This window comes from Carassius auratus, unplaced genomic scaffold (genome assembly GCF_003368295.1).
Source record: "Carassius auratus strain Wakin unplaced genomic scaffold, ASM336829v1 scaf_tig00215205, whole genome shotgun sequence".
Classification (NCBI taxonomy): domain Eukaryota; kingdom Metazoa; phylum Chordata; class Actinopteri; order Cypriniformes; family Cyprinidae; genus Carassius; species Carassius auratus.
In genome coordinates, this window is record NW_020527982.1 from 1 (window position 1) to 72,089 (window position 72,089).

Genomic DNA, 72,089 nt, shown 5'->3' on the forward strand with positions numbered 1-72,089 from the left:
ATGTGTGCAGAATTATTAGGCTGAGAATTATTAGATTTCTTTTACAGATGAAATGCGCTAAAATAGACTTTAACTCATTCTGTAAGTCGAAAATTATGAAAAATACCCATGAGAAATATCAAACACAAATTACAATACAGAAATGGATAAGTTAATACTTGACCATTATACAAAAATACTGACTGGGTCATGAGGTCAGAAAAGAAGAAGAAAAAACAGGTCAAGAAGAACTGACAAAAAGAATTGCAAAATAATTAGGAATTAATGTGAAGATTAATTTTTAGTCAATTCTGCAAGACAGACTTTCAGGAAAGGAGGTGGAATAAAAATGAGCTCCTAAATCTTAATCCCGATTCTGGAAGATATATTCCTCAAACCATCGAACAAGAGGAGGTGGTGCTGGTCCTTCACGAGTCACTCTAATCTGTTCATAAAGCCTATATATAAAGTCTTAATATATAGTATTTCACAATACTTCATGGTATTCTAATTAAATATTTTTGGAATCTTAAATCTCTCAGAGTCGACACCGAGTAATTCTGGAGACTCCAGGAAAGTGGCAGTTCTGTAAAATGTTGGCGCTGGAGACTAAATGCACCCTGATAGTTTCACACCTAATTCACTTAACACACACACACACACACACACATTACCCACAGTGACAGTGGGACTGAGTGACATCAGATGTATGATAGTTTTTTTAAATTTTCTATCATCCATACAGTGTTGTATAGTCATGAAACTATGGTCATGAGACCAGTCATTCTGAGGAAATATGCCTCAGAATGACTGGTCTTCTATGTGTACATTTTTTTTTTTAAGTGTTTAGAAGCTGCACTTTAAAAAAATAAAAAGACATTTACTGGTTCCTTTTTTACTATTATTTAAAAAAATCATCACGGCAAAACCATTCAAGCTATCCAAAATTCATTCACACCTATTCTGTAAGATTAATTCTTTAAACAGTGGTAAAAGAGGATGTGGTGCTGAACCTTCAAGAGTCACTCAAAACGTTATCTGTCCATAAAGCCTATAAAGAATTATTCTTAATATACAGTTCAAATACTTCAGCTTGTTATTCTAATTAAGTGAGGGTCATTTTATCAGTAAAATATATACAATTCATTTTTTTTTGAAAGATTTCTATAAATGATTTAAATCATACTCGTTTCTACAATAATTATTTAAAAGTAATCCTATAGCTCCCTCTGGTGGCCATTATAGGTACTAGAATTGCAAGCTTGATTTATAAGTTATGATAGTTTAAATTTTATGCTGGCTCTTGAAAGTGATAAAGCTATGAAACTTACTGTGCTTCCTTCAAATGAGGACTTCTACTTATATAAAAAATTATGAAGATTTTAGAATGAAAAATTGTAAAAGATATAGTAAAATAACTATTGTATTTTTTTATGTTACTTTAATAAATCTCTATGGCAACACCATTTAAGCTATCCTAAACCCATTCACAATTTAACATCTCAGTATATAGGCCATAATGTTGAAAAAGGAGTATGGAGTAGTATGAGTAGGAGTATGAATTCATTTGCATGCTTTATCATAAATCCACAATAAAAATTTCTGAGTTCTGTATCAATCTGTGTTGTTGTTTGTTTATTTTTATCTTTTATTTTTCATAGGAAGATAACTTACTCTAATTTTTAATAAATGTGCTTATAAACCAAGGACAAGCTATTTATATCTGTATTTATAAACTGCTTACTACTGACTATTGATATTGGGACAAGGCTTTATAAAGCATGAACTGACTATTTAATAATGAGTGCAGTTATTATAAAGTGTTATCAATGAATTTGCTAATGTTATCAAATTAGACATTATTTTACAGTGTTATCAAATCCTTAAATGACTCATAAGCATTTGTGAAAGTTCTGCTTGCATTACAGCTTAGTATTGATCTGTGAGCTGAACAGATTTACTGTTACATCCATGAGATTATGTAAATTAAAATAAATATAATGTCACAGGATGTCATAGGTCAGTATCAAATGAGTTTGAAATTATTATTTGCAGCACAAATAAGTTTTTTTTAGGATTTTTAAAAATCCCTAAAACTGTCAGAAAAAGGTTAAGGCCTAAGCTATTTCTATGTGAGTGGCTAATTTTATTTTTGTTTTTATAATTGTAATACACAAACTATGAAATTATACAAAATGTATAGAAAGATAAATAAATAAATACGCACACATTAAAAAAGCAGCCAAGTCGAATGAGTTTCCTTTTTTATATAGATTAAAATTGAAGACAGAAGCAAGTGGTAAATGTGGTCACTTTAATATTCAAATCCAGTAGATCCAGTTTATGTTCACGTGGCTGTTTTCGTTTATAGTCGCCAAGCTATTATGTGTTTTTGAAATAATCTTGTCCGTGATGTGTTCGTTCGTACGACGAAAGACAGAAACCTGCAGCTCGAGAGATATGTTATTCTGCCAGTCGCGCTTTCAAATAGTCTTGCACACTTAAACAGGTCACAAACACCTGCATTTAGCTCTTGTTGTGTTACAATGGGTTTATTGTGTGCATTTGTGGTAATATTTTATTTAAAAAGCTCTTAAACAAGAATAAATTCGTTTGTTTTGAGCTGGACACTGTACGCGCTGATCGGAGGCGGTGATTTCAGATAGGCAGCTGCAAATATTTCATTTTCACACAAACAGTTCAAAAACATCTTAATTTAGCTCTTGGTGTGTTCTAATTGGTTGATTGTGTGATATCGCTGTAATAATTTATTTTTAAAAGCTTTAAAACAGGAATAAATTCGTTTTCTCTGAGCTCTTTACTCCAGACGCTCGTGGTCACAGCGGTGATTCATCTCTCCTATTTCTCACGTATCTCTGGCCAGAAATAATTTATCCATGAGCCCTGAACCGGTAATAATCAGATATGTTGGTTTAGCTTGTCAGTGTGAATTAAATCTAAGTATTTGTTTGTATTTTTAACCGATTTAAAAGTGAAAGTAAAAGTCCGGGAATTGAACCTGTAGGGGCGCTATTTCTCTCAGACAATGGAAGTCTGAAGCACATATACTCAAACAGATGGACAGAGTGAGATGAGATGTCTGACAGTTTTTTTAATTTTCTGTTATCCATACAGTGTTGTAAAGTCGTGAAACTATGCATATTTCCTCAGAATGACTTTTTCATCTGTATGAAAAAATTCTTTGACGTGTTTGGAAGCTGCAATTTAAAAAATACAATAATGATTCCCTTTGTAAGGTCATTTAAAAAAATCACCACGGCAAAACCATTCAAGCTATCCAAAATCCATTCACAATTTAAGTTCCTATCAGAAATACTGATGTGTGTTCAGAGTTTTGTGAAATTCTAAGTATGTTATTTGCCTCAAAATCACCTGAGAAGTATTCCAGTTTGACATGTTGCCACGCCAACAATTTTTTAGATATCAATATCCCCCTTGCAGATTTATATCGGCTGTGTTTTAACATTATTCTGATGAAGTTTGAAGCAAATCGAGTAATAATAAGATGCTGAATTCAAATCATTTTGAAAATGACACACTTCCTTCTGCCAGTTGGTGGCGCTATAACTTTGACTCCTAATAGTCACGTATATGCGATCGACATCATACATCGAATAATCTGATGAAGTTTGATTAAAATCAGGAAATGTATGTGGACGGTATTAGACACTTCCTGTTTCTCATTTCTCGCCATAATTTCAACGCCTCGCCACGAGCAAACCATTCGAGATATCAAAAATCCCCTGGCAATTTTTCATCCCCAGTGTCTTGAGATCATGTTGACCAAGTTTGGCGGCAATCGAGAAAAAAACCTATGACAAGTATTTCAAATTCCAGAGCATGCGCTTTTTACATAACTCTAAATAGCTGACTTCCTGATGGGCGGAGCCTATGACATGCAATACGAAAGTTGTTCGGCACGATGAGATCTATATGTGTACTGAGTTTCATATGAAAATGTGCAAGTATGTGTGAGCTATACATCAACATTTCTGACTGTGTTCCAGGGGGCGCCGTAGAGCTCCTGTGCCACGCCCGGGTCCCAGCCTCTGCAGGCTCCTAAAGGCCACAGATTCCAAAGTGTGCGCAAATTTTCAAGAGTTTTTGAGTATGTTAAGGACCCCAAAAGCCCCCACAACTTTGACGAAAAATTTGAATACTAAACCCTAAATAGCCAACTTCCTGTTGGGCGGAGCCTATGATATGCAATACAAAAGTTGTTTGGATTGATGAGATTTATATGTGTACCGAGTTTCATACGTCTACGAGCAAGAATGTATGATATATGGCCCTCCATATTCCAGGGGGCGCTGTAGAGCCCCTGTGCCACGCCCGTGTATCAGTCTCTGCCCGGCCCTAATGGCCGCAGGTTCCAATCTGTGTGCCAATTTTCAAGACTTTTTAAGCACGTTAAGGGCCCCAAAAGCCCCCGAGACGTTGGAAAAAAATAATAATAAATATAGCTGCAAGCAGCGATGGCGGGCTCAAGCCACCAATGCCATCACCACCCCGGTGGCATCAGGTAAACTGTGCCCAGCGGGCACATGCATTCACAATATCCCTCTGGCAGTGAGGTTTTAAAGGATAGAGGGGAGCGTAGAGGGGAGCGTGCATTTGCAGTGGCTGGGCCACGACTCTGGAATACCCTGCCTTTAGAGATCAGACTGGCCCCTTCCTTGTCTATTTTTAAATCTTTGCTAAAAACTTTTTTATTTTCCTTAGTGTACTGACTACTGTGTTATGCTACATTTTGAAATGGGTGGTTTTAAATTTTTTGTCTGGTCTATTTTTATGTTTGTGTAATATTCTTTCTCTTATGTTAAAGCACTTTGGTCAGCCAGGAGGCTGTTGTAAATGCGCTATACAAATAAATTGAACTTGAACTTGAACTTGATATGGCAGTTAAAGGGTTAATCCGAATCATCTAGACTTTAAAATCACATTCACAGAACAATATATATATATATATATATATATATATATATATATATATATATATATATATATATATATATAACTTTAGTAACACTTTACAATAAGATTTCATTTATAAACATTATGTTAACATGAACAATATTTATATAGCATTCATTCATGTCAGTTAATATTCCAAACTTAAACATTAAAACATTGTTTTATTGTGATTTTTTTCCAAGCACATTTTACCAATTCCAAACCATATCAATCTTAATAACTACCATTATTTTTTATTTAATCATTTATGAGTGCTATACAATAGTCCAGGAAAGCTGGAAGAGAAAAACAGGTCAAGAAGAACTGACAAAAGAATTGCAAAAGAATTAGGAATTAATGTGAAGATTAATTTTTAGTCAATTCTGCAAGACAGACTTTCAGGAAAGGAGGTGGAATAAAAATGAGCTCCTAAATCTTAATCCCGGATTCTGGAAGATATATTCCTCAAACCATCAAACAAGAGGAGGTGGTGCTGTTCCTTCACGAGTCAGTCTAATCTGTTCATTAAGCCTATATATAAAGTCTTAATATATAGTATTTCACAATACTTCATGGTATTCTAATTAAATATTTTTTTGGAATCTTAGATCTCTCAGAACCTGACACATTGTAATTCTGAGACTCCAGGAAAGTGGCAGTTCTGTAAAATGTTGGCGCTGGAGACTAAATGCTCACTGATAGTTTCACACCTAATTCACTTAAAACACACACACACAGTGACAGAGGGACAGAGTGACATCAGATGTATGTTTTTTAATTTTCTGTCATCCATATGATGTTGTATAGTCATGAAACTATGCATATTTCCTCAGAATGACTTGTCTTCTATGTGTACATTTTTTTGAAGTGTTTAGAAGCTGCACTTTTTTTTACTGGTTCCTTTTTTACTGTTATTTCAAAAAATCACCACGACAAAACCATTCAAGCTATCCAAAATTCATTCACACCTGTTCTGTAAGATTAATTCTTTAAACAGTGGTAAAAGAGGATGTGGTGCTGAACCTTCAAGAGTCACTTAAAACGTATCTGTCCATAAAGCCTATTAAGAATTATTCTTAATATACAGTTCACAATACTTCAGCTTGTTATTCTAATTAAGTGAGGGTCATTTTATCAGTAAAATTCCTAAAATACATATTATTTTATTTGAAAGATTTCTATAAATTATTTAAATCATACTCGTTTCTCCAATAATTATTTAGAAGTAATCCTATAGCTCCCTCTGGTGGCCATTATAGGTACTAAGAATTGCAAGCTTGATTTATAAGTTATGATAGTTTTAATTTTATGCTGGCTCTTGAAAATGATAAAGCTATGAAACTTACTGTGCTTCCTTCAAATGAGGACTTCTACTTATATAAAAAATTATGAAGAGTTAGCATGAAAAAATTTAAAGATATAGTAAAATAACTATTGTATTTTTTTATGTTACTTTAATAAATCTCTATGGCAACACCATTTAAGCTATCCTAAACCCATTCACAATTTAACATCTCAGTATATTGGCATCATGTTGAAAAAGGAGTATGGAGTAGTATGAGGAGGAGTATGAATTCATTTACAGGCTGATTTTATCATAAATCCACAATAAAATTTCTGAGTTCTGTATCAATCTGTGTTGTTGTTTGTTTATTTTTATATTTTATTTTTCATAGGAAGATAACTTACTCTCCTTTTTAATAAATGTGTTTATAAACCAAGGACAAGCTATTTATAGCTGTATTTATAAACTGCTTACTACTGACTATTAATATTGGGACAAGGCTTTATAAAGCATGAACTGACTATTTACTAATGAGTGCAGTTATTATAAAGTGTTATCAATGCATTTTCTAATGTTAACAAATTAGACATTATTTTACAGTGTTATCAAATCCTTAAATGACTCATAAGCATTTGTGAAAGTTCTGCTTGCATTACAGCTTAGTATTGATCTGTGAGCTGAACAGATTTACTGTTACATCCATGAGATTTTGTTTTTATTGTAATACACAAACTATGAAATTATACAAAATGTATAAAAAGATAAATAAATAAATACGCACACATTAAAAAAGCAGCCAAGAATGAGTTTCCTTTTTTATATAGATTACAATTGAAGACAGAAGCAAGTGGTAAATGTGGTCACTTTAATATTCAAATTCAGTAAATCCACTTCAGATTTATTTCTCAACAGTTTATGTTCACGTGGCTGTTTTCGTTTATATTCGCCAAGCTATTTTGAAATAATCTTGTCCGTGATGTGTTCGTTCGTACGACGAACGGCAAAATCCTGCAGCTCGAGAGAGATATATGTTATTCTGCCAGTCGCTTTCAAATAGTCTTGCACACTTAAACGGGTCACAAGCACCTGCATTTAGCTCTTGTAGTGTTACAATGGGTTTATTGTGTGCATTTGTGGTAATATTTTATTTAAAAAAGCTCTTAAACAAGAATAAATTCGTTTGTTTTGAGCTCGACACTGTACGCGCTGATCGGAGGCGTGATTTCAGATAGGCAGCCGCAAATATTTCATTTTCACACAAACAGTTCAAAAACATCTGAATTTAGCTCTTGGTGTGTTCTAATTGGTGAATTGTGTGATATCGCTGCAATACTTTATTTTTAATAGCTATAAAACAAGAATAAACTCGTTTTTTCTGAGCTCATCATTCCAGATGCTCATGCTCAGAGCCGTGATTCATCTCTCGTGTTTCTCACGTATCACTGACCACACATCAATTATTAATGAGCCCTGACCTTATAATAATCATATATGTTGGTTTAGCTTGTCAGTGTGAATTAAATCCAAGTATTTATTTGTATTTTAACCGATTTAAAAGAGAAACTAAAACTCCGTTAATTGCACCTGTAGGGGCGCAATTTCTCTCAGACAATGGAAGTCTGAAGCACATATACTCAAACAGAGGGACAGAGTGATATGAGATGTCTGACAGTTTTTTAATTTTCTATTATCCATACAGTGTTGTAAAGTCGTGAAACTATCCATATTTACTCAGAATGACTTTTTGTCTGTATGAAAAAAGGTTTTGAAGTGTTTGGAATTTAAAAATGCAGGAAAATTAATAATTCCAGTTTTACTGTCATTAAAAAAAATCACCACGACAAAACCGTTCAAGCTATCCAAAATCCATTGGCAATTTAAGTTGTTTAAAATGTTTTGGCATCATGTAGACAAAGTTTGGTGTGTATAGTGTTACTCTCCTCTGAGCAGTATGCATTAATTCACAACTAAATGTAAAAAAAAATCCACATTCAAATCAAAATAGCTGACTTCCTGTTGATCGTAGCTGATGACTGTGAATTAGAAAGTTGTCCGTCTTGATGAGAACAATTTTTGTACCGAGTTTGGTGTCTGTAGCTAAAACTAACCCCCCCACTTTTGACAAAAGGTGGCGCTATAGAGTGCCTCTTCCACGCCCTCTTATGAACTTTTGCCAGTGTCTAGTTATCATAAATACTGATATGTGTTCTGAGTTTGATGAAATTCTAAGCATGTTATATGCCTCAAAATCACCTGAGAAGTATTCTAGTTTAACATGTTGCCACGGCAACAATATTTTTAGATATCAATATCCCCCCAGCAGATTTATATAGGCTGTGTTTTAACATTATTCTGATGAAGTTTGAAGCAAATTGAGTAATAATAAGATGCTGAATTCAAAGCATTTTGAAAATGACACACTTCCTGCTGCCAGTTGGTGGCGCTATAACTTTGACTCCTAATAGTCACATATATGCGATCGACATCATACAAAGAATAATCTGATGAAGTTTGATTAAAATCAGGAAATGTATGTGGATGGTATTAGACACTTCCTGTTTCTCATTTCTCGCCATAATTTCAACACCTCGCCACGAGCAAACCGTTAGAGATATCAAAAATTCCCTGGCAATTTTTCATCCCCAATGTCTTGAGATCATGTTGACCGAATTTGGTGGCAATCTGCAAAAAAACCTATGACAAGTATTTCAAATTCCAGAGCATGCGCTTTTTACATAACTCTAAATAGCTGACTTCCTGTTGGGCGGAGCCTATGACATGCAATACGAAAGTTGTTCGGCACGATGAGATCTATATGTGTACTGAGTTTCATATGCATATGTGTGAGTATGTGTGAGCTATACATCAACATTTCTGACTGTGATCCAGGGGGCGCCGTAGAGCCCTTGTGCCACGCCCGGGTCCCAGCCTCTGCAGGCTCCTAAAGGCCACAGATTCCAAAGTGTGCACAAATTTTCAAGAGTTTTTGAGTATGTTAAGGACCCCAAAAGCCCCCACAACTTTGACGAAAAATATGAATAATAAACCCTAAATAACCAACTTCCTGTTGGGCGGAGCCTATGACATGCAGTACGAAAGTTGTTTGGTTTGATGAGATCTACATGTGTACCGAGTTTCGTGTGTCTACGTGCAAGTATGTATGATATATGGCCCTCAGTATTCCAGGGGGCGCTGTAGAGCCCCTGTGCCACGCCCGTATATTTGTCTCTGCCCAGCCCTAATGGCCGCAGGTTCCAAGGTGTGTGCCAATTTTCAAGAGTTTTCGAGCATGTTAAGGACCCCAAAAGCCCCCGTAACGTTGGAAAAAAATAATAATAATAATAAAAAATAATCCTAAGGAAAACAATAGGGCTCTCGCCCTCCAGGCTTGAGCCCTAATAATAATAAAAAATAATCCTAAGGAAAACAATAGGCCTCTCGCCCTTTGGGCTTGAGCCCTAATAACAAATAATCCTAAGGAAAACAATAGGGCTCTCGCCCTCCAGGCTTGAGCCCTAATAATCCTTAGAAGAACAATAGGGCTCTTCGCCCCTTCGGGCTTGAGCCCTAACAAGATGGACAGAAAGAAGGCATGCAGATAAAGGAGCATAAACAGAGCTTGTTAATCACAATTGTGCTGCTCCCCCTGCCTTCCTGTTAATGTTGTGCTGAGTTAAATAATACTAACAAATGGCTGGTAAAAGGGATTCAGTTTTATGGTCCCTACCCAAGGATGAACACAATACCCTTGTGTTGCGTATAAATATGATTTGGCCTGAATCACTCATTTATGGTCATGTTTGCAGATGTACAGTGGATGTTTAAAATACATAATTACTCTCTGCTGACCCATCACTGATGAATCAGCTCTTGGGAAAACATCTCGCCGCAGGGGTTGCATATGAATGACATCTGTAGCTGCCTGCTGATTAGAGCCTGCTTTGAAATGTTTTTCCCCCATTTTAGTTTTTGTGTTTTACCCACTTGCATCCGAGGACAATTTCTTTGTCAATGTGGAAATGTTTTACAAATATTCATTGACCTCATACTCCATGTTATCTGACATTCTCGTCCACAGCTCATTTCTCATTTATACTGAGAGCACAATAGAGTTCATGCTGAAAATGGAATGCCATTGATATTCAGATATTAGATGTTATTATGATATTTTTAAGTGCTTCAGATGTTATCTGTACAAGTGTTCTTGCAGCAAAAAATAGTTTGTTCCCATATAATCCGTTCCATTGTGCAGGTGTTCAGATTAACCATTTGTTTTCTATGGGCTCTGTGTTTTCTGTTCATTTAAATGGATATAAACAATAGCGAACTAAACTCTTGTAAAACTTAAAAAAGAAGAGGTTTTTTTTTATGTTTTATGGCCATTTAAAAAGGCCTGTATTAGAATCTGTGACAGATTTTGGTATATTTTATTTTGATTTCAATTTATTTGTATAGCACTTTTCATTAATTTAATTTAATTGAATCATATGTTTTGTTACTAATAAGGTATTAAATTGCATTTTTTACTAGCACAGTAGCTTTTCGACCCCACTGTGTGTGTGTGTGTGTGTGTTTATATATATATATATATATATATATATATATATATATATATATATATATATATATATATATATATATATATATATATATATATATATTCAAAGGATTTTTATTTAAAAGACTGATGCTTTGATGCCCACTGGACTCTAGCTATCAGAACCAGTGGGTAATCACTGGCTCCATACTGTGTCCGGTGAATGTACTGTCCTCCAGCCAGTCTCTCTGCACGATAATAAGCATCAGTAATCCAGAACTAAGCTGGAGTTCTCACTGAATTCAGTATAAAAACAGAGTTGTGAGCAGATATGTGACGTTTGGTGGTTTTGTATGTGGAAGTCTTCCTCAACTGCTGTTCTGAGACCAGTTTCACAATTGCCTTAATTAAAAAAAAAATATGGAAAAAGAAGTGGGTTTACACAGATGTTGGATCTGCCAACCAAGCCGAGTTGATTGTGAGGAACGTCTGGCTGCTGAATAGGAGGTTGGCTATCTGCCTGTCAGACGAGAGACGACACAATGCAGGGCTGGAGATGGTAATTAAAACAACGGCTTGAACAGCAGGAGTGGAAACATTGGAGTGTTTTGAAGCTGGAAATGTGATCTGTGCCGGTTTGGGGTGAATCAGGATCCATCACCTTTGTTGAGCCTCACCGTCAGGTTCTCACATCTGTGATGTGTTTAAAATTTGGCTTAAATTGAAATGCTTTCATTTTTACTTTCCCTCTTTGTCTCTCTCTAGCACTCAGATCCATTTCACAGTGGCCATTGATTTCACTGCATCCAATGGTAAGTTTTTTTGTTTTAAAGTGTTGATTGTGTTTCCTGTTTTGGATTTGTTCTCCATGCTGTCGACCAACATGTCTGAATAAGATTTTAACCTTAATTTATGATCTCTCTCTCTCTCTTTGAACCCTAGGGAACCCTTCTCAGTCTACCTCCCTGCATTACATGAACCCCTATCAGATGAATGCATACGCCATGGCGTTGAAGGCCGTGGGCGAGATCATTCAGGACTATGACAGCGATAAGATGTTTCCTGCATTGGGCTTTGGAGCCAAGCTTCCTCCTGATGGCCGGGTTTCCCATGAATTCCCCCTGGTACCTGTTCCTAGATATGATAGATTATGTGGATTTCACAGCTAGCTGGTGCATATCCGGTGTCATATCTGTTTGAATCCTTAAAAAATACTTGCCGTGTTTTTCAGACACTCTGAATATCATTGCTTTTTCCTGTTTGTGAAATTTAATTTGTGAGGGTATGTATGGTTGTTTTGAAGTATTTATTTAGTTGTTTGCTCATATGTTGATTATATCGTAATTAGAAATGCTTGGTTGTATCTTTGTAATGTGTAAACAAGGCTCTCCTGACACTCCTGCTCATTAACTTTACCCAAGCATTTATGATGATTGTGTGCCAAACCGTCATCTCGTTGAGCATTTTGAGTCTCTTAATTCGTTTTTGCCCACCCTTTCTCTTTTTTTTCTTTATCAGCTACTCCTTCTTCCACATCTTTTTCCTTGTGCTAGAGGATCATGACTATTAATTCTTGCTGCTTCACTCTTCAAATATAACTGTCCTTAGAGCATGAATAATTATCTGATGATGAATCATAAAATACTGAACAGTTTCCTAAGATTCCTAAGGGTGACACACCAGAGAAAGTTTTGGCAGTACGTTTGATGAATATGAATGTGCAAAATGGGGTATGCAGAAAGAGCCATGAAAGAACCAGTTTTTTGTTGCATGACACTTTTCTTGGCTTCCCTTCATGGGGAAGGAAGTACAGCCTCTGCTGGGCCTTCTTGACAAAGGAGACTATGTGGAGTGCAGGGGGGTTCCTCCTGAAGTCCACTATCATCTCCACTGTTTTAAGTGTGTTCAGACTAGGTTGTTATAACTGCACCAAACAGCCAGCTCTTTAACCTCCTTTCTGTAAGCAGACTTATAACTCCATCCTGGATGAGGCTGATAAGTGTGGAGTCATCTGAGAACTTCCAGAGCTTGACAGAGGGGTCTTTAGCAGTGCAGTCGTTGGTGTACATGGAGAAGGGCAGTGGGGAGAGAACACATCCCTGAGGGGCACCAGAGCTAATGGTGAGGGAGCTGGATGAGAATTTTCCCAGCCTTACTAGCTGCTGCCTGTCTGTCAGGAAGATGGTAATGAACTCACACAATGGAGGTGGGCTAAAAGAGTTAATTTGGACAGGAGGAGGTTTGGGATGATAGTGTTGAAGGCTGAAATAAAACAGCCTACAGAGAGGAAGCCATAAATAAGTCTCTGGTCGGTCCAGATGTTGCACGGTGTAATGCAGTCACACGTTGACACATCATCTACAGACCTGTTTGCTCTGTAAGCAAACTGTTGGGGGTCCTGCAAGGGTCCGGTGATGTCCTTAAGGTTTGCCAGCACCAGTTTTTCAAATGACTTCATGACCACAGATGTTAAAGTCACAGGTCTGTAATCATTTAGTCCTGTAAATTGGAGTTCCTTTAGGATGGGGATGATGGTGGAGGTTTTGAAGCAGGAAGTGACTTTGCACAGCTCCAGTGATCTGTTGAAGATCTGTGTGAAGATGGGGGCCAGCTGGTCAGCACAGGTTTTTAGAAAGGCTGGTCTAACACCATCTGGGCCTGGTGCTTTCTTTCTCTTCTGTTTCCGGAAGACCTGACACATCATTTTCAGAGACCTGAAGTGCAGGATGGGAAGAGAGGGGATGCTGGAGGTGTTAATAGATTCATGGAGAGAATTTCAGAATGGGTGTGGGGTGTGAGACTGTGTTTTTCAAACCTGCAATAAAACTCTTTCAATTTATGTGATTTTGCTCTATTTATACAAGAGTGTGTACCCATTCCTGTAGGAATCTTCTTTGGCCTGATGGAGCTGTCTGAGTTTTGCAGTGAACCATGGTTTGTAGTTGTTGCAATTTAAAAGAGTCATGGTAGTGATGCATATATCCCTGATATATGCTGTTACAGAATACGTAAACTTGCCCAGATCTAGACAGTGTAGTCGAATTAACCTTGTAAATCCCGCTCTGCTTCATTAGTCCATCTTTTTACAATCCTTATTACAGGTTTAGCTGATTTCAGTTTCTGGCTATAGGTCGATATAAGATGAACCAAACAGTGATCAGATCTGCCTGTGGGACAGAGTGATATGGATCCTTTATTGTGGTGTAACAGTGGTCCAGTATATGACTGATTCTGGTAGGACATATAATGTGCTTCCTGTATTTTGTCAGTTCACGTGTGAGGTTTGCTTTATTAAAGTCCCAGAGAATGATAATTGATTATTTAAGAATGACTAACAGTGTCTGGGTATCTGGGTGTTGGCCCGCTTCCCAAGCTTGCATTTCTGCCATCTGCAACGTTCAGTAAAATGTCAGTGTAATCAAAAAACGGGAGAAGATTGTGTGGTGTGTACTGCTGAATGCTCCGCTGTTCATCTCTGGTAAAACTTATTGTGTTTGAAAAACAAACAAAACAAAACAAAAAAATGCAATATATGGCGCCATCTTGAAACAGACAATATAATCTAATCCAACGTGATCTCATGAGAATACGTGTGTATTTTTACGTTAAATGTGGTTCTACCACACGTACATTTACTTACGTTTTCAGGCACATAAAAACTTACAACTTAGGCTGTCTAATCTTATCTTCTGATTTGGCCTTGACAGTAGAGGCACAGTGTTGTTTAAAATCTGTTGTTGTTTTTGAAGAATGGTAATGTAGATAACCCATACTGCAATGGGATGGAGGGCATTCTAGAGGCCTACCACGAGAGTTTGAAGACTGTCCAGCTCTATGGACCCACCAATTTTGCTCCTGTCATCAACCATGTAGCAAGGTAAGACAAATGCAACAGCACTCGCTCAGAGGAGCGTACTGGCACAGTTGAACATTTATCCTGTGAAAAAGAGAAGAAAGACAGTGCTGAGATAGATTTTTGGATTCAAATTATTTGAAAATTGTCCTATAAAAATCAAAGCCTTGCTCAATCAAGCAAAATTTTTTATCTTGACTTTATTTTGAGTGGCGTGTTCACAATTCTGGGAAAACAAAGGATCACATTTTAAGCTGGCGTTGTAGGACTCATTGGCCAAAACTTCATAGCCAGAAACATAATTGATGCGCTTTTGGAGATTATTATTGTTTGGTAAATTTTCAAGGTCAAAATCTAGTCATTACAATAATAATCTGCATAATCTGGAACTTCACAGATACACAGATTTCAAAATATGTTTAAATTGGTCTCACCAATTTGTCACTGTAATCAAGAGTGTCACTCATGTGAACATACATTTAAGTTCACTTTTTAGGGTGCTGCTTCTGTTTGCATATTTTTTAAGCTGTCCCAGGTACTAATGTATGAAAGCAATTTATGACCTTAGAGTAAAAAATAAAACTCGCAACTGTGCAAAATAGTTACAAATGTGATACGTACATATGCAAATATGAGATATAATATTGCAATTGATAGACAAAGTCACAATTGATATACATATATCATATACAAGATATACATTTTGGGAAACAATTTGCAACGAAGTCGCATTTATGAGTAACAAAGCTGAAATTGTGAGAAATAAATTAAAAAAAAAATCACCACAACATGCATGACAGACCAAAAATAATCACAACATGCATGACAGACCAGTCAGCGCAGTCATTGCAGTTCTGAGAAACAAAGTCCAAATTGAGTTATAAAGTAGCAATTATTAGGAACAGTCACAATTGTGAGATATAAAGTCACAATTATGTGCAACAAAGTGACAATTGCAAGCTGTAAAGTTGGAATAATATGAAACAAATTCGTAATTGTGAGCTACAGTACAAGAAGTTGCAATTACAAGTAAAAAGCTGCACTAGACTTTTTCAATATTCTGAGTCAGACACAGGCTTCTCTATACATGAATACCGTAGCTAATGTGGTAGTGATTGTATGTATTGTCAATTAACATATAGATGATTTAACAAATGTTTCTTGTTGATGTAACTGTGTGTGGACGTCAGAGAGGTCAGATCTCCTTTCATAGCGTCTGTAAAGTGTTTTGCATCACAAAGAGCATTATGGGATTTTGATGAAGGCAGAAGAGCTGTGTCAATAGCACAGGGACATCCCAGAGCAAACATATATATAGATGAGGTTCAGCACTGAATACTAAGTGTGCATTGAGGGTGCTCATTTTTTTCATTATTCATCCTCCATGTTAAAACTATCAACAGTACCAGCACAAAGAGATTTTCAGATTTGGGTTATGGTTCATTTGGGTGATTTGGATCATAACGTTTTCTGCTAATATTTTTGTTAATATGAAAAGGTGAATTTGTGTGTGTGTCTGCACACACAGGTATGCTGCAGCAGTTCAAGACGGCTCGCAGTACTTTGTGCTTCTCATCATCACAGACGGTGTGATATCAGATATGGCTCAGACTAAAGAAGCCATCGTCAATGTGAGTTATCCTTGACCTCTCTGTCTCTCTCTCTAGCCTACTGTTTTCAAAAATAGTTTGTCTCATCATACTCTGGTGCAACATTGCATCACAAGAGCCCCCGAGGCAAAGCCTAAGAAGAGTTAAAGTGCTTTTTGGGTCTTCCGGAGGTCCTCTCTGCACCTAATGGGATTCATCTGTCACCGTTGCTATGGTTACCCAGCAGACTGGATTTAAAGGGAATTTGCGACTGTTTAGTCACATTATTAAAACAGCCACACCTTCCTTTTAAGATCTTGCCTGCTGCTCTTTCTCTTCTTCACCCTCTACCCATGATGCTTTGGATCTTGGTCCTCAGTCAAACGGTAAACATTTCTGCACTGACTGATATGGGTTCAAGCACTTTGAATAACTGAACACTTCATGTGCGTTATTCATTTCTATGCCCTGAGTGATTTTTATTGAAGTCCTCAATGGAAATTCCACTCATGTGCTGTTTTTTTGGTGGTCTTTTTAAAATAATTAGATAAAAATGAGCACTTTGAAGTGTTTCTCATATGCACTCTCTCACCCTGACTGCTGATTCTCTGCACTCACAGCATTTTGGCCTTTTATATACAGTATATTCTAGCTGAAGTAGCTGAAGCAAAATTTAGGATAACTCCAAGGACTGAATGGTCATTGGTTTTTGTCATCACAAATTTTGACCATTGGTATTTTTTTAACTAGAGTAATAACTCTGTAATAACCATTTCTTGACATTACTTTTTGTCTTGCCCCCCCCCCCCCCCCACGTCCATTAACTTTTTATTTTTTTAAGTCCCCTAGATCTGTATTCTTAGAGCAACTGAAGTTCATTTTTGAGGATTGTATGATCTAACATCAGTCTTTAAATGCAAGATATGTAAAGTGTATACTTACAGTAGTTCCACTTTAGCACAATCAAATATACTTAAGTATTTCTTTAGGTGGACTTAGACTACTTCTGCAAAATCAAAGTGTATTAAGTACTGAATATTTTTTTTTCCAGTTTAGCAGACTTTAAATATATCAGTTTATTATACCAAAAGTACAGTCGCTGGGTATTTTATATTATGCACATAAATACGTAAAGTATTTGCATACTTAACATGAAATAAATCTATTTTTAATACTTTTATTATATTTATTTTTTCACTAAGGTTGCCTTTTCTTTGTAATTAATTGTAAAATTTGCCATCAGTTTTTAAATGAAAATAGTTTATTCTATTTTTTTTCAGTCTATATTTAAACATCCTTAAAATAAATAATATTTAGATATAAAGAAATAATTTACTTGAAGAATGATTGTATAAAGAATTGAGACTTATTTTCAGATATTACTTTTATCTTTCTCACGCCCATTGGCATTGTTTTTTTAGTTTAAACTTTGTTACAGTTCTGCTTAAAACAAGAAAGCAATATTTCTCAATTGAAAAAAAAGAAGCACAAATAAATAAATAAACTTCAAGATATGTGATATGAAAATTCATAATATCTTATCCGTTTTGCTTCTCAAGTCAGTGTATCTAAGGATATTTCAGCATTTACAGAAAAACATGACAAGAAATAATGAAAACAAGAATGATGTTTCCAGTGTATGTGTAAAAGGATGTTTTTAATATTTAATAAATCTATTAAATGAGTTTTATCCTCACTGATACCAGCAGATGTGCATGCTCAAGCAGTCACTGAGAATCTAAGAATACACTGAAGCCAAGCAAGAGGGAATGTGGCTCAGCGGACAAGAGAACATTGTAATTCACAGAGTTTATTATGGGCTAGCTGCTAATATGTAACATCGCATGATTCACAGTAATCTGCACTTATTTCATGGCTGAGAGAAGCATTTGTAAAAAAAAAAAATTATGGGAAGTGAGAAAAAACAAGAGGGAGAGGGAAAGTACACAAACAAGTGAGCACGAGAGATTTCAAGAGAAGCACTTGAAGGAAAGACCTACAGGAAATAGAGCAGTGAATACATGAAGTGTGCGTGAAATGTGTTTGTTTAAATTCATCTTCCCAGCTCTATTTCTTTCAACACATGACTGCCTCTGTCCCCCGTGAGCATTTTCGGCAATGCTGACCTACTTCCAAACCCATAAATATGTTTTTATAATTCTTGCCCATTGGCACCAAGCACTCAATGTCCTGTCTGCACAATTCATACAGACAGAGATGGACTGGTCGACAAAATCAGCCTGGATCCAATACCATCCCCATCACAACACAAGTGGATAGAATAATTATTGCCTTTGTATTAGGGGTATAAAGATACATGTATTCATAACAAGAATTTCTAACTCGGCATACAGTTTAGAGCGGCTTTCCCTCCTGTAAGTTAGCTGTGCTGCTTAATGCATTTGAGACATGATTTCCAGAGCTCATAACTTTTATCTTGAGATTCTATCCTTATCTGTAAATGTTAGAAAGTCATACAAGTATTTCCATTTTGCAGAAAGGCTTGTCTTGACAGCAAGTGAGTATCTGTTAGACTTCACAGCCTTCACTTAAGGTGCACACATACACACAGACACACACATAGATATACAAATTAATATTAGATCATGCCAATCACTCAGAGGTATAGTCACCAATGATAAGCTACTACTACATATATTGTAGAAGCTTAATTTTCTGTAAAGCTACTTTGCAACAATTTGTTACATGAAAAGCGCTAAACAAATAAACTTGAATTGAATTGAATATTTTATTCAGTGCAAAATAATAATAATAATAATAGAGCTAGGAAAACCTGAGTCAGCTGACTGTGTATTTAAAGAATAAAGAAAAACCAAGTGAAAACCAATATAAATATATGTCATTTATTAATATTGATTGCCAGTATATGTCTGAAATTCTAAAAGAAGTAGTCAGCTGATCCTGCTTTAGTATTGTTGACATTTTTATGGAGTTCATCTTTTGGTTTCCCACATAAAGCTCAAGGCTTATTGAAGGAATCGATCTGTGAATCTTAGTAATTAATGATCTAATTCACTCATTTGGTTTGATTAGCTCTCCAGGCCCCACAGCAGGGTTTGTTTGTGCTGTGTGTGTGTGTGTGTGTGTGTGTGTTGCACTTTTTCATCTTGTGTGATGTGTTTTTGTGTGGCCCCCGGTGAAATTCCAATTCTAACTCCATTACAGCCCACAAACTTATCAGCGTGACTGAGGCTGTGTGTCCAGCCAGCTTTATTCGTCAAATTATTCATTCCTCTCAACAGGCTTTCACAGGCCCTCTGGGGGAGTGCTTTCAAATTTCAAACCCTCAAGAGCCTTTACAATTTCTCTCATTATATATTTGATGTATTAAAGGTATATTCCATTGTAAGCTTTTCAGATAAAATTTAATAGAAATAATGTTTTCCCCTTGTGTGTATTTCTTGTATTTTAGTCTTTTTCTTTTGTGATCATGTGTGTGATGCATTAAATGCAATTACTTTTCATTTCGAACCACTGGGAAGTCGCTTTGGGGAGAAAGTGAGTTTTGTTTCTCTGAGTATCCTGTGGTTTTCTGGTTATCCGTTGTCACTAGTAAGCAGCCTGTGAGCTAGCTCAGTACAGACTCACGCTTTACTTCTCTGATAAAGGGGATTTGACCTGTCAGTCAGGCATCGTGTCAGGAGCAGGGACAGTTAGCACAGGAGAGAGAATGTTGATCCAGGAGGGTCTGAATAATGCATGGCTTTCACCTCACTGTACATGAAGAAAATCACGCTGTCAAAATATTCTTTTAAAACCATCACAGTCAAAGTCCTAGTGTTGTTTCAAACCCGACTGGCTTAACATGGTCTGAAATAACTGGTTTTCTTTTGTTACCGCTGTCACAATCAGTGTATTAAATGTATAAAATGTTACAATTTTAATGCTATCTGGTAAAAAACCTGTAAGGGTGAACCGTAAAAAGTTTATTTGGTTGTTGTTGTTTTTTTGGTTCACATTAGACTCTCATGGCTGTAAAACAACAGAATGATACAGTAAAATTGCTATAATGTAATGATAAAAAGCCAAAGTAAATGAAAGATGTAATTTTCTTCTGATTATTATTATTTTTTTATTATTATTATTCTTTTTTTGGACTGAACTGTCCGATGTGTTTCTTTGACTCATCAAATTAAGCATAATCCTAAACTTAAAACATATAGGTTAGTCCAGGAAATTTGAATAATCTTATCAAACAGAGCATGTGAACTCGTATAATTAGTGTTCTCTGTTTTCTCAGGCGGCAAAACTACCTATGTCCATCATTATTGTTGGAGTTGGACAAGCTGAATTTGATGGTGAGACCCAAAACTAATCTTAAATTTCATCTTTATATATTTTTCTATCTCCTCATTCTCCTCTCTCTTTAATTAGTCTAATTATAATTAATGTACTGCAATTATAAAAAATAAATAAATAAAAAATTACTGCATAACCCCTTATTGCTTTTTTTGTATTGTACTCCGCATCTTCCTAACTGTTTCTTAACCATCAACTCAGCTAATAAGAGTATTCCCACATGGAGGGTTAAACTTCATTAATGCAACTTCACAGTTTGCACTCAAGTAAAGTAGAGATTCTGGATGAAAAGTCACCTAATTGGGGAAGTTTATGTTTTCGGACTAATAAGCAGATGTCAACACGCAGATCTCACAGATGTTCAATATAATTAGCATGTCTCACCATCTGCTATTAGTATTTGTGTTGAGCCTTTAATAATGTTCCAGCAAAGAGGTAAATGCTGGTGTCATGCCGGGGTGAAAGGCTCCAGATTGTTTTATTGGCTAGAAGACCGATTACATGATGATCTCTCTTTTTTTTAGCCATGGTAGAACTGGATGGCGACGATGTAAGAATATCCTCCAGAGGAAAGCTGGCAGAGAGGGATATTGTACAGGTACATATCTCTGTTTATGTTTGTATATATTATATACACACACACACACACACACACACACAAAACACTATTTGGTGGTGACAAGTGGTCAGTTATTCAGAAACAAAACAATGACAATAATTTACAAATCATTCACTCAACTCAACTGTGTGTATGTAAATGTGTGTGTGTGTGTGTGTGTGTGTGTGTGTATATATATATATATATATATATATATATATATATATATATATATATATATATATATATATACAATGAAACTTTCCTAAACAGTAATATTACTTTGACACTGCTTATGCTACATAAATATTTTACTGAGATGAGTGCATATGTGTGTATGTGTATTATATGCACTCATCTCAGTAAAATATTTATGTAGCTTAAGCAGTGTCAAAGCAATATTACTGTTTAGGAAATTTTCTTAAGGAATAACTCTTGGTGACCTACATTTACAGGCATCTCAGATTTAGAGAAAACGGAGACATCAAGCTCAAGCTAACAAATAACAACAAGGCTTGTGCAGCCTGTAAATAATGAAAGAATCTGGAGTTTACATGGGTAAAAAAAAAAGATTCAGGGAATAAATAAACACCTATAACTAACTGCTCTCTGATCTTATCTGTGCCTGCAGTTCGTTCCATTCAGAGACTACATGGACAGGACGGGAAACCATGTCCTGAGCATGGCACGGCTTGCCAAGGATGTCCTGGCTGAGATCCCGGATCAGTTAATCTTATATATGAAGTCAAGGAGCATCAAGCCCAACCAGACACCACCAGACTACAGCCCACCTGGGCTCAGCCCAACCCCCACCGTATGAGTTTATCCAGCCTGCTGAAAGAAAACAGGCGATGTTATGTCACCACCAATTTGGATCTCATTCAAAGCCAGTACAACTGATTCAGTGTGAGGCATCTAGGAAAGCGGATGGTTTCAATTCCCAGTTTTTGGATCTAATACACTGGAGAAATTGAAAACTGTATGTGTGTTCTGGAGATTGAACTGTAAAAGACGGCTCTTATTGGTTTGTGAGTTTGTTTCCCCAATCATAATTTTTTTACAAATTAGCCAACACTATGAAAATCTATAAGATCTGCGCATCTGCGTTTTCTGTTTAGAGGTTTACTTGTGAAAATGTAAGAGGCTGTTTGAATATTATACCCTGAATGGGTGATTTGTTTAGTGAAATTGTTTGATTTGTTTCTAGAATTTGTAGAAAAGTCTTTTTAGTACGAAGGAATATTTCCCATTGTGATTTCCCATTCATAGCTTTTTAGAGCTATGATAAACAAGATTTTCTATTCTTATGCATGAAATCCAGGTAAAATCACTTGTACATTGCATTAATACATTGTATTTAATGTATTTACATACTTTAGATGAAATTAGTTAAGAAAATCCAGTGTTAAAGTGAAAAGCACAAATATTTTCTTAAAGCTGTAAAATTTGTAAATGTTAACAAGAGGTCACAGATTCAGATTCAGATTCATTACACTGTAAACAGACTGAAATTTCATGCACAATCAGCTCTCAAGAACACCAAATTTACTTTCCAGCAGTTTAATTTGTCCCTCCAGTTCCTTGCTCTGGAGCCGCTATATCTTGATATTGTACAGCAACTCCTTAGACACGTGAGTTATCAGGGGAATCATGAGAGATTCCTCGCCACTCGCTGCTGAAGATGATTGGGGATGAGGCAGTGTCTGCTGTTTTTCTTATAGCACAGTCTGACTCACCTGCAGCTGCCCGTGTCCAGCTTTAACCTTTGCCCTCTCATTCCCGGGATTCTCCCTGGAGTTTAAATCACTTTTCTATTCGTCACCATGGCAGCAATTATTTTACTGGTTTCAAAAGATGAAAGACACATTGCATGCAGCTGAAATTGCATTACATACAGTAAAAATATAATGCCATTTTGTTAAAATGTTCTACCTTTGAATCTTTTATAGCATTGGCATACTGACAGAATAAGTACTGAACACAAGTAATTTAATAAACTTGCCTTACATACAGTAAGTTTACATTAAAGGTTGACAGCAAGCATAAATTAAAAACAGTATTTTACTGTATATGCAGTATTATTACGTACTAAGGAAGTGCATATTCATTTCTTTTCTAATTTTACAACCTTAAAAAGCTTAAAACATTCAGTTAAATCTCATAATCTTATAAACTATAAGATTTACTCATTTAGCATACACAGCCTTGTATACAGCTTCTTTTGTTTGAGGTCCATTTTGAAAATGAATAATAATCACTATTCTCAGACAAATCTGTACGTATCAGTAAATACTGACTGTCTTGCTTTTTTTGGACAACAGGGCCGTTTATACTTGTTCTTACCCACAGTTTTGATACATTTTCTCCTTGTCCAGTAAATGTTGACATCTCTGCTTGTTTGTCCCAAGTTGTACCAGTGTTTTGGTTTTACAACATCTATCTGTTAATATAATTCAGATTATGAACTGTGAAGATTATCTGCAGTTTTATTTTTAAATCTCCACTGGTCCTCAAACTACACATTTGTAAGTGAGCACAGATGTTTACAAGATGTGAATGCCTCCTTTTTAACCCACTTTTACAACATGAATGAGAATGTTCTTTCACAATGATTGTTCAAATTAGAAAATCTGCTCCCAGATTACAAGACAATGTGTTTAAACACCTTTCTTTTACTGTGAGTTATCAGCACACCTGGAGTTGCTGAGAATGAAGTGATCCTTCAGTCCATTAGGAGGTGAAGATCAAGCCTGTAAAGGGATCATTGGGTGAAAGGGTCTGTTTGAGAGTGTTAACAGGTGGATTGATTTTGAAGGCTTATTTACTCTTCACTGGATATTGTTAATGGAAAACTAGTAGATAATAGTCCTTTTACTGTTAAGAAGAACATTATTTTTCATGTGACTTTTTTTGTTTTGTTTTTCCCAAGGGGCTTTCTATTGTAGTCTGTTTCTCAAATGTAAACCTGGAATTTATACTTAAATGTAACCTTTTTTAATCCTATTTAATATTTATGAATGCATTGCTGCTAGGTGGCTTGTAAATCCGAAGAACAAATTACAAGCATCCTGAAACACATGTATATCATGCTTCAGAGAATGTTAATGGGTTCATTGTATGGCATGGTGTAAATTTAGCAAATAGAGTTTTTTCGCCCCACTATAATAAAGGCAGTAAGTTATATAGTAGTGCACAAAACCATTGCAAAGAGGTAATAGTAGAAAAAGTGTAAATTATGTGTTAAAGATATGGCCCTTGTCCAGTGCCAGCATTCCCTCTGTGAGATATGCATATTGTGCCAAAATGGCAGACTGGTTCAGTGACAAACTGGCTTATTGATCTGTGTTTAGCCTCTGCTGCTATACTCGCCTCATAACTGAAATACAGAGCATGCACATCCCATCCTTGCTGGATTCCTTTTCCTTCTCTCTTTTTCTCTTCTTCTTCGCCTCTTTTTATCACAGTCGATATGCATGGTGAGCTATTTCCAAAACCGAACATAGAACATTGCTGTTGTCATTCCTGTGGTCTGTGAAATTGGTAACGATTGCCTTAAAAATTGAAATTAATAAAACAATGACAACGTTTTTCGAGGAGATCTGAGAGAGATTTTTTTGTATGCATGAGTTTCTTTTTCATGAATAATCCATCAGATACACACTGTTGCAGTCTATTACAAACCGAAGCAGCCTTTAATGGGAGAGCAGAGAGATTTTCTCATTAATTCATGTTAGATGCCACCGCTGGGCCCTCCAGAGACAGGTGTGCATTTACATAAGTCTATTCGCTTTAGTTCCTTCGGGTTTGTCACATTCATTCTGAGCGATTAGTCACTAGTCTCTCTGGTCACAGTGTTTAGATGATGTACACGGGTGAGTTTCTCTCCTCAAAGGGTAAAAATACCATTACATGTCATTAGCTAGTTTTTTGTTTGTTTTTGTTTTCATGTGCTGACACTGCAAAAGTTCCAGTCTATGCTGTGTTCGTTATGCATACTTGCTAATTTCTGAATGCTAAACAATTGCTATTTAGTGTGTGGTCAGTCTTGTTTAAGCTAAAATAGACTGACTAAAATGGGTAATCATGATGCAAATAGAAGAGTAAAAGTTTATGTTGAGAGATTTTTAACTAAGTGACAAGTATTGGTCAGTGTTTGTTTGTTTGTTTCATTGCTGAACAGCGGCAATGAAGATTACTCGCCGTCCAATCAGTTGGCTCCCTTGGTGGATGAAGGATTCCTCAAAGTGATTGAAACCGGTAACTCCAGAGTTCATGTGTTTTTTGAACGATTCATTTAAAGAACCACCGCGTGAGAGTCAATTGTTCGTTAATCTATATTATAACCTAATTATGTTGTATGTTTATATGTGCAGCGCGTGATATTAGAGCGGTGCTGGAGACATTGCCATGGTCTCCAAGAAATTTGGAGATATGTAAGCCTAAGTAAAAGTTATGTTCACCAACAAACCTGTTCTCTTATTTTGAGAACATTGTATTTTGTGTATGAGTGACACAACAACCTGATTTGAAAACCGCCGAAAGTTTTAATTTAGTGGCGCGCGGTCAAGAAAGAAATGGTTTACCCCAATCGTGTGACTTTTGTTTTATTTAATTAATGCTAAATAGGCTAAATATTAGTTAAAGCTGTTAAAGGGCTTTGCAGAAACGAGTCATTGCTCCAATTATGTTCAAATGCCAGTAGTATAGGATACTGATAAAAGCAGCATCTCTAGATTCGTTTGTTAGTGTAGCTATCATGCTTTTGTCTGTATGTCCCCGTATCTGTAGATATGTATCAGGTCCCCTTATAAGACACATGGCTGAATGGGGACAGGTCTGAGGTCATCAACATGCTGAAAAGAAAACACTAATGTTCTTTGTCATCATGCCGTAAGCCAGACTGGCTTTTAAAACACAATACAAAACATTGTACCAGTGAAAAGCATGAGCCCGAAATAGAGAAACCAGGGAACATTTTCACAAATGTCATCTGAAATCTGGGTCATCAGAAGTCTAGAACAACTCTAGTTCTCAGACACATTTCATTGCAACTAACAGGCTGCACATTTTTAAATAAGTGTGCAGTGTACAGTTTTGATATTCATCTGCATTTCATCAAAACAGGAGTAACAACACCTTTGGCAGTGTATTCGAGCTGATCAAAATAATCTCCCCGAAAGGTGGAAATGGAATAAAATAGAATAAAATCAAAAATACATGAATGAGGGATTTTTGTAGATATCTAATTTGCATGTTCATTTCAGACATATTTTAGCCAAACAACAGAATGAATATGCAAGTGCAGCGAGCAGTTAAATTATATATTTTTTTCTGCTCAGAAAATTTGACAGACTTGCCACAACACATTCACTTTACCCTGAGAAAAAAACTGAATAGCCTCATGCATCATCATAAGACGACTCACTTAATCATTGGATTGGTGTTCTGTATTGTGAGAATAAATGAAATTACGCCAGGCTGACCTAAAATAAAATGAACTAAGCTGATAAAACTGTCAACAGCTGGCACTTTTCATGAATATACTTTTTTGGGTTTGACACCCAAGAAATAGCGTAATTTGAACTTTTTACATTATTTTTTACATTATTGTTATTTGATAAATCTCGTCAAATTGTAATTTTTTTTATGGATGTATTTATTTGGTAGATCTTATATTATTATTTTGTTAAATGCTAGAAAAGAACAAAATCACACAAATCAGGGTTTGACTAAAATTTTATTTGGCAAATGGCTATACAAATTACATAGCAAGAAGTTTGCAATAAAGATGAACCTTTTTATAACATATAGTGATTTTATTGTTTGTAATTGGAATTACAATACTGGAAAACTATGAGAAAGAGTTTCCAGAAAGAAAAAAAAAAACAGCAATATAGTGGCCTGGCCACCTGCTATCATTTCATTCTGGATGCAGTTGAAGTGAACAGTTTGGAATACCAGAATGTCAAAAGAAATTTGATGGACGTGACAAAAGTTTTTAATTCCTAAAGTGTGCTTGATCTCCAGTTTGACACTTGAAATTTACCAAATATAATAACACTGGTGCAATAATGATAATAATAAAAAAAGTTCAGCAAAACAATATCAACTGAAATGAACAGAACATATAATACATTTTTTGAGCAGTTTCGTGACTTTGTGCATGTCTTCAGCTTAATACTTGAATATATTCTCTGCTATGGTCTTTAATGCAATTTCCAATGAAGTTGTTCTACTCTCCTAATTGCGTATGCACCCGAACACACATAAATACTCTCCTTCTTTTTCTTTCTCATTAAACTGTCGTGGCTCTTGGTGTAAAGGGAGGGACACCCTGTCTGGGGCACATCAAAGGCTTTTGCAGTAGCGACAGGGGCTGATGAAATGCTCCATGCCTAATTTAAACCTCCAGCAGCACCACCAGAACTTGTCTCAAACGTCCCAGTAAAAGTCACTTTATGGATGGCCTACTTCAGGAAGCAGGCTCAAATCACTTGAGACTTTGATTCTGGCAATTCCAATACTCTGTCTCAGAGAGGAAGGAACTGCATTATGCTTAGGGTGATGACACTATCCAGCACTGCAGATGCTGACCAGAGACAAGTCATTTGCGAACTGTGATCAAACTGTGAAGGGACGTCTTCAGAAAAGTGTCAGAGTCAAACACATTTCTAGCAGCATTTAACCCTAGATTTACTACAGTATATCTCACAAACTTGAACACAGTTTCTGCAGGCTGAAGCTTTTCAAAGTATTACCGTGATAAAGTTCAAATAAGTTGCGTTTAATCAATATTACACAAATCAGAGTGCTGTTGTGAATATCAATGAATTGTTCAGGCAGCTGATTCATTCTAAAAGATTCAAGAATGAAACACCACTGTATTTTCTTGGTGATATGCAACCTTTCACAATTATTCAGCATGATTATGGGTGTGATACTGATTATGCAACAGTTAAATTTACTAAGTTAAAATTTAGCATCTTATATTAGCATCTATTTTTGCTATTCCAAAGAAAACAGTTCAGAATCAACATTTCTGCACCTCCAATTAGTTCCTAGAATTTAGTTCCTGAATGAATCAGTGTTTTTAAACCAATCGAGTGAATGAATGATTCAGTAGAGCTCACTCATCAATTTTTCGTTCCTGAATCAATCTGGTTTCGAATTAATCGGTTGTATTAGTGATTCTAATGACTCTCTTATAAAGACAGTCACTTGATGTCATGCACTTTACTCGTGTAACAATGTAACTGCAGAAAGTGTCAATGAAAATCCCAACCACTATTGAATATATTTACAGACTGATTGGAATGAACACAGATAAGTGGAGTTATACTAACAATAAAAAGTCCCAGTGCTGTTACTGAAACACTGTTTGGCCAATCAGATTTAAAGACAGGAACAGGTGTTTGTTACCTGTTTATGTGGATGGACAAATGCATAGAGTAAATAAATAATAATAATAATAATTTTAAAAAAATTGGACCCAGAAAATATAATCCTACTCTTGCACTCCATCATGCTTTGTTTATTTCTGTTTGTTTTGTTTTTTCTTCTCCTGCAGACACAAATGTCAGAAGCTTTAATCGGTCAGCAGGGGTTCTGCTGCAGGGTTGATGGGCTCGAGGTCAGGCAGCTGCATCAGTGTGAGAAAACTGCATAAAGGTGCTGTCATATTAGTGAAATTTCAGCAGGACTTTGCAGGCACAAAGGGCTGTTATCTATTGGCAGAAGTCTAACAATGTAAAAAGCAAAGCTCACACAGAATCACTTTCAAACCAAGCTGATTTCTGCTAGTCAACGCAGCAAGTTCATGCGACCAAAGAGTTAAAAAATCTGCTTGGTAAATGTGATCAAACATTAATGTGTGTGAGGTTGAGTGAGTCTCCATTTATAAAAAGTTAATTTGGTTGTTATATTCTTACTCTACACTAGCCATCAGTCAAATCATAAATGCTCACTACTGCAAAGCTGTTCATAATCAAAGCATGACCCAGATAACAAAGTCAGCCATGTTGCTCATTGACAACTTGTTTAGTAACAAAATAATTCACTTGAATCATGAAATAACAGGATTTGATGTTGATAATATTATTACTACCCAATCCAACATTTAACTATCCAGTGATAACTTAGAGGGTCTGACTGAATTACACATTTACGCTGATAATTCTCTCGCGGGCTGTGGTGAGTCAGTCTGTTGTTTCCCTTTTGGCTGTTGAGCCAGCGGTTGGCCATCAATCCAGGATGTTAGGCTAAGGATTCTTGTGCTGGATCAGCACAGCCTGAAGAGGGTTTTTAATGTGGTTTAAGCCTCATCTGGAATGCAAAGAGTCCCCCTGATACATCCAACCATTCATCCTTTATGAGCGTAGTGAGTATGTGCAGAAACCAGAGGTGAATAAAACATCACGGCTTTAGGACATCCTGGCTTTAGTCGTATATTTCCTCGCACAGAAGCATGCAAGTCCAATCACCAATCACACACACAATCCCTCAGTACGTGGATACACTGGTAAACAGCTGTTTGGACTAACTAAATATGTATTAGAGGTAATGTCACAAGTTGGTGAATATAAACGACAGACCTCTGACTTCTCTATCTATAGTACGATAGAAATAAATTAGACATTGATCCGCTCTTATTTTACTCATGTCTCTGAATATGAGGCAGTGGTATCAGTAACATCAGGGACAATTCCCTCGCAGATAATCTGATCACACAGAGGAAATGTTTAGGTGAAACTTTCGATGGATTGTGTATTCTTTGAACATACACATTGATCTGAGGAAACAGAAATATCTGATAAAACTGATGGATCTGTCACAGACATCAGTGTAGTTGCTTTTGGCTTTTCTCTGGGTGTAACTGGTAGAAGGTTTTTTAGACTTATCTCATAGCCATATGTGAGGAATGAACTTTTGACAGATTAAGAAGAAAAAGGGCTGCTTCTGCAATGTCTGCTAATCCAAACAGACTGTCAGTGGTGTAAATGTTCCCTCTACAACAAAAGTTCAGCCTTGGGACCTTAAATGACTTCAAACAGTAATTTCAATTAAAACTGAAATTGCATTTAGTATGAGATTACATTTTGATTTTATAAAAAAAAAAAAAAAAAAAAAGTAGAATTATGCTGTGCACATAATCAGTACTATCATAAAAACATAACTTCTAACCTTTTTGAAGGCAATTATAAAATCAATAAGGTTAATTCGGTATATTTCCCTGCATTAATTCCACATTACTGTATACAGTAAATGGAGTTTTAGAGCATTGGACTAGTCTGCCACCTGCTGGTTAAACCAAGAGCCTAATCAATTTACCCAGCCTAAAGCAGCGCTTCTCTCGTTTGTCAGCCCCCAAAAGAAAACAAAACATGTATCATTGACCTTCATGTCATTATGATCTTTTCCCCTGGAACACATAGCATAGAAGTTGTGTATGCATCTCTTGCACTATACAAGTCCTTTAAAGTCATATGAGGTGCAATGTATTAGGAATATAACAAAGTTCTATTCTGCCACTTTAATGATGTGCAGGGATGTTTTTTTTTTTTTTTTTCAGAGGTAAAGCCAGATAAAGTGCAGAGAAGAGAGAAGAAGCAACCCCACACCAAGTATTACTTAAGGCCATATTTCCTATTCCTTTGTATGATTCAAAGAGAACATTCCAAATAATTTTATGCTAATTTGAAAATAACAACATGAGTTATCACTTTAATAATCTTCAAATGATTGGTCTGTTATGTGTAACAACATGCACAGGATATTCCATCCAGTGCCCATCGGTTACAACATTCCTCTCATTAAAGACAATTTGGATGTTACGTCAATATTCTACACAAAAGACTGAAATGTTTATGTTCAAATGTTTTACAAAATTCATATGCTTTAAGTAAAAACTAAATAAAATGTATCATATGTTAAAAAAAGACACATTTTTACCCAAAAGAACAAGAAACACTTTTAATAGGATCTTTTCCCCATGTGAATACAAATCTTCACAATAAGCTGCTGTGGGATGCTACGTAAGATAAATGCATGAAAAACATGTTGAACCTCAGCATCAACATAATGAAAAAAATACCATCATATTGATGTCATCAATAGTTTTTGGCTCAAAGAAAAGCAGAATGACAATGTGGAAAAGAATTAGTACTTGACACAGTGCTAATGATTGCTGTTAACATCTAAAATACAATGATATATGTTAAATAAACATTCACATAAACATTACCACATACTGGAAGTGCTTGCTTAATCACATTTAGATGTGAATGTCTTTATAGCTGCTTCAAGAGGATCACCTGCCGGATTAGAAAGATCAATCGGAGTAAGGCGATTCACTTCACAAAGTCCCCGTGATACCTGGTCACCTTTGAGCTGCTCAGCAGGTATGGTGAAGTTCTCAAGGAGCAACTGCTCAATCTGCTCTCGCTGTAACGTGAAGGTCACAGATCGTGTTTCAGGGGGTGTAAGTGCACCGGTAACACAGGTCTGGTCATGCATACTGATGCTATCCATCGAACAACACCTCTCTCTAGAATTGGTGCTGCCCATTCGAGGACTCTTCTCCTTGGATGATTTGGTTGGACTTGCATGCTCACATACGTACACAGAGCTGCGGTCAGGTGATCTTACATCTGGAAGTGTACTAATAGATCGGTTCTCATCTGAAGGAAGGCTACTGCCAATTGTGACGACATCTTCTGATGCAACTTTGACGGGTTTCAAACGCTTGTTGTGTGGACCGTTCGCTCGAGAGTAGGAGTTGGTGCTCATGTCTAGAAGAATGCAGTCAGAATTTCCATCATCATGACTAAGTCGGCTTATTTTTGACTCTGGAGATTCGAACACCACCCCACGAGACTCTGGGGGCAAGGGTGTTTGAAGCATGTTTTTTATTCCATTTGCGGAGGTCTGAATATTAGAATTGGTCATCATGTAGTGCTTGACCGACTCTGGAATCACCACCTCTTTGGGCTTTTTCCTGCTAGGGTTTAGAAGAGAAGAAAAATAAGGCAGAGAGTTGCCTACAATGGGCACCAGTGAGATAGGACACAGGGCTGACACAAAGTCCTCCAGCTCCTGGTAGGAAGAATGGTCAGAGTAAGGCACCACATAGACATTAGTGTGACAGGAGACCAGGGGGCGGCTGGTGGGCAGTATAGCGATGGTAGGCTGGACTTTATTCCACGCATGCAGGTTGGAGGCGTTGATCATAGACTGAGCGACCACACGAATGCGGCCCGCACCAGAGTCAGTGGTGAAAACGTCTGGGAGCTCCAGAACACGCAAGGTTTCCAGGCGCTCTCTATCCACCTCCACCCATGTTTTAAACTCGATAGCCAGCTCCACCAGCAAAGACTCTTTACCCAGAGAGTAAAGACCTAATAACAGGTAACAGACTCATTAAGAATTATTGCAATGGAGATTCACGGAGATTAATTCAGTCACTTTTCACAGCATGCTATCTATCAACACAACTATATAAAGTTAATTAGCCACATGAATGACAAATGTATGAGATGAATATAAAAAAAAATTTAATATAAAGGGAATAATAATACAATCATTTTTTTCATTGTCACATGATCCTTCAGAAATAATTTTAATATGCACCAGCTCAAGAAACATTTTTCATTGTTATTGTAGAAACAGTTGTTCGGTTTAATTTGTTTGTGGAAAATGCGACAAAGTGTCTGTATATAAAACACATTAAATTCTATTCCATATTTTTTTTATTAAACGTTGAAAGTGGGAGAGTCTCACCAATAACTACAGCATATCCAGGATGAGTCCGAATGATCTCTTTAATTTGCTGTGTGGCTTGTTGACGAGAAGGTACGGCTCGAGTGGGGTCACAGTTTGTGTTGTCCAGATACAGCACATCAATGGTTGTGGTGTTCCTCAGACATTGCTCTCTAAGCATAGATGGAGTATAACGGAAATCACCTGAGATAAAACACAATAACAGTATCATTAAAATGTAATCTCGGGATGTGACAGTGGGATCCAATAATGTTCTGTCTTAAGAAACACTATTAGATTACTGGACATTTCCATAATATTCATTTCCTCCTCCCAAACTTACCAGTGTACAGTCTGGTGCCAAAGTATCCCTCAAAGAGAAACATAACTGCCCCAGGACAGTGATTGGCATCTATTAGAGTGACAGTCAGTCGTTCTTTTCCAAGATCATCAAGCAACAGCATGTGAGCTTCCCCAATCTCCAATGGACGAATCCATTTCTCCTTGACCTGTGGAATACAACAACAGGACACAATTACCGGTAGTAATTCCTCCAAATTAAAGTCATTTAGTGTACAAATGTGACCCTGGACCACTAAACTTAAGTCGCTAGGGTATATTTTAAGTAATAGCCAAAAAAAACATTGTATTGGTCAAAATCGATTTTTCTTTTATGCCAAAAATCAATAGGATATTAAGTAAAGATCAAGTCCCATGAAGATATTTTGTAAATTTCCTACCATAAATAGATCAAAACTTAATTTTAATTAGTAATATGCATTGCTAAGAACTTCATTTGGACAACTTTACAGGTGATTTTCTCTGTATTTCGATTTTGTTTTGCACCCTCAGATTCCAGATTTTCAAATAGTTGTATCTTGGACAGATATTATCTTATTCTAACAAACGTTACATCAATGAAAAGCTTATTTATTCAGAAAAAATATATATCATCTATTTTAAAAATTGACACTTAAGTCTAGTTTTATGGTCCAGGGTCACAAATATGTGCATTAATGAACTATTTTTTAATTCAAACTTTTAAATTCAAACTGGGACCCATTCCTAAAACATAAAAACAGCTAAATATTTTCAGTTAAAATTGTAAATATGTAAAGACCAATTTAAACTGCGTGGGAAAAGGCGTGATATTATAAACATGTTTTAATTAAATAAAACAGGCTTTTATTTGGTTAGTTAAGCAAATTCATATGCTTACTATATTTTTACTTTTTCCTCACTATTACCGTACTCTTATTTATTCACATTTACTTGTAAAGCTCTGTTCATTATAAATATTCCTTTTTAATTTTTTTTTTTTTACAGTTGACTTTGATATATGTAACAGTGTTATCGTTAACTAAAGCTATTAAAAATATAAATATAAGGTGAGAAAACAATTAAAATGTTGATTTGGTAATTAACTGAAATAAATAGGTTAAAGTAAAAAAAGGAAAATAAAAACAAATCTATATACAAATATTTAAACAAAACTTATTTAAACATATGACAAAATGACTAAAAAATAAACTAAAATAATAACTGATAACAATATAACCCAACTCTAATTATCAATAAACACTGTAATAGCACATAGCACAATACTGTATATATACACAGTTCTTTCTTTCTAATTTTCCCCAGACCCCAGTAAAATGATCTACTCGTCCTCACCTTAAGTTTGAGCTGGAGCAGTTTGGCAGTGAGAGGTGAGCAGTATATGGGCCTGTGACTCCAGGTGGATGAGAGGCCAATGGTGTGATCCGCGTGCATGTGAGACAAGAAGAACAGACGCACGTGATGACACTTACGGAGCTGCCAGCAGTCTACAGCTATAGGAGTGTCTGGGAGGACTTTCCCGTTCATTTTGTGCTGCTACGAGGAGTTCAGAAGGTACCTACGGTTTAATCCTAAAGGGATTTGATAACAAAAGCTGTATTTCAGTTTCACTGGATTTGTTTGAAAAGAATCACTTCTTCAGCAGCTGTCAGAAATGTAAGTTAAATAAACGACGTTCAGCGTGCACAGGCAAAGGTTTGTAATGTAACTGACCGCTTACAAGCAAGCAGTGCTAGCAGTAAACGAAAAGCATCGCTTTTTTAAGGCACATAGAGTCAAAAAAGATAAATGCAAGCTTGCCAGTTGCTGTTCGTCCATCCGAGTGTGTTAGCAGGCCGTTTAGCTGGGCAGGTGATGACCAGGTGTATTTGTGCAGAGCCCGCGCATTGGGCTTACGAGGGTCGCAGTATGTTTACAAATTCAAAAGATTTAAGCGCGCTTTGAAAGGCACTGCTGAACTCTTTCATTTGCAGCTGCTTTGTCCGCCAAAAAATACGTGTATTGTCCACGCCTCCATGTCGTGCACGAGCCCATGTGACGTCATTTTCTGGGCTCAGCCCAGAAATCGTCATAGAAACGACTGCTTCCACTATCTGTCTGTCTGTCTGTCTGTCTGTCTATCTATCTATCTATCTATCTATCTATCTACTCTTTGATTTTTGATCACATTGGAAGATATTAAGCGTCATTCAAACTTAAAATAAGGCGCTTTTAAATGCCGTCTCAGCTCATTTAGTATTTGGTTTAATTTATTTATGTTTATGGTGCTCTTTCTCACAATGAGTAGGAAAAATAGGAAAGGGTTCCTCAGAGTTAAAGTTGCCGCTGACATTGCCTGATTTATTCAGAATTCTAAAACAATCCTGAAAAAGTATTAAGCAAAGTGAGGATACTAGTATTAAGCAAAGTGAGGATACTACTTATATATATATATATATTTTTTTTTTATGAATTCCTTAATTTTTTTAACTTAAATAGCACTTTAGGGTTTAGGACATGATTTGTCCCTCATCTCATTTTCAAGAATACACAGTACACGCATGAATTCTTGAAATTGAGTTCTGTAGCTGACCACTGGGGAGTGCTGTTAGCTTAACTATTTTCGCTTTACATTTAGTCAAATGAATGAATTATATTTGAGCTATATATATGAGATTTTGTTGCATATTTTGATTTTGGCCATTACCTTCACTCAGAAACAAGTGTTTTATTTTAGGCTTGTTGTTTTTTAGCCTGGCAAAATTGATCTTTTATTTACAGCAGGGATGGGCAGCTTTGATAGTGTCGAGGGCCAGCAAATTTTCTTCTTTATACCAAGAGGCCAGATTACTAACACATCCACTCACCTTTTATTTATTTTTATAATTAATTATAATTGTACAATTATACGTTTGTTTTTAAAGAGTTTATTAAATATAAACGTGTATAGTTATGCCAATTTAATTGGGAAACTTTATCAGTTGACAATCATTACGTAAACACCTCAATTGCGTTGTCTGTAAATTTACAACAAAAACACTTGTATAGAAGTACTATTTTTGATTAGTGGCCTGTATAACATTCTCCACACAAGAGGACAGAAAAAGTGAAAGTGAAAAATATAAATTATTTTATTAATTCATATTATTATCAAGCAATTATATTAATTAAATAACTTGCTGGTCTGAATAAAAACAATAGACGGGCTTACTGAAAATGCAAATGCATCACTGTCAGTGCTTTCGGAACGTCAAAAATAGCAGTTTCACTGCTTCAGGTGTGTATGTGTGCACTTTGGATGGGATAAGTGCAGAGCACTAATTCAGAGTATGGGACAGGTCATCATCCTTGGCCACGTCACATTCACTTTTTCACTTTCAATGGCTATTTGAGGCAAATTTGAGGCAAGTGCAACTCTAGCGTCTGTGTGAGCAGTGGTGTAATGGTGATTCATATTAAACTATATAATTACAAGTTATGTTTCCAAACAATCAAAATATATGGGTATCCCCTTCAACATGGTTTTAAAAAAAAGTGCATCCTTGCATCCTATTGCATCCTACTACGTTGCAATTAATAAGGGGAGCTGCTGGAAACGTGCGAACTCTCCTGGTCTTTCCAATTTTTTTTTAATTATTATTATTTAATTATAATCCGAGTATAATATGATCCAGCGGAACGCCAGTTTCCCTTTTTCCCTGATTTCCTGCATGCTTTGTTTTATTCGGCATCCATTACCTCCACTAGAGGTCGATATAACACTGATACGACGCACTGTCAAACGATTCCTTTTTAGCACATTACTATAAAGCTTGATAAAGTCTTAAAATAGAAATTTAACAGGGAATCTCAGCAGCATACAGTGACTAGCATACTGGGAACAGACACCCACAATAAAGCTATAGGATACTATAGAATTGGGAAAACTATAAGTTGGCACAGAGTTAACTTCTGGATCAATACTGAACACTCACATTAATTTAGCATCTGAAATGTGACCTCTTGTTACTCTCTCATTCATTACAGATAAAATATATCAAAATATATTAATCAGCAATTAAAGGTGGATCTTAAAGTATTAATGTTATTTAATAGAGATAGGATTTATTTATGTTGCATAATGCATAGCTAAAATAATTTATCATGTGTAATTATTTCCTTTTAATTAATCATTCGTAGCAGGATAATCATTTACCTCTACATACTTAGAGACACCTACACACATTTAATAATAGAACAGAATTTAATATGCAATCAGGAAAGCAAAAAAAAACTCATACTGTAAATTAATGCTATAAATCATGTTTTAAATTGTTGTTGCTACCATCTCAAAGCTATAGCTGTTTAACACTGTGCCAACCATTTCCATCATGAATAAACAAGATTTATAATATATTATTTGACATTTAATGCATATATGTCTTTCCCTAAGAACTTTTGTTTGCACATAATTGGGTTAATGTTTTTTTCCACTTGAGATATTTAATAAAAAAATAAAAACTGTGCCAACCAACCCACTACCCACTCATGTGGACCCCTGGGACCTGTGTTATTTCTACCAAGAATCTTCACTGCTTTCTTGGCTGCTTTCTACTCATGCACGAGAGGAACAATGGCAAAATAGAGGCTTATTTGGAGATAAATGGCTACTAAGATATTTACACAATAGAGAATAATTTATTTAGATTTTTTTTTATTTTATTGTCTTTCATTATTATGAGTCAAACAAAAGCTGATACCAACAGATAGAGAAAGGCAAATATGCTGACAGTAAAGATGATGAATAAAGATGAATGATGATGAATTATTTCTATTGATAGTAAAGTGATGTTTCCTGTTTTCGATCACACTGAGAAGTGTGTGGTGTGGTGGAAGTGTGTGGTGTTCAGGGACAGGAAGCCCCCACTCATTTAAAATAAGTGTCACAGGGTACAGTGAAATAAAAACTAGATGGCAAAATGAATAAGCTCATTTTTCCCATTTATTCAAATATTTAATTTTCAAATGATTGTAATTCCACAACTGTCTGTTTAACAATTATGAACATAATGGACTTGCACATAGTGAATAACAATGTACAGATTAGAGACGTGTTCAACTTTGATGTCAGTATAGACCTGGTATTTCATCTGCATGTGAGATCAAAACCCCCATACTAGTGTGACAAATGAAGTGTGTAATCCGTGCACCACTAGAGTGACCAAACAGAATTACAGAAATAATTCCCAAACCTCATGTGCCACTGGTGCAATTGGCGCCCCAAACTCACGGTCAGGATGTCGGTGTCAAGCTGGTCAGGATGCTCAAACAAACATAGCAATGTTTTGATAGCGCCTGTTAAGCTTTTCTTATAGTTGGGACTGGAGAAAGCATTTTATCATCCCAAAAATTACACACTCCACTTCTGAAGGGATAGTTCACCCCCCCCCAAAAAAAAGGGCAAATGGATTTGGAACAACAGGAGGGTGCATAAATAATGACAGCTTTTGTTTTTGGGTGATCTATCCCTTTAAGACAAGTCAAAAGCTAGTTTAGTATGTTTTCCCAGTAGTGTAGCGTACATTTCTTTTAAAACTGATAATTATGATTCTGGAAAAAGTGTAGCTAAATTCTGCTATAATACTGAAAGGTAATACACTATTGGTTTTGATAATTCATTAACCCTGAATATGTTCAAACAGTGGACAAATAGGACTTCAGTGTATCTTCTTATCCACAAACAATCCCATGTTTGTTATGACATGCATTCGATCATACACATACATAGACACACAATTTTGTTAAAAGGCAAGATAACCTCACTGCATCTGTGAGTAAAATCCAATGTCAGCTGCCTGCAGTAGATGTTTTTGTCCTTCACAATAAAAGACCTGCACTGAACACACTCCATAATAGGGCAAGAAAAACCTGTGTTCACCTCCTTGTCACTGTTTCTGACATCCTCTTTCTGCCATTGTGCACAAATGTTCAGAACACAAGCAGAATATCCAACAAGCTGAGCATGTACAGTGCTCTGGTATCTGTTCTGCATACATTCATACCGAACGAGTAATAATATATATAATATAACTGCGCAAAAGAAAATGGTGTGCAATTCTTTTGATTCATTATTTGAGCAAATACTCATGTTTTTATAATTTATATGCATTGTCAAAACTAGTTTGTTTTAAAAGCATCATTCAATGCTGCTTCCATAAAGCAACATTTTCTGTGGTTCCCCTTCCTCTTCCAAATGATTTGACTTGGTGCTTTTTAAAGCGATGCTGTCTCATTATTCCAATAAAGGGATAATTCAGCCAGAAGAGTCTGTGGTGAGCTCTGATTTACATTCAAAAGAGACAAACCAAGACATGACAGCTTTGGACGTCCAGCCAGCAGAAGTCATTCGACCTCCTTAGAGGATCCTAGGATGTCAGTCAGATGTTTTGTTCCAAAACAGGTTCAGGAGGGGTTACGACTGCAGCTGCGGCAGCGATGTAGTGGTTGTTATCCAGTCTCTCGCTCATCTGGTTCTCAGGGGGAGGAGCCTCCTTGCAGCAGAAGTACTGCTTCCAGATCCTTTGGAATGTAGTACGAAATTTATTGATTCGGAAAGCATAAACGATTGGGTTGACGGCAGAATTGCCATGCGTGAGCAGGATGGCAATATAAATGAGGAACATGGGCTTCTCATACCTTGGACAGAAGAGTGTGATGCAATTCATAATGTGGAGAGGAAGCCAGCTAACAGCGAACAAGAAAAGGACAAGCGCCAGAGACTTCGCCAGCTTCAGCTCTTTGTCGTAATACTTGTTTGGTTCAGAATGGCTGGACACCTTCTTATTCAGCTGCTTGTGGATCATGTAGAAGATTTCAGAGTAAATGATGAGCATGAAAAGCAGAGGGGGAAGCACCCAGCCAAAGAAGTTGAAGTAGACCATGTACTCCATGCTGATGACGTTCTCAAACTGGCAGGTGACGATGAGGTCAGGGCCGATTGAGCTGTTATTGCGTTGTAGGTTTTGTAAATTGTTCCAGCCCAGCATGGGAGTGAGGCCGACTATGAAGGCCACTGTCCAACAGACGAATACTGCAACTCCAGCTCGTTTGGGAGTGACCACTCGCTTATAACTGCAACACAAAAATACAACGAGAGTGAAACAAGTTTTCATTGTATCAGTCTCTTGTGATAAACATTATTATTACTGCAATTTCAGCAATATTATAACTAAAAAATATACAACAAAAAAACACGTATCTCTTACAATATCCATTTTACAAGCAAATAAAATGCTAAATTCTGTATAATTGCTACCAGTAGATAATCAAGGGTGCTTTGCAAAGCACTTCTTGGTGTCTTTGGATGACCAAGGCCAGCTGCTTTCACCTGTGGTCTAACTGAAATAAAGAGCTAAATTGTGGCAAAGGTACCACCACCAGAAAGCTTGTTTCAGTCACATTCAGTCTCATCCTTCAATAGAAATGCATTTTTCTTCGAGATGCTCTCTTTCATCTGGAGTTCTAGGTCATTCTCCAAACTCTTTGTCTTTTGTGTGAATGATTTCAGAACAAAGGCACCTGTGATTTAATGGCAGACTTTCAAGTCTCTGGAGCTGTCTGACTGCTCTATTGACTCCACATAAAGGTACTCTGGGTCAATAGACCCCATTTTTAAATTTTTTTTGCAAGAATCATTGCTGAATGTGCTTTTATTAACCACAATAAGTAAAAATTGATATCTTAAATAAATAATAAATAGTTTGATCTCAATATTCATATTCTTTTGCATGATTTGTGTGTAGCCCAGAACCACAGCCTATTACTCTGCTTTCACTCGTGCATACACTCTTTTTTTGCAAATATTTTTTTTCTTAAGAAAGATAAACATAAACATAGCGATGAAAGCTAAAATATTAAATGTCATGGATGAACATTTTGTAGGGGGGAGGGGGGCGGGGTCAAAATGGCAACCTGAGATTTGGAGATGCCAAAAGGAAAGTTTGTTAAGACCCAATATGTAAAAGTGAATTAAGATATCTTTAATACCTCTTAAGAAACATGTCAACTTTGGAGAAAAAAAACTTGAAAAGTGCCCTTTCCCCATATTGATCTCTGTGTAAAAGTAACATTATGATGCTGCCATTTTTAACACTCTGTAATTGGCTCTTAATCTCAGGTGAATATTTCCATCTTGACCTCCCTCTACAAAATAGTGGATTACTCAGTAAATATACTTCCATGACATTTAATATTGGCTTTAATCACTATCCTACTTCAGAATAAATATAGGCAAAATTTGAGACGGGCACCTCAGGTTAAGGTGACACGGAATGACCCTGTGATTAAATTAACAGTTTTCAGATTGTACATGAATAGATGGTTGTATTTGGAAAGCTGTGAAGCTTTACAACACATCAATATGCATTATTGAAGAGTGGAACAAATAAGATAAAAATGGAGTTCAAATTGAATCATTTGTCCCTGTCTTCTGCCAGTATGTTATGCAATGTTACTTTCTATATCAGTAAAAGCAGTAGACCACAGATCTTTAGTCTGTTTTACCTTAGCTAAGGCTTGCATTATTCTGGGATCATGCTGGGATAACATGGATGGAAATCACACAGATACAGCACTGCTGAATACTCAGGATATAGATGATAGATGATTTATTCAGAAGATGAAATACTGTATTCAAGTTTTCACACAATTATAATGCTGATTATATATTTTGCAAACTGCAGTGGTCTCAGACTTCTGGACTCCACTGTATGAGCCTTCAGTTCAGTTTCTTGCATCTTCATTCATTGTGCACACAGTGGTTGATCCTGGCAGAGCCGCCAGGCAGTGACTCAGGCCAGCAACCATACACTTCTCAGACACCCTTCACTTCTCTATAGCTCATTCACGACAGTTTCATGGGATTTTTTTCGCTCTCCAAAATAAATGGTTTTGTAGGAGGTAACTTTTTTCTTGCAGCACCTTGTGCTATTCACCTAATTTTTTACATAAATGTGACTACGGCCATTTGTAGCTTAAATATGCAAGGCTTTCTGTGTCAGTCACCTCCAGTTATAAAAACTGTCAGTTTACTGCTCCATATTGCAAAATATTTGTTCCCATATTATTTAGATTTGTTATCATAATTATGAACATACTAGTTTGAACTGCAGATAATTTTACAGTTTACTACACTTTTTGATTCTTCTAATTATTTACCTATATTGGCTAATAATTCAGAAGTCTTGCACATTCAAAGAAAATAGCTTACTTCTATGTGGCAAAATCAGGTGGACACTTCCCAGTGCAGCTATGTGTCCGCCCACAAGTCTCTTAAAAAATTGTTGAAAGGGGCCGATAATTAATCATGCCAGCAAAATCACAATATTAAATGCAAAAATCTGAGCACAGTATTACCATTAATTGATTTTGACACGTCTGGATTAGAGGAAAGAAAATACCATAGGCTCAGTATAAAAAACAATATATAAAGTAGATGTAACGTCCTCAAATGATAGAAAAACCTTTTGTGTGTGTGACATAAATAGCATAGACTGTATTACATCATAATTCACAATACAATATAACTAAAGGTGTATTTACTTGGAACACCAGAGGGGATTAATGACATGTTTACCTGGTTGGGATCTTGACCCTCAGGTATCGGTCGATGGCTATAGCGAGCAAGGCGAGGATAGAACTTTGGGTCAGAACCAGCACCGTGCACGCCACCAGCAGACAGCTGTAGAAGTGAGTCTGGAGTCCGATACTTATAGTTATCGCCAGTGGTATGACCAGCGCTCCTACAGCAATGTCCGCGAGCGCCAGAGAAACAATGAAGCAAAACGTAGTATCTCTCAGAGATCTATTAATTTTTACCGCCCAAACCACCATCACGTTTCCTATCACGGATGACACGGCTATCACCACCTCCATGCCCATGTAAAGGGCTTTGGCAGCAAAGAAATCCTCGGGCATTCTTCCACTCGACGGGAATCGATAATACGATGAATATCCACGCAACAATGCTTTTTCAAGTGAAAGTGATGTGTAAACTGTAGTGGTCCAGAGAAAAATCCTCCCATTAATGCACTGCCCCTCAAAACAGAAGCTGTATTCCAGGCATGCCTATTTATAGTTGGAAATGGACAAACGCGAGAAGAAGAAACCACACAAAGCAACAGAAGTGGCTTACATAAATCCTGCTGAAAATATCTCTGGGTTTTGCGCGTTCTCTTTTCGTTTACCACAGCGCTTCTTCATTTGGTCCACCTGCGCTCGTGCGAGAGATGCGCGCGCCACTTATTCATCCCAAAATCTAAATACATGTATCCGTGTCACCTGCAACTGTCACGCAGTTCTCTGTATGTCCAAAGAGTCGGAAAATAAATTAAATACGCACCATATTTGTTCCCTGGTTATGTGAAACAAAATCTTGTCCAGAGCGCGGGTCGTTCTCAACACTCTTCGTGGGCTATGCGGTGCTCCGGAATAGCCGTCGATGGGTAGAGCCCTTTGTCTCACCCATACTTGCCCTGTTACCAATTTAAAACAATTTTGGGAGCTAAGTAAGTCCAACTAACCCGTGTAGATGTGTGCGGGTGTGTGTGTGCGCGTGGTAAAATGTCAAACCAGAAGGTCGTTCCGTTTTCCTTTGACGGGAGAAAAAAGACCATCCCAAACACCGTGCCGTCTATTTTGGTTCCCTCCTTGAGAATGGCTAAGGGACATCCTGCGTTCGCTACTTTCTTTTGTAGATAGCCCGAACTCTTTTTCTCATCATTTTATTTGTCTTAAGTGAGAGTTTAACTTTGTCGCTCGAGATAAAGCGAGAGGCTGACCGTGCCCCTGTGTTTAGTGTAACATTAGTCTGCTCTAATAGATATGAGACAACATTGCACCCGTGAGAGTGGAGGGGAGTAGGAGGTGACAGTGGCTGATGAGCAGTGACTAATTTAAATTCTCAAACGACGCCCCATGAAAGATATCAAATGTAGGCCTAATGAGAAATATATTTGCAGCATTTCAACGTAACTGATAGGTCTCATAATCTACAATAAGCATAATGTGCCAGCTGAGAGCACATTATAAAAAAAAGAAGAAAAAAATCAAAGTATGCTCCTGTTATCTCCACAAATGAAGCCAGTCTAATGTAGCAAAACAAAATGATGTAGGCATATATGGGACACTTTGCGAGGCCCTTTTGATGTTTAGATTTTAAATGGAGAAGACCATATTGTCCCGGTTTTTACTCCACTGAATATTTTTTCAGTTTAGGTTCATTTTTAAAAAAGTAATTGTTTGTATAAATTGTCATAGTAGAAACTGCAACTATTAAATAGATTTTAGCAAAATGTGAACATGCAAAAAAAATCAAATAAAAAAAATAGTGTTTATTTGTTTGACAAGCACAGTGTGAATTATAAAATTTATATTCATAAATTATATTTACATTTAAAAATACAGTATTTGTTCATATATATTTTTGTATATAAAATGACAAGTTCTAGAAATCACGTTACTTGTATTGTGGATCAGTGACTGAGCCTTTGGCTGGCTGACAGAAATCCTGTATTTTTGAGGTGAATCATAATGAAATCTTCCTTCTTTTGACATGTCCAGGTCAAAGCCCACTCAGTACTTTCAGTCATGGTCTCTACAGCATTTAAGTGTGAGCTCAGAGACAAAGCACAGACTCCTCCATGCTAGATCCAGGTGATTTAGCAAGTATAGGGAAATTCATGCCATGAAAAAGCTGGGCTGCATCGCAGTGCCTGCCTCATTTCCATAAAATACATTTCTGCACGATCCATCAAGGGCGGTGAATTCATTCACACACTTCACACAGAATTACGACATGAGATTTATCCTTCAGATTCTGAGCAAAGAGACGCCACATTCCTATATTAATATTCTAGGAATACACAGGAATGGCTTTTATATAGCAGCCTACAGTTTTAAGGTGCTTTTTTGCATGCAAATTATTTGTTTATTCATACTGAAACAGTATTTGCAGCTGATCTGCAAACAGATGAAACAATGCAAAACATAAATTAAGAAGATGGAACAAATTCTTTATTTATTTAAAAAACCATGTAGCTCAACTAAAGAAGAAAAAGCACACAAAAAGTGATTAATTTTTTTATATGCTAGTGCTTCATGACATGGACTTGCGTCTATGTGGGTTTCTCAGTTCTCCAATGTGCTCTAGAGCATTATATCAATAGTCAGATCAATACACAGCTGTGCAGCAACTAATTATCAAACCATACCTGCAATAAAACTAATAACATTACTGAATATGTTCTGTGGCACTTTTTATGTAGGAGCAGGTGTCCCTCAGAGTCCAAAATCCAGCTGGTTAACATCTTTTTTTTTTTTACATAGTTCTGGCACTACTACTGTACCAAAATCCCAATTGGAGCAGAACCACATCAGTGGATCTCACTCAACGGAGGACAAAAGAAATTAGCAATCAACAAACAATTGAACAAACAGACTTAGGAGTCTCGAGATGATAATGGTGATTGTTTTGTCTTACATGTCTGATTACTAGAAAATCTGCCTGGCTATTATCAAAGCTGTTCCACTGTTTATTGTTATAGATTTCAGGTCAAAAGGTCATACATGAGGGTGGGAGGTCACAGAATGAAACAGAAAGCCTAAATTGTAATGTTATATATGGTGATGGACCTGATAATATTTGCTATCAAATGTAAAAAAAAAAAAAAAAAAAAGGTATAATTAATAGTGAAATTCACTAGCAATTTTAGGTAAAAATATTTTCTACACCTATTTATTTTTCAGCGTACAGTATATACAGTAATATTATTTTTATAAAAATAGAAATTATTTTTTTTAATCTTTCATTTTATTTACTGTATGTTTATCTTTTTCCTTTTCTTTTTAGACAGTTAAGTTGCAAATACTTTGGCAAAAAAATAAATAAAAATAGGTCACACAATTATGCTGCAAGAAAAAGTTAGTGAACCTTTGTTAGTACCTAAAACCTTTGCATTATTTGTGGTCTGCTAAATGACAAGAAAGGACAAACACAATTTGCTTAAACTAATAACACCCAAACAATTGTAGTCCTTGTCAATACTGAACACATTGTCTAAACATTTACCTTACCAGTGACCAGCTTCTTTCAGGAATCAGTAAACACCTCCCAGACTGATGGTAAGATGCACAATCCAAAAGAATACTAACTAGACAGCAATCACTCGGTTTCTCAGGAAAAAAAACAGCCTGTTTTAATATGCCAAATGAAGCATAAATCTAGGTTTTTACTCAACCTGACCACAGTCTTGGCATGAATATGACCCTGATTCACCTTGAATATCCCAAGCATTGCAAGCATCTTTTTTTTCACCCTAAAGCAGTTTTGCACCCTATGAAAGCATGGACTGAGTGTGGTTCCTGAAAAGAAATGTGACGTGGTAAGCACTTTTCAAACCACAAGGACATCCCTTTAAGATTCATTTGTGTAAGTTTTTAATAGCTGAACCATTTTGTGTCCAGCTCCTTATCATCCATATACATGCCTAAAATCTTTGAGGTTCATGATCAAAATGCTTTGAGGGTGCGTTGTAGTAATTAAGCAGACAAAGAGATGTGCAGCTCTTTGTATGTTACTCTCACTTGCAATCCTCCCCAAGGAACATTTGCTGTGTCCACAGTTTGAGAGCAGCACTTTACTTACAACAGTATTTGCCTATTCACCTTAATGACCCACTCAGAGTGTCCGCACTGCTGGGTTGTCTTAAGCAAACATCTGGGCTTTGCACAGCTGCAGTTGACTTTATTATACTCATGCCAGCTGGTTCTATTTCAGTTTTCTTAGTCAAGACACCTTTTAAGACCTATTCACACCAACCATTCCCTAGAATGTCTGTCTTTAAAAGCAACTATTGATCATTATTTATTATTGGTCAACTATTATTGGTCAGCATGATACCAAATTTAGACCCATTTTTAGACAGATTTATCTATATATATATATAATTCCAGTCCTCGAATCTGATATTCTATGTGGTGTTCCAAGAGTGCCAATATAGAGAATGCCAATGTGACTTTTTTGTGTCAATCATTCTAACTTTAAGAAAACAGATTGTTATAGAAAACTATAACAATATCGTTGTAATCGCAGAGCAATATTTTTAAAAGAACAATAAAAACATTTACAGCCTATCAGAATGCATCTGACTTTAAAAAGCTCAAGTTTTTAAGTGGGAGAGAATATAACAGCAGCGCATGCTAAAAAAAAAACAGAATGTTATCTTGAGTTATACCAAAGTCATGTCACTCGTCTGCCTACTTTGAAACGCCATTCGGGCATCCAAGTGCAGCTCCTATCTCTATGAATGGGGAAACATCAAATTCTCCAAAACTGTTCACTAAGTTTCAGATAAAATTTCATGTTTGAAATCACAGAAGAAATTGGACGACAGCTGTGCCATAAATATTGTTATTTTTGCTCAAATAGCACTATAAAAACCTTATTTTTCAGGCTAGATAAGCCAGTGCACATACACAGTCCTAAGAGCATTTTTCAGAAAGCTGAATGTTTCTATAGCAACTGGGACTTCTAACGGCAGCTGCAGTGTCGCGCTAACGTTTTACCGATTTTTGATTGGCTCTTTCATTCAGAAGGCGGGGCTTCCTGCGATTGAGCAGCCATATTGAGTGTTGCATTTTTCCCCATTCAAAACTATACAAGTAACATGTCTTGGGTATTCTATAGTCTTTGGTTATACCATGGGGCCGTTGAATGCTTGAATCTGATTGGCTGATGAAGGTTCTGAGGTCTGCAATTATTTTCAGGGCAACGCATGGCGAACCTATATCCGGGCAACTCTCTTGACCGCATTACAGTTCCATATCACTTAGATAACTGTAACAACATTCACACAGTTTGCACAAAAAGGTGTTGTCAGCGCTGCCCTGACAATTTTATCAGATAGCATATATAGTGGAGCAACTTAAAGACTACACATGACATTTCTCACTAGAGGTGTGCATTATTTTTCGTTAAGGTAAATGTTCTTGGTGTTAACAGGCATTTAGGTACATTGTTAGGCCAGTAGGTGTGTGACATGTCTTTATGAATGAGTTGATTCATTCACTTAACCGATTTGTTAAAAAACACTGATTCATTCAGGAGTCATTGAGTCATTCACTCAACTGATTTTAATTTCTGGTTTAGTGAACTTGTATAAAACCAATATCGAACTCTTAATCATGTTGTTTGTCTTACCTTGGGTGCCAATACTTGTGTCACGATGTCTCTCATATTCTGCCTCAAAAACAGCATTCCTTTATGTGTGGTTTTAGATTCAGTTTAACTTGATTATATTACGCATTTGAAAACTTGCCTATAAACTGTAACTAACATTGGCAATACTCCTAGATGGGTTTTTTCCCCATAGTGACTTAGTGAGTATAATGTGACATAGTGAGTATAATGATGTGACATATGGCAATGACTATAAATGATTGTTTAATTACTCATTTCGTTTTTCCGCTTTGAAAGCAAAGCCTCTGTGAAGAGCGTGACCTCTTGAAGAGCTGCCAACTCTCGTCTCCATTGGCCTGAATAGAGGACCTGCCAGGTTCTTCTCTACATAGAGCGAGAGCAGATTGTCATCACACTCTTAGATTTTTAAAGATAGAAATATCAGCAGATGGTTCCTCAGCAAGACCACTAGTTAAAAACAAAGAAAAAGCTAAATGCTTATTAAGCTAAAATAGTGGGGGAAAGAAACGCTCGCAAGTGTTTTTGTAAAGAATATTTTCTTAAGTGAATTGTTAGACTCCCTCATATGTTTTTTTTCTTTCCGACAAGTCTTTGTCTTTTTTAGTTCTATTTTAAAACTGTGAGGTTGCTTATTTTCTACCTTATCACACTAGATGCAAAGCACATCTTGCCTGCGTAAACTCCACATTCAAAGGGAGATTTCTGTTGTTGTTATTGTTATTTATCATGTTTTATTCATTTTGTGTATTTGAATCTGATTTCATTTTCTCACCCCAGTCGAAAAGGGCTTTGTTCTAAATGGCCAATTTTCCACTTCATTCTGTCCATAACAGGAAGCCGGATGACATTTTTTTTTCCGAGGCTATTACTCCACTTCATCTCTAAGATTCATATAATTCGTGGTTGGGGGTCTATGAGTGGGCTGTGTTTTCCCAGCAGGAAAAAGAGACGGGGAAAGAGAGTGAGCAGCATGCTGAGCTTTGTTATCATGTACCATTCACCAAGCAATATTATTGCCTTAAGGTCTGCTCCTTTAATGTTGCCTTGTGTACAATGCTGCTTTCTTCTTGTTCTTCTTTTTTTTCTTTGTCTCTTAGTAACATGCTTACACAGAGACACTCACCCACTCAGTCTATTCATGAAAATCAAATATTTTATTTAAATGCTGCTGCGGACCAGATATAGCAAATTTATGTTTGAGAAAAAATTTATTTACATGCAATCATACACTTATTTGTATAAGGCCATATGAACACATTAAACTGTGCTCTTTCATCAGGAAAAGGTCGAAAACTATACCTGGCACATGTTTTTTTTCTCATTACCCAGATTTCACTTGGCATGATTCACTTTTACCCAAGGAGGTCTGTGATAACTGGCAAGAGATATTAGTTAGCATCCCCATTAGTTTCAGCATTTGCTCACAAATATATATATATATATATATATATATATATATATATATATATATATATATATATATATATATGATAATCAGCATTTTGTGTTTGTTCAGAGTCATGAGAGGCATCGTGTTGCACTCTGCAAAGAGATTCATTAGTCATTATAGCCTGTGAAGGCCGACCTCTAGCTGTCATCCCGTTCATTTCATAAGCAAAAAAAAAAAAAAAACTGATGTAGATGTAACAAAACAGGAGCAACCTAACAAATCTCTTCTAAGTCTCATGGCTGCTTAAGAAACTACAGAAGAAAAATATGATGAAATAATGAACAATGCCAGGTGCAGAACAGGGCATTTCTGCCTCGGTTCCTGCCTTCAAGTGGAGTCGTGTCTTTCCATAGAAGCAGATGAGTATTATAGCACTTCTGTGAGAGAAGTGGACCTTGCAGACCATCTTCAGGACATTCAGCAGGGAGGAGGGTATTATTAAACAGAAAGTCTCTGGAAGATAAAGAGATTATGGAGTTAGAGTAATAGAGAAGTAGGAAGCTAATTTAAAAACAAGGATGAGGAGAAGAGCGAAGAGGATAAAAATGAAAGGTTAAAGGGCTACAAGGTGTCCCAGAAGCAGAGACAGATGTCGGGAAAGATATTTATTGGATTTCCTGTTCCATTTTAATCATATGGCATTCTGAGGAGGATTGTTATTGAGAAAAAAAAAAAATGAGATAAAAAAAAAAAACACACACACACACACACACACAAGATTCAAAAAATGTTTTTAATAGTGGGGTACAAACAGATCACTAGTGAAGATGCTTCTATTTTGCAATATGTTATTCAAATTTCTATCAGCAAATTAGATTATGAACACAAAAAAGGTTTCATTGAGAATAGTTATTAAGAAATGTACATTAATTCTATAATTTCTCTGAATTGGGTTTGTTCTGCTTTTGCTTTAATGATATCAGTACGTGACCTGCATGAACTCCACAAGTTTATGCAAAATTATAGAGCTGAAATTTTTTTTTTGGTTAGTAAAATTTTTGTTTTTTTGACTTAAATGTGATATTTAACATTTAAAATAAAAATGTACAAAATATGAAACAATAAAGTATGTATTCATTTTTTTCTGTCATTTTTCTAGCTCCATAAAAATGATTGAAAATGTTTAATGCTTCTTGTATAGGAATCTTTCTCTCTGCTTTTTACATGCATTAGAAAAAATAGGTCAGATGTATTTTGCAGAGGATGGCGCAGGGAATTACATTGTGCTCTAAGTGACATGAGCAAAGCGAGGGTTTTGGATGAGCTAGGAAAGTTTTTCTGGTAAATAATGATTGCCGGTTTCTGCTATTTGGACAAAAATTTATTATTAATGTGATCAGATGGCCCTAGTGTTGAAAAGAGAAGATAAGAAAGAATGAAAGAGGAAATGTATCCACCATCTGGTGAATTATCAGTCTTTGCAGGTAATGAGAGTGACAACATACATCCCCCACTGCTATACACTGCTGAAGCTGTAATTCCCTGATGCATAAGGTGTACTATAACAGCTTAAATAAACCATCTGATCCTCACAAAAGCTGAGATTGTAGCAAAACAACATATGAAAAATTGGCCTTGGAAGAGGAGAAATAGTGCACTAAACAGTGCATGAAACTCAATTTTCAGAAATGTATATGTCAATGTGGAGCTGTTTCCAGATTTAATTAAAGCTTGTGTCATTTTAGCAAAAATAAATTAAATTTTCTATGTGCCTCTCACTCCTTTTAGCTTTACATATGCTGAAAGCCACTAAGCAAAGCAGAGCTCTCAGTATATTACCACTTCAGGCCTTTCATGTATACACTTTCACTTACTTCATTTAAGAGTCTAATTAATAACTTGCATCTGAATATTACCAATGTAAAAGGTGATAATATATTGCATCTGAGCAGAGTTCTGAATGACCTTAACCACCCTTTTACATCAAACTATTGATTTGGGTGTGTGTTTTTTGTGTGAATGCACATCGGTGTGTTTTAACACCTTCAGGAACATGGGGACATGATGTTGCACTGTTTATTGTAAATTAAAGATGTTTACACCTCTCTTCCCCTTTAACCTCTGCTGGAAATGGCAGTTTGTGAAATAGATCTGAGAGATCAGAAGGGATGAGCGGCACTCAGAGGATAGATTGAGCTTTTGAAGAGTCAGAGGCGTGGATAAAAATGTGTTTTCCACAGTTTCTTCTTGTGGCTGTGGTTGAATTGAGCTAAAATATATGCAGCGGCTTCTCCAGGCTGTAGGGAAATACAATTTTGAACTGTTATCATTTAGTAAACCATGATCAGAACATGAAATGAATTATGCATTCATTTAAAATTGCTTTGTGCTGCTGAAGATGCACTTAAAGATCAAGTCTAAATAAATAAGGCGATGTTTGTGTTATGGCATAATCAATTTTGCGGCTTACAAATAGCTTTTTGAACCACTATTTGATTACTGCGTTTTCTCACTGGGGAAAATGTAGCGAGAGTATGTTGAGTTATGTAATTATCTATGAAGATTCGGGAGGAGCGCGTCAGATACTTAGCCTAATCATCACAGGTGGACCACAATCAAGTAATCAATCCCACAGTATAAATATCGCTGACTTACCTCTATCCATTGACGGTTTATCAGCATGCTGGTTCGCTTCGTCAGTCACCTTATCACAGACCCAATTTTCGTACCAACGAAGAGCGCTAAACAGGGGATTTATAAGACCTGCTGCTTTTGCCGGACCCGAGATCATTTCTACCCAGCCAAACACGGCCGTTGAGCAGCATTAAGCGTCATCGCGACAGCTGCTATCCTCGCCAAGCCACACATCGTGGCCAATAGACCGTGCAACTCCGAGCTCTTCTTGCTCGATACACGATCGTGCCGCCCGAGACCGAGCTCTCGTAGAGCGCTGGATTGCAGCAGAAAGAATCCAACCACGGCTCAGTCTCTCACCACGGCGTTCCGGCCGAGTGGCAGTGTGAGGCCGCTTCCTCTAGCGGCGCAGACTAATACATTTCCAGGCGAAGACGCTAAAAAACAGGTTCTTCTTTTTCTTCATTGGATTTTTACGGCAGTTCGCATTCAAAGTGTTGCATCTAAAAGCAGTTTTGCGGCTAAAGTTTTGTTAAACTACGTCTTGACGTAATTCTGTCTTCTTCTAGTAGCGTTTTATGGCGGTTTTGGCAAACCAACGTAAAGGTGCATTACCGCCACCCGCTGATCCGGGGTGTGGATCCCGCATAGATTTGGACTACAGATCCACCGTTCCGTCGGATGATGATGCCACTTTTAACCACGAAGCCAAAGGCATTAGGTTAGATTATCGTAATGCCTCGTTCTCAGGCCTTCCAGCTAAATCGTTGAGCAAGCTTCAGTATTCTGCCGCACGCTTATACTTCTCCTCGCGAACACATTACACCGGTTCTTTCACAATTACACGGGCTTCCCGTAAACGTGAGAATTGACTTTAAAATTTCTGTCTTAACATACTAGGCACTTCATGGGACTGCACCTGAGCATCTTTGTGAACTCATCAGTCCTTCTATTCCATCACGCTCTCTTCGCTCTACTAACTCTCTTTCACTTCACCAGCCATAATGTGAGCTAAAGACCATGGGGCAAAGAGCCTTTTCATATGAAGCCCCTAAGCTATGGAATGTACTTCTTCTGCACGTCAGATATGCACCTATGTTGGGCGATTTTAAAAAAGTCGATTAAGTCACATTTATTCAAGACTGTCTGTCTTTAATGAATTGTTGTATTGCTTTTGGCATTTTGTTTCTACAAATAAAATGCATTCTTATTATTATTAATTTTTTTTTTTATTGTTACATTCGCCTTACCGCGCACGTTTAAACCTCGCCGAAATGATACAGACATAAGTTAAAAAAAAAAAAAAAAAAAAAAAAAAAACTTTTTAAGTCTCTGGATAAAAGCGCCTGCTAAATGCTTATTTTAATTTTAAAATTTTAATTTCCATGCAAGTCTCCTGGTAGGACCAAATCATTTAGGGACCTATTTTACCATTCACTGGCGTGATCACTCAAAATTAATCTAAAACGCATCTGCCCTCGCGTTTAGATGCAGGATAGCAAGGGTGAGTAAAATTACCATCGCCTTTTAAGGACCGTAATACGAAAAAAACGGAAAGTAAATCTCTTTAGAAACCACTTGGAAGCAAATAGCACATAACTGCTGTTAACCCATTTGCTGCAAGCATCGCCAACGCCCCCAGTCTACGTTTCATTTTTTCAGCACGTTAAACATCACTCTCTTACTTGATCTGGATAAACCGCGCATCAATTGAAGTCCAAAGACTTTGGCTTTTATATTTGACCAATATTTCGATAAAACATAATTCCAGTGATTAATTTTCCATCATGTCAGGAAAACTATTCCTATTCCTGAACGGTAAACGTCAAAGTGTTAGCTCATGGACAAATATTGATCATGGATCTAGTCAGAAAGAATCATGAACAGAAACATCTTTATTTTGGGTATATAATTTCTGCCTCCATGCCAAAAATGGGGGGTGTCTGGTAAGGGGTTAACGTTACTGCTATAATCATGTCTTTCGGTACAACGCCTTAAAAAGACTAAACATGCTCAATCGTTTCCAAAAGCCTCTGTTTCCACAGTCTATAATACAACGTGAAAACAGCGTTCCAAACGTATCCGCTCGGGAGTCCGTCTAAAGAGCCCGGACGCCAAATGAGAGGAAAGATGCTTTTCCAACAGGAACATAATAAGGTGGACAAGGCCTGAGGAATTGTCAAATCAGGCAACAAATTGCTAAGCTGGTAACACAGTAGGCTACCCATCCATTTTTAGCTTGCCCCATCAAATATTACTAACACTTTTACTCTTCCCACAGCCAACATCTACAGCAGCCGAAGCAAGTAGCCTTTTATGTACCTCCTCACTGCCGCAGCAGTGTCTGCTCCCGCAGAAGCCTTTCCTGTACCTCCCCACCGCCGCTGCAGTGTCTGCTCCCGCAGGAGCCTTTCCTGTATCTCCCCACCGCCGCTGCAGTGTCTGCTCCCGCAGGAGCCTTTCCTGTATCTCCCCACCGCCGCTGCAGTGTCTGCTCCCGCAGGAGCCTTTCCTGTATCTCCCCACCGCCGCTGCAGTGTCTGCTCCCGCAGGAGCCTTTCCTGTACCTCCCCACCGCCACTGCAGTGTCTGCTCCCGCAGGAGCCTTTCCTGTATCTCCCCACCGCCGCTGCAGTGTCTGCTCCCGCAGGAGCCTTTCCTGTATCTCCCCACTGCCGCTGCAGTGTCTGCTCCCGCAGGAGCCTTTCCCGTATCTCCCCACTGCCGCAACAGTATCTGCTCCCGCAGGAGCCTTTCCCGTTCTCCCCACTGCCGCAGCAGTGTCTGCCACCACAGGAGCCTTTCCTATACCTCCTCACTGCCGCGCAGTGTCTGCTCCCGCAGGAGCCTTCCTACACCTCCTCACTGCCGCGCAGTATCTGCTCCCGCAGGAGCCTTTCCTACACCTCCTCACTGCCGCGCAGTGTCTGCTCCCGCAGGAGCCTTTCCTACACCTCCTCACTGACACGCAGTGTCTGCTCCCGCAGGAGCCTTTCCTATATCTCCACACTGCCGTAGCAGTGTCTGCTCCCGCAGGAGCTTTTCCCGTTCTCCCCACTGCTGTAGCAGCGTCTGCTCCCGCAGGAGCCTTTCCTACACCTAAATATATATATAAAAAATAAATAAATAAATAAAAATAAATAAATAAATACCACACATCACCTCTGCCTAAAGGCATGCAATGCATCCGAGCTTGCGGTGATAGCATCATGTATCGACAATAGCCAAGACAATATTAGGCCCATTTTCCAACCAACGTTTTTTATAATAATCATTAGGCGGCCTACCTTAAATTGGCTATCAAACTGCTCCGTTATCCCATCTCAGCACTGCATTTCCCGCTCGCCCGTGCTCTCAAAGGATGATGTGAGCCCGTAGGTTAAAAAAAAAAAAAAAAAAAAAAAAAAAAAAAATTCACTGAACAAGCTAGATGACCGTAGTGCCGGCTACATGAACTAGCAGTATTTAAATATAGTACTTATACTTAATACCAGTGTATCAGTACGTCCGAAAGTATATATATATATATATATTTTTTTTTTGATTATTGGTGATTCCATAGGCTCTTTTCGTGCACCTGCATGGTCAAAATGGTAAATAGTAAGCTCAGAAAGTATAAAGAATCTTTCTCTTACTCCACCCATGCACGATTACATCGTCGATATGTACCATCGATCTCACGTGCCGACAATGACCACATTGCCGATACATGGCACCTATTTGGGGTACACTGGCACAGGAAATCCAATTTATTTTTGCACTCTTAATTTCGGATACTATGACTGCACCAAGATTTTTTCGGACTCATTATCGGAAGCAGCTCATTGGATTTGCTAAACAATTATTCAAGTAAGCCTCACAGCGTCTACCCTCGTAGACAAATAAATCATCTTTAGTATCGAACTCCCTGCCAGGCCCTGCAAGAGGGCTCCCGGTTGAACCAACCTTTGCCTTCTCCATTCAACTATCAGCAAAGCTTACTCGTTTGACATCGCAAGTATTACAATCCTGCCAGATGCTTTCCCACTTAATCAATCTTGGACTTTCCATCCGACCACCAGCGAAGCTTACCCGATTAAAATAGGCCGATTAACAAAAAAAAAAAAAAAAAAAAAAAAACGACATTTACCTATCGAACACCAATGAGTACATTGCAGCCCAAACAAATTTTCCCTCCGATGGCAAGATGTACCCATCCAATACCGCAAGTTACGCTTTCGCCGAACACTAACGAGCTCTTCGCAGATAAAACAATCTCAATTTTCCCTCCGATGGCTGGAGAGACTACCCATCTGGTGTCGCAATTTTAATAAATATAATAAATAAAATTAAAATAAATATAGAAAATAAATAAATAAATGATAAATAAAAAGACACCGGATGCTGGCCATAGCCTCCCGACCAGATAACCTTACCTTTTTCAATCCTATGGCCGGCAAGGCATCTCTCTTCGATGCCAAGAGCTTGAGCTCCCATCGGATGCTGACGAGAGCCTCCCGGCCAGACAACCTCACCTTTTCCATTCTGCGGCCAGCAAGGCTTACCCGTTCGTTGCCAGGAGCTCACACTCCCTTCGGACGTAGGTGAAAGCCCCCGGCTACCTGCTTTTCCATTTCTGTCTTACGTACGGAGAGGTTTACCCGCCCAACGCATGGAGTCAAGGCTCCCATTGAACGTAGGCGAGAGCTTCCCGGCTAGACAACCTTACCTTTTCCGTCCTTTGGCCAGCGAGGCTTAACCGTTCTATCCGGGAGCTAAGCTCCTGTCGGACGAAGGTAAGAGCCTCCCGGCCGGACAACCTTTTCCGTCCTTCAGCCAGAGAGGTTTACCCGTTCGATTCCTGGAGCTAAGCTCCTATCGGACGTCGGTCGGAGCCTCCTGGCTAGACAACCTGACCTTTTCCACCCTTGGCCAGTGAGGCTTACCCGTCCGATGTGAGTGCTCCCATCGGACGCCGGCGACAGCCTCCTGGCCAGCCAACCACGACCCTACTGTGTGGTTCAGGTTACTAACCTACAAGCAAGCTGCTTAAATGCTGCAAGTACCTAACACACAATAAACTCTCCTTCCTTCCTATGGTCACCAAGGCTAAACCGTCTCTTGCCAGGAGTAGCAAACTCCCTTAAACGCCGACGACAGCCTAACGACCACGCAAACTTACCTTTTCCATCCTACGGCCTGCGAGGCTCACCCAGTTTGTCCCCGCCGGACGCTGGCAAGAGCCTCCTGGCCACCTATCGTTACCTTTTCTGTCCGCCATCCGGAGAGGCTTACCCGTTCGATGCGCGTGCTCCCTTCGGACGCCGGCGAGAGCCTCCCGGTTAGACAACCTTACCTTTTCCTTTTCTATGGTCAGCGAGGCTTACCCGTTCGATGTGTGTGCTCCCTTCGGACGCTGGCGAGAGCCTCCTGGACAGACTTGCTTTACGTTTCCACCCTACGGTCGGCGAGGCTTACCCGTTCGATGTGTGTGCTCCCTTCGAACGTCGGCAACAGTCTCTCGGCCACACAACTAACCTTTCCATTTGACGGTAGGTGAGGCTTAACCGTCCGACGCCACGAGTCTCGTCCTCTCGCCAAATCCTGCAAAAAAAAAAAAAAAAAAAAAAAAAAAAAGCTACCCTCAGCTACTCTCACATCTTTTAACCCCGTCTGGCGAGGCTTACCCGTTCGATGTTCTGAGTTTGAGGCCCCATCGGATGCTGCGAGAGTCCTCCCAGTCGGGTTTTCCTTTCCAACCCTCCCCGTCCGCCGAGGCTTACCCGTCTGTCGCGTGTGCTCCCTTCAGACGTCTGGCGAGAGTCTCCCGGACGGGCCTATGCTTGCCAGCCGCAAGTGAATCTCATCCAGCCGATGTCGTGAGTCGGGATCTCCCTTCGGATGTTGCCAGAGTCCTCCTTGTCGGCTGGCCCAAAAGCTTTTTATCTGCCTAACCGAGAGGACCCAGACGTCCGTCATCCTGAGTCTCAATCTCCTGTCGGAGGCTTCATGGGCCCTCTCGGTCAGCGTTAGGCCCTTCACCCACTGAATAGCAGGGGTTATCAGCCAGTAGGGCCCGTACGCCGACACCGTGACCTATTCCGGTCGAGGCAACTCGGGTCCTCCTGGTCGGGCACCACAACCACGCCGCTCCTCCTCATCGGCCGGCAGGGCTCACCGATCCAACGCCAAAAAACTCCAGTTGAGCATCGGCCCGAGCCCTACCGACCGGGCGCCAACAACCACGTAGTTCACTAGCTGCAGCTGGTAGGGCCTACTCTCTCAACGCCCAAGTCGCTCCCTCTGGAGTACGTAGGCCCTTCCAGCCTGCCAACGAGATAACTTCTCAGAAACCAAATCAGCCCCCGCCAGTACTCTGCTTTTTGGGGGGCATTCTTTAAACTGGCGGCTGTCCTCCTGTACATTTGCCTTTTTGGGGGGTACTCTAGCTTCGGGCAATTCCCGAGCTCGGAGCCCTTCCCCGGACAGCACGCCAAATACGCATACCATACCTCAGCTAATTATATGTAAGCGTGAACTAGTGAAATGTAATTATCTATGAAGATTCGGGAGGAGCGCGTCAGATACTTAGCCTAATCATCACAGGTGGACCACAATCAAGTAATCAATCCCACAGTATAAATATCGCTGACTTACCTCTATCCATTGACGGTTTATCAGCATCCCTCCTCCACCCCATCTCCTCACTTCAAGTTCACTTTACAATATACGGGGAAGGGGGGGTACTCTAGCTTCGGGCAATTCCCGAGCTCGGAGCCCTTCCCCGGACAGCACGCCAAATACGCATACCATACCTCAGCTAATTATATGTAAGCGTGAACTAGTGAAATAGGATTTAAATAAGCTCAGAGGTCCTTATATCTAGCGAAATTCCCTTTTTCTGCACAAACATCTTCATAATGGCCTGAATTAGTCAAAGTGATAAGAATCCAAGCTGTAGATATCCTAGAGGACAAATGCACTGGCAGGAGTCTAGGAATGTTTTTGTGCGAAATGTGGGATTCTAAGATCTCATCACCTCATCAATTGTCTATAGCGACACAGGAATCTGAATGCAGTCTATATACCAAACCACACTGCATGGAGGGTTTGACCCCTGAACAGGTTAACTGTAATGGAAATGCATGAAGGATACATGTCATACACCAAGCCTGAGTGTACATGGTTGTTTCCGTGGCAACTGCAGCAAGCTTGTACTCGACTGACCCCATGATTCCCATAAATTGCTCTTCTCCACCAGAGGGGAATAAATTGGAGCTGAGCCCAGGATGAAACATATTACAAGTGAGGATACTATGATCTGTGTCATTTACGTGTCAGTCCTGCTGTTCTCTGCTGAACCTAATCTGTGAAAGGACAATACCACCCTCTTCCAGCCTCAATGGAGATTCCCAGTCATGACGTCAAATTGAAAGCTGACATGAAAGGTTAATTCACAGAAATTTTTGAATATAGCATGTTTAGATTTAGAAGTAAAACAGGTCAGTTGGTTGACATTACTTTGTGAGCTTCCTATGTTATTAGAGCACATAATCATATATCAAATGTGAATTTTAAAACCACTGTGAACCATAGGTTGCATACAAGATCCTACAAGGACTACACTCATAATAATGCACACTAGAAGTGATAAGGAAATAACTCTTATTTCTTTAGTCCTGAAGAATAAGCTTTGTGTTTCTGGACATTTTGGCATAGTCAGCAGAGAAACAAATCTGAGTGTTGCTATATTGTTCAAATGTGTCTGATTTTGTACTATTACGGTCAACTGAAGTTACAAATGCCTCTTTAAATAGAAGAGTTCATTTGAGCTGATCGTCTTGGAGTTACAGTAACATCCTTAATAATTAACACGTGAATGCTTGTTTTCTAAATGAGTTTGTGTATTACACAACCGAAGAGAAAATTAGAGAGATCCGTGGCTCACTGGAGCAGGCAGGGAAAGAATATACTAAACCAACATAGAACGTTGCTGACATAGACAGAGTTACAAGATCTGCAATCACTGAACTATCTCTCTCTCTCTGTGTGTGTGTGTGTGAGAGAGAGAGAGAGGAAATGTGTGTCACAGACCAAGAATAGCAGTCAATTTTATTGAGCCTTCCCGGATTCTGTTTCCATACCACAGAGCTGTCCAATAGTGAAAAGACATGCCATTGTTTTAACATCGTTTTTTTCCCTTTTTTTCTAAAGAAAGCATCAAGGGCGAAAACACATTTCAGGTTCACAACATTGATCAATACTCAAACAATGTCAGTCTGTTTAGATCAGTAATTTTTCAAACTCTTTGTGAAGGATATGTCATTATGCCAGTAGGTGCGACAAGCCATTGACCTTTTGTTCGATAGCACTGATTCATTCAGGAATGGTGAAAGTGATGATCTTCATGAGTGAGTCATTCAGTCAAGTGATTCTTTCCAAACACTGATACAATCAGTATCTGACTGCGTCTGAAATTGCAAACCATGTTGTCAGTTTCATCACTTCACTTCAGTTTACAAATCTTCTCATGGGATAGTAAAGTGTCCGTCATATGCACACTTCAGAATCACTCCAGAAGTTGTAAGTCATTTGGGGTAGCTTCTTTGCTTTAGCTTTCTTATTGTTGTATGTATGTTTAATGCACATTTTTCACTAAAAATAGTTTGAGATTCAACAATCACTGTTATATTTTTGTCATTTTGTTTGTACTTTTTATACTGACATCTAAGTGGTTGTTTCATAAGAAAGTGTTATAGGCACAGGGCTGTTAAAGCGTCTTTGATGTGTAAACAGCATCTGGTGAAACAGCCAGATTTAGGCACAATTCTGCTGCTTATTTCACAAATAGACAATCTCTGTTCGCAATATTATGCCATCTCTTCAACAGAGTTGTTTTTATGGCTTGGTTGCACCAAGCTCATTTTATGAACCAGAAGACAAATAGATCCTCCTTAGCTGTCGTCAGAAGTCTATTGAGTCAGTTTGGAACAGGACCGTGCATCTCTGAGCTGAGGTTGGCATGTCAATCCCACCATTGTCCTGTCTATGATACTTCATTTCACATGCCATTTGTTCTTGGAGACTTTTTGTCAGAATAAAGACTAGTATGAATTCCAGCTCATTAAATAACCTAGACGTGCCTAAATTCTACATGAGTGGAGGTCAGTGTGAGTGGCTACAAGAATCTTTGTGTGTTTCTCTCCCTCAGGCGTCCAAATAGCCTGATTTTTCTTTATACTTTTAGAGTGTCGTATCTCTTTATGCCATGAATGATCTTACATTGCCAGTCTCTCTCCTTTGTGTGTTGAAGGCCATATTTATGTGTGATGGGATAAGTAGTAGCCTTCATTTATAAGATGCATGTGAATAGATACTGGGAAACATTGATTTGAAACATTTTTTTTTTTGTCAGTGAGAAGACATCAAAGTCAGGTATAAAAATTGTGGCTTAATGCAGGGCTGATGTTTTTTATCCTTTAATACCAATTAATTTTTCTTTGATTCCAAGTTAGCAGCTCTTAATCTGCATGGTAAGATTATCTGACCATAATGAATCTTATTTCTGCAAGGAGCTGCACATCTTACGCAATACAGGCTTTTATGAAGAAAAAAAATATTGGTGTGTACCACTCACCCATTGTTTGGAAAGAAAAGGACATTTGCTGGGTGTGACGCAAGAGCCACGCACAATGGCAGGCATGCAAACACTTTTTATACATGAAATCTGTCTGCATAAAGGTTGTTTAAATAGTTAATACCTAATGTTTTAAGTTTGGGTTCAATTAATTTTGCAAATGTAAATAATATCCATTATTTGCTGTCTCTTGCGTTTTTCTCTGGGTACTAAATTCAACATAATTGGGGAACATAAATTCTTATTTGTTACATTATAAGTTCTTCTTATTAGCTTAATGGTTTCTCGGTTCTCTAAGTGACTATTCTTGAAAGTAATTTTAGAAAGTAATTTTTGTTGTTGTTGAACAAAGTGTTCTCTTACAGGATCAGGCTGTAAAACTCTTTTCATCTTGTACTTTACAAGATATTGAGTGCTGTTCTTTAAAGGGCTCTGTGTGTGTAAACTTGCAGGGAGCCACAGTGCCAGCTCAAACATTACTTTAATTGCTACACCGCTTATTGAATTTTTGTGGATTTATAATAATAATAATAATAATAATACATTTTATTTATAATGCGCCTTTCACATGCTCAAAGCGTGTCAAAATAGTCAAACAATCAAACAAACATTGCAGTAAAAAAATTAGTATCAAAAATATTTGATTTGATTTGTTTTAGTGGAACATGTGGGTAAAGAGCATATGATTCAACATATTGTAAAGTTTATGTTATATTTTTCAATTTAGGAACAGGCTTACAGGCAAGTTTATGAAGATTTTAAACCGTGGCGTTCAACTGGAAAAAGCTGAGAGATATTATGCACACCACCATCGAAAGGTTAGGGGTCAGTAAGTTTTTTTTTTTTTTTTTTTTTTTTTATTAAATTAATTGATTAATCTATTTTTTTTTTATAAATTATTATTTATTCACCAAGGACACACTGAATAGATCAAAAGTGACAGTAAATAGTGTTAGAATTATACAAATTTCTGCTTAACATTTTTTTTTCTTTCTATTCATCTAAAAATCCTGGAAAAACTGTGTCTCAATTTCCACAAATATATTAAGCAGCACAACAGTTTTGAACATAAATAATTAATTACTTGGACAGTAAGTCACCATATTAAAATAATCTCTGAAGGATCATGTAACACTGAAGACTAGACTGAAGGCTGCTGAAAACTCAGCTTTACCATCACAGAAATAAATTACATTTTAAAGTATATTCAAATAGAAAAGAGTTGATTTAAATTGTAATAATGATTCACAATATTATTGTTTGAAGGCATGTATGAATGAATAAATGCAACCTTTGTGAGCCAAAGCAACAGGTCATAAGGTTACTTGACTTGTTTGCTTCCTCCTCAGATCTATTGATAGTTTTCTCCTTAATTTAGTCTCACTCACTCAAGTACAGTGGCTTCTGGGGCTTATCTAGAGTTGCATTGTGGGAGTGAGTATAATCCTCCATTATCGGAAAGCACAGCTGGTAGTTCAGGTATAGTGCAGAAACAGATAATTTCACAGTGTGCTCTCATTTGGAATAGATTTATCTGGAATATGTGGACGCAGCAGGGGGAATTAACACATATTTCTACCTCAATCAGCTCAAACACTAAAAGGCTCATTTAGATGTATGCTTTCTTTATTCTCTTTATACCTCTCACTCCATTTGCCTTCTCACTTTAATTTCCATTAATATTTCATAATATTTTATGAATTTGTACTTTATATGTTTTCAACTCATCTAATAGTGCTTTTCTATATGGATTTATCCTCTTAAGACCCTGCGGCCTCATACTGTATGAAGACATTATATTTATGTGAATTTCTCTGAGTTTTAAGTCTGTCCTGTACAGAGCACATTCAGGGTTTTTCAGAGATACCAAATGATTGGAAGCTTCACCATGACCACTCCCTCTCCTTTGTCTTCAAAAATGTCTGAAATTATTTTAGTGATACTCTTATGGAAATATGATAATATTTTGTAATTATCATTTAAATCTGTGTGTCGTCAAATCAACATCTTAGGAAAATGTTATGGGCTTCCAAATCAAAATATGTCTTTCTGTTACGCAACGTTGATTTCATACATGTCCTTGTATGGGACTTAAAGCACGTTTATTATGCATTTTTGGAGACATAACAAATGAACTGAGAAATAAATAATATTTCGATATTCTATGAAATATTATATATTATTATGAACATTTTTCAGTTATTACTCTTATTATTACACTTCTGTTTTCATTACATGTTGCCCCAAAAACACATAAATATGCATATTAGATTTAGTTTATAGATACATTGTATATAATGAGAAAACCTGTTTATGGCTATCTATACTGAGGACGTAGCATAACTTATGAATGAAATATATATGTATTTTTATAATACAAACAATGTAAAGAAACAGAAAAAATTACTTTTTCCTAAAACCTTGTTCGCTGGTCTTAAGAGGATAATTTAGAAAACTTTTTTTTCAAGAAATGTACTGTAGTGTCATATTGGCAAATAACGTCTCAACAAAAAAAAACAAAAAGAAATTATCTTTCTTTTGAGACTTGTGGAGTATTTTTAGATGTTCAGAACAATCGTTGTCTGATGTATTTTTGCCTGATTTAGACTCACCCAGATGGCCCACAGAGGTTGCATAACCTTACTCTAATCCTGCTGCAAGTGAAGCATCTGATTTTTTTTCTCCTCAGTATTCTGCCTAGATAAATGCCCTGTAAATTCAACATAACAGATATCACTGAAATGGATGTCCTGAGAAATTGCAGTTGTCTCTGTAACATTAAATTCTGTGTACAATATCAGCTGATCAGCCTACTCTTTTAGGCCAATCACACAACTTCTGGAAGAATTCAGAGGAATTGCTTACAACACCTTTAAACTTCCATCAAATTTAATTCATGCATTTTTCATTCATGCACTCATCTGAATAAGCCTGTATGGAATTTGTGCCTTCATGATTCATGAGGAAAACTTTGTGCATTTGCCAATGAAATGTTAGTGAATTATTTGAAAATGTTTCAGCTGCACTGAACTCATTCTACATTTTAAATGAATCAGTTTATTTTACTCTGAGTGCAACTCTGAGAGTCAGAGGCTATTTCCAGTAACTGCACCCACCCACCACACTTTGTGTAACCAATATGATAATTGTTGCTATTTATATTAGGCACAAGGCATATCTACCACTGTTTAAACTCTGTATAAATTACATCTACCTTTGTATGAGTGTAAACAGCATTGCCTTTGAAGATTAAGTCCATTGTGTATAGCCAACCCATTCTCACTCCAAAGGCGTCAAAAACCGAAGCATGGTCAAGCGCCCCTAGCGTCACTTTTATGACGCCAAATGTGCCTCTCGGCGTCGAATATCGAAGCACTACGACCTTCATTGCTTTCAGTGGGAAACTTTTGGCGTCAGAATTCGACACGACGAGGACATGAGATGTTTATCGCTATGAAATCACGTTCAAGAAGTCTCATTCAGCACACATCGCGATACTTGCTATCAGTTCCACAGTTTGGGTGAGTAGTCGTATATACGCTCTTTTAATGCCTTTTATAAATGTATTCTGTCTTATTTATTAATCAGATTAGTGCCATATGTTTAATGGCTGTATCATATCGGTCATCCGCGGCTGTCTTTGAGTTTCATTGCGTTTAAATAAATGAACACAGCTGCTAATTAGTGTGATTAAACTATATCTGTCACCTGACGTGCCATAGACCTTCGATCCGTTTTATATTATTATTAATTTCAGGATCAATGATGTAAGTTGTATTTGTAGTAAAATCATGGTAATCACGACTCTTACAATAGTAATAAATGAAATGTGAAGTTAAAACACAGTAAATGGGACATTAGTAACTGTAACTGTAGTTGTACTATGGTATATTAATAATCAATACAACAATACAATAATCACCAAACCAGCTGTTTGTATCACTGTAATGTTAGTGTTTTTATGTGCTTTTATATGACAGATATCACAGTAATCATATGTTCTGTACCATGCTTTTAATACCTTTTAATGTAAATCCCCCAAAAAAAAAAAAATCAAATTAAAAATAAATAATAAAACATGCATTTTTCCATTTTGCAGTTCATTCATATCAGTTTATATTTAAATATATATTTATATATATTTATTATATCTAAATATTTTGCTCACAGATCATTATTAACATTCTGTATATAATTCAATTTTATTTTCTCTCCCCTTTTTTTATTTTTTTGTATATTTTTAGCTGAAAAGACGTAAAGGAAGCCCAGTGGTGTTTCTGGAGAGCTATTCCTTCAGAAATGGAGAAGACAAAGCTGCGGAGGCAGATATATGCAGCAGTAAGTCTGTGATAGTTTGTCCCTTTTATCAAACATTCCTGCTGTTATAATTTGTACAGCATTTGTTGTTTCTTAAACTGTTGCACTGTCCAAATACCCACACTTGCCATCTTTGCACTTGACCACTTGATTACTTATTTGATGTCTTTCCTGTATTTGGCCTAGTGTTCAAGTGAGCATGATGACCACAAGTGTGTGTCGAACTTTTCATGACCTGATGACTGTGTTTCCCAATCCTGGTCCTGGAGAACCCCAGCACTGCATGGTTTTGGTGTCTCTCTTATCTGACAAACACACTTTTGAGGTCTTGGAGTCTTCACTGATGAGCTGATGAGTTGAATCAGGTGTGTTTGATCAGGGAGACATCTCAAATGTGCAGTGTTGGGCTTCTCCAGGACCAGGATTGGGAGCCACTGCCTTATGGGACACAGGTTTAGTGTGTGTTAAGGACGCTGTGCTTTGGCATTATTAAGACCGGGCAAAGTCTCGTTCACACACTGTCATGTACACACACTCTCAAGTGGCCAAGACTGCAAGTGTGGGTATCTGGACAGCGTCAAAGTCTTAAAAATGATCCCTAAACACAGTCGCACATCACAGTCTTAATAATCCAGTTTAACACTTGTATGATATTGTACAAGCCCCAGGATGGTCTCATCTGACACTATCAAAAGAATTCATATGACTATAGCTTGCTATTAATTACTTGCTTTCTTGCTTTACTTGCTTAATTATACAGCATCTTTACAGAGGTGTAATGTACAAGTTGCACGTAATTAATAATATTTCCTTCCTTCTGTCTTACAGGATTTTTTTGAGATAATGCTGTTCTTCTTTTTCAGGTCTAATATATCAAGCTCAACAGCTCACTCAAGAGCCAACCCTCACAAACCTTCCTAAAAACTAAAAGAGCTATTACTGAGTCTCAGCGAATCTTGCCATGATCAGCTCTTCCCAGGTACATTTGTTTAGAATATTTTTTAATCAACATTTACTCATCAAATGCTCTGGTCTTAATCTTATTTTAAATTAACTTAATTATGTTTAATGAGCAATGTTAATTGCACAAGGAGTAAGTAGAGATTATCTTGTTTCACAGAAGAGAAGGAAGACCAAGGAAATGATTTGCTCAGGATGAGGAATGAAGATGGCCATCTTGAGCTCAAACAAACAGAAGTCCTCTGGTATGTGTGTGTTGAAGCAATGCTGTGTTATACAACATTTTATGATGATCTCTCACAGAACTGGTCATGTCAGCCTTGATTTCTTTTTATACTATTACAATTACAGCATGTTAGCAAAGTGTGACTGGACATTTTTAATATGTTTTTAAAAACACACCACCTGTTTTAAGAGTAGACAAGTCTCATGAAATTGGTTTAGTTGATATAAACACCAATTGACATTATTTAATTGTTTTCTAAATGTTATGTTATAAATTGTGAATTGATAGTTGATTGGTTCGAAGCCAGGCCTTGCACTGCACAGACTAAAACACGTTTGTGAGAGAAGTCAGGAACTTTAGAGAAAGATTCTAGAGGAAGAAAACACATTTACTGCAACAATAGATGAATTCTAGAGTCTCTGAGAACTACACATGCTAATGCAGTCTCATGAGCAAGACCTTTGCCTCTGTAACTTTTTCTTAATTCTTGCAGAATGACATTTTTATTGCAGTATTTTAATTTTTACAGATGATCTCATCAGCCATATGAGGGGTTTTGACCAAGTGATGCTCTTGAAAGGAGTGAAAGAAGAGGATGTGGTAAATTGTCTTCAGAGAAAAAGCTTCTCAAAAGGTCTTAAAGCAGCTTGAAGAATGGTAAGTGTACAGTACTACAAGGGCCATAGTTGCTCACCCTGCTAAAATCACACAGAACATAAGCTGAACTCCCTGTCCATTAAACAACTTCATCTGGATTGCTTGTTTCACTTTGACCAGGTCTGGGATGTTAGGACTGAGAGATCCTCTGGCTGAGAGAAGCTACACCACATCAGTGCTGGATATCAACCACAAACTGTTTCCAGACACGAGAGAAGAAGAACACGATGGGGAGATGAAACCAGTTTAGATGTGATGATGGGAATCATTATTTTCTGAAACCGTATCACATGTCTTATATGTATCACATGATCTGTATCACAGTTGACTGGATGGGACTGTGTGACTTTTAAGGACATTTCATCACTCATCTGTGTGAACTGATTTATATATGAGGTTAATGTATTTTTGATGATAATTATTTTCATTGAATCTTATTTGTCTTGATGCTTCTTTATCAACTTTATAGTCTATGCTTCAATAAAATGAAAATGCTGAATATTGTGTTCTGAAGATTCTTGGTAAATACATAATTTTACTAGGTAGGCTCATATGTGTTTATTTTAGACTTGGAAAAACGACATATTAATTATTGGGATTATTTTTTATTTAAGACATAAACATTTTTGATCGGATTAATAACATCTGGGACATCAGTACACCAGAAAGTAATTTTTTTATATTTTAGTAACAAATATGCAAATTTTTTGTGAAATAAAGGGAGCTACGAGATTAATTATTCTGCATTACAAGATGGTGCCATGGGCTTTATTGTTACAAACACTTAAGGGATAACTGAGAATGTAGCAGGAATGATCAACGTGGATCTTGTACTGCATTAAAACCAAGAGCACACACATTACTGATGTCCAGCACCTGAGGAGCAAGATACAGTGAGGGTGAGGAGGACATTTTTACACTGATTTTTGCTAATTAGTTATATATATATATATATATATATATATATATATATATATATATATATATATATAAATTAATATTCTTAGCACTGCATGAATTTGTCCTTGTGTAATAGTGAAGTATCACAATGTGTATACATTGTCCTTGATTACTGCTTTACAGTGGGGAATAGATAATGGCAAGTTGTTGCAGGTTCATCCATTATATTTCTTGCCATTTACTTAAAAAATCAAAGAAATAATCTATTATTTTCATTATTAAATCATTTCTTTCTAATTTTTCCATGTTTCATCAGATGGCCTCACAATGTCCTGTCAAAAGGTATAATAGCCATGATGAATAGAATAGAAAACAGAGGACTGTGAAAACTGTCAGATATAAATGTGACTCAGCTCAGTTTGTTGTTCATGATGAGGAGAATACATATATGTAGGTTTTACTGCCCTTCTACCCCCAGGGGCCCAGTAGCACCCCCCGGAAGAGCCCAAAACTGTTCATTTCAAATGGCTGTAAATCAGAGTGCAATTAACATATCAAAGAGGAAATGGGCAGGATTATTACTTATGCTATGCTGATAAAATAATGTTGAGCTCAGTTTTCAGAAATAAATGGAAAGCTGGCATAAAGGCATTTTAAATATTGCTCACTGTAAAATACCACATTTCAGCCTGCCTCTCAAATATATCATGGAGGTTTGCACAATGAACATATTTAGATGTCCAGTTTTCCTTAAAATAAATAATTTATTTCGTTTCGTTAATAAGTTTTAAACTTCATTACCCACAAGCCTCCGTCGTTCTACCTATGGAAAGGCAACACTAGGGGGCTGTTTTTTGTAGTTCATTGAAGTTATGCTTAGGGTTAGGAATAGGATCTCGCTAAAGATGTCATTTTTCTCAAGATAGCAACACTTCATTGTTGACTTAATATATTACTAATGTGATGATAGCAGCAAAACATACTTTTCAACATGATGCGCTGTTTAATATGGGTTAAAAGATAGTCCAACCACAGACTGTCCTGAAAATTCATAGCCAATGACATCAAAGCTGAGCAGCGGTGTCACACTTCCTCATCCATTTATGACCGATGTCTTTCGTTTTTCGGCTGAAGGGATAGATTCGGTTAACAATAGATTAAGCTTGCTACTTATTAGATTATGTTTTATTAACGTCTTCACCTTCCTCCGTTGTTCAACTTGAAAAAAATTGGGCAATATTGATGTGCACATGCCCAATATGTCTTAAATATAAGACACATTTTTAAGATTTTTATTTATTTTTTGACCAAAGACAAATATATTTACTAATCAAATGATGTGCTTCTAAAATTTACATTGTATATTACATTGTGTTTTAAAGTTAAAATTGTTCACATTTGTGTTTCTGTGATTTACCATTCTCTACCATTTGAACTCTAGGAATAAAAACAGAAATTATAAATGAATGAATGAATGAACAAATAAATACATAAAGCATAATGAACATGCATATTTTTGTAAGGATCTTCCATTATTTATTGATATGTCAAACTCATTTAAAGACAACATGCCCAAATTACTACACTGCATCCTCTGTCACCAAGCTCGTTTTTGCCACCATAAAGAATAAAAAGGCAGTTATGTTGTAAACATTAACTATTTTCAGTATGCAAATGAAAATGCTTTTATTAAAATACAAAACAGTACATACAGTATGTCTTTCAGAGAACACTGGAAAAAGATAAGTTATTTTAAAAATTAAATTGACCAAAATGTTATACAACACAATGTAAATGTTTCAAACTCACAAAAAACACCATGAAGACATAAATGTCAAGTGTGCAATATCATCTATAAAACTCTATCAGCACAGCATCAAATAAACACTGATTGTCTGAACAATGAAAGACAGAGAAAGTGTTCAGGAAAACAAACACCTGCTAGCTTTGACATAACATCATGATTTCACTTCATGACTGGAGCTAGGGGATGACTGTGTATGAATATCTCCTTTACTAAAACTCTTAATTAAAGTCTAAAAAGTTTACTGTATGAAGCTTGAAAAAGAGAACAAAATGCTTTATCAATACGAAAAATACTATGTTTAACTATTGTTTTCATCACTGGTTCTGTAATGTATTCATTATGAGCTTATAATTAAAACAAAGTTACATCTTCTGCAAAAATCAAACCACTGCAAAGTCTAATCACTGATCCAGGGACCATTTCTGTGTGTGCGGGGGAAAAAGAGTTAACGAGGTGAGTCCTTGTGCATGATGGAGAACTAGCATTATCTGCAAAAAATCCTGTAAGACAGAAGGAAGGAAATATTATTAATTACGTGCAACTTGTACATTACACCTCTGTAAAGATGCTGTATAATTAAATGTTAAATGCATCCATTATTGAAAGCAAGTAATTAATAGCAAGCTATAGTCATATGAATTCTTTTGATAGTGTCAGATGAGACCATCCTGGGGCTTGTACAATATCATACAAGTGTTAAACTGGATTATTAAGACTGTGATGTGCGACTGTTTAGGGATCATTTTTAAGACTTTGACCCTGTCCAGATACCCACACTTGCAGTCTTGGCCACTTGAGAGTGTGTGTACGTGACAGTGTGTGAACAAGACTTTGCCCGGTCTTAATAATGCCAAAGCACAGCGTCCTTAACACACACTAAACCTCTCCAATACTGCTCCGGAGCGCTATACAAAGCTTAGTGTATCCCATCATGCATCATGTTTTGGAATAAATCGTCAGACTTTTTGCCGAGATCTCACAAGAGGTCATGGGAAGCTGTCCAATGTACAGTATGTGAAATATTGATAATTAGATATTAAAAATCTCTGTAAACACATAAGTGTCCCATAAGGCAGTGGCTCCCAATCCTGGTCCTGGAGAAGCCCAACACTGCACATTTGAGATGTCTCCCTGATCAAA

General features: G+C 37.2%; 3 protein-coding genes across 4 annotated transcripts; 1 reads left to right on the top strand and 2 right to left on the bottom strand.

The window, feature by feature from the left end:
- Positions 1-11,489: 11,489 nt before the first annotated feature.
- On the top strand, positions 11,490-24,714 carry LOC113093950 (copine-8-like). The gene is made up of 7 exons (XM_026259562.1): positions 11,490-11,587; positions 11,718-11,899; positions 14,525-14,652; positions 16,157-16,259; positions 20,479-20,536; positions 21,062-21,135; positions 21,767-24,714. Exons 2-7 carry the CDS (start codon positions 11,750-11,752, stop codon positions 21,953-21,955), a joined length of 702 nt encoding a protein of 233 aa, XP_026115347.1. The 5' UTR covers positions 11,490-11,587; positions 11,718-11,749; the 3' UTR covers positions 21,956-24,714.
- Positions 24,715-30,971: 6,257 nt separating this feature from the next.
- On the bottom strand, positions 30,972-35,234 carry LOC113093921 (5' exonuclease Apollo-like). 2 transcript variants are annotated; one of them, XM_026259520.1, is made up of 5 exons: positions 35,029-35,234; positions 34,564-34,799; positions 33,233-33,398; positions 32,911-33,093; positions 30,972-32,528 (listed from the first exon to the last, which is right to left on the bottom strand). In XM_026259520.1, exons 2-5 carry the CDS (start codon positions 34,753-34,755, stop codon positions 31,396-31,398), a joined length of 1,674 nt encoding a protein of 557 aa, XP_026115305.1. In that variant the 5' UTR covers positions 34,756-34,799; positions 35,029-35,234; the 3' UTR covers positions 30,972-31,395. The 2 variants fall into 2 exon arrangements, with proteins under 2 accessions (XP_026115305.1, XP_026115306.1); XM_026259521.1 differs by having other exon boundaries at positions 34,564-35,234.
- A 2,747-nt stretch (positions 35,235-37,981) lies between these two features.
- LOC113093922 (adenosine receptor A1-like) lies at positions 37,982-44,365 on the bottom strand. Its single transcript, XM_026259522.1, has 2 exons — positions 42,821-44,365; positions 37,982-40,317 (listed from the first exon to the last, which is right to left on the bottom strand). Exons 1-2 carry the CDS (start codon positions 43,159-43,161, stop codon positions 39,624-39,626), a joined length of 1,035 nt encoding a protein of 344 aa, XP_026115307.1. The 5' UTR covers positions 43,162-44,365; the 3' UTR covers positions 37,982-39,623.
- Between the last annotated feature and the right edge of the window lie 27,724 nt (positions 44,366-72,089).

Excerpts from the sequence above, each read along its gene's own strand:
- LOC113093921 (XM_026259520.1), bottom strand. The coding sequence starts at position 34,755 with ATGAACGGGAAAGTCCTCCCAGACACTCCTATAGCTGTAGACTGCTGG. Across the intron at positions 33,094-33,232 it reads TGGCACCAGACTGTACACTG|GTGATTTCCGTTATACTCCA; the intron begins GTAAGTTTGGGA and ends GTTTTATCTCAG. Across the intron at positions 32,529-32,910 it reads TGGATATGCTGTAGTTATTG|GTCTTTACTCTCTGGGTAAA; the intron begins GTGAGACTCTCC and ends ACCTGTTATTAG.
- LOC113093950 (XM_026259562.1), top strand. The coding sequence starts at position 11,750 with ATGAACCCCTATCAGATGAATGCATACGCCATGGCGTTGAAGGCCGTG. Across the intron at positions 16,260-20,478 it reads CTAAAGAAGCCATCGTCAAT|GCGGCAAAACTACCTATGTC; the intron begins GTGAGTTATCCT and ends CTGTTTTCTCAG. Across the intron at positions 20,537-21,061 it reads TGGACAAGCTGAATTTGATG|CCATGGTAGAACTGGATGGC; the intron begins GTGAGACCCAAA and ends TCTTTTTTTTAG.
- LOC113093922 (XM_026259522.1), bottom strand. The coding sequence starts at position 43,161 with ATGCCCGAGGATTTCTTTGCTGCCAAAGCCCTTTACATGGGCATGGAG. Across the intron at positions 40,318-42,820 it reads AGGGTCAAGATCCCAACCAG|TTATAAGCGAGTGGTCACTC; the intron begins GTAAACATGTCA and ends TTTGTGTTGCAG.